At 46.5% G+C, this 72,089-nt stretch overlaps 3 protein-coding genes and 1 pseudogene across 3 annotated transcripts; 1 reads left to right on the top strand and 3 right to left on the bottom strand.

Annotated features, from left to right (window-relative positions):
• The first annotated feature begins 8,798 nt into the window (after window positions 1-8,798).
• On the top strand, window positions 8,799-13,760 carry LOC109784142 (uncharacterized). The gene is made up of 3 exons (XM_020342737.1): window positions 8,799-9,896; window positions 13,057-13,508; window positions 13,742-13,760. The coding sequence occupies exons 1-3, from the start codon at window positions 8,799-8,801 to the stop codon at window positions 13,758-13,760; spliced, it is 1,569 nt and encodes a 522-aa protein (XP_020198326.1).
• A 17,683-nt stretch (window positions 13,761-31,443) lies between these two features.
• On the bottom strand, window positions 31,444-33,572 carry LOC109784137 (probable glutathione S-transferase; annotated as a pseudogene).
• Window positions 33,573-40,440: 6,868 nt separating this feature from the next.
• Window positions 40,441-41,463, bottom strand: LOC109784139 (probable glutathione S-transferase). The gene is made up of 2 exons (XM_020342734.4): window positions 41,068-41,463; window positions 40,441-40,970 (listed from the first exon to the last, which is right to left on the bottom strand). Exons 1-2 carry the CDS (start codon window positions 41,380-41,382, stop codon window positions 40,593-40,595), a joined length of 693 nt encoding a protein of 230 aa, XP_020198323.1. The 5' UTR covers window positions 41,383-41,463; the 3' UTR covers window positions 40,441-40,592.
• A 995-nt stretch (window positions 41,464-42,458) lies between these two features.
• On the bottom strand, window positions 42,459-43,865 carry LOC109784140 (glutathione S-transferase U8). The gene is made up of 2 exons (XM_020342735.4): window positions 43,489-43,865; window positions 42,459-42,970 (listed from the first exon to the last, which is right to left on the bottom strand). Exons 1-2 carry the CDS (start codon window positions 43,804-43,806, stop codon window positions 42,596-42,598), a joined length of 693 nt encoding a protein of 230 aa, XP_020198324.1. The 5' UTR covers window positions 43,807-43,865; the 3' UTR covers window positions 42,459-42,595.
• Between the last annotated feature and the right edge of the window lie 28,224 nt (window positions 43,866-72,089).

Raw genomic sequence — 72,089 nt, 5'->3', positions numbered from 1 at the left:
TACTTTTCTAATTTTTTTTTCATTTTTCTTTTCTTTCTTAGCAGTAGCGCTCTACGCAGGAAACGCGCTGCAACAACGATCATAGTGGTAGCGCGCTTTGTGCGGAACCGCTACTACTATTCCTAGCCTGCCGCCAACACGGTGGGATTTATAGTGGTAGCACTGTTTGCTACACACGCGCTGCTGCTATAGTTGTAGCTATCGCGCGCTTTCCTGGAACACGCTACTACAAAGTAGCAGTAGCACCCTATTTTAACCAGCGCTACTGCTATACCTCTGTGTATAGCCTTTTCCCTAGTAGTGTTACTGAAATTCTATGATGTGGGATACATTGACAGGGGGATAAGAGTGAGCTACAGGTCCCCATGGGTGAGCCATCTTCTGTTTGCTGACGATAGCTTGATTTTTATCAGTGCAAATGAAGATAGTGCAATTCGTCTTAATGCGATTCTGCAGATTTATGGGACTGTTTCGGGAAAAAGTGTGAATCGGGATAAGAGTGCTATATTCTTTAGTACTAACACACCTGAAGCTTTGAAAAATTCCCTTAAGGGGATACTGGACATACATGTAGATGCTTTCAATGAGAGATACCTTGGCCTCCCTACTGCAGTGGGGCGTATAACTAGTGGCACCTTTGAATACATCAGTGAGAAGGCCAGAGGAAGGATACAAGGGTGGTTGAAGAAGCTTCTAGCATGTGCGGGCAGAGAAACATTGCTGAAATCTGTTGTGCAAGCAATTCCGACGTATCCGATGGGTACATTTTTATTCACTAAAAGGGTATGTAAGAGTCTGACTTCTCCTACGGCGAAATATTTTTGGAGCAGCTCTCTGGATAAGAAGTCAATGCACTGGGTATCCTGGCAAGAACTTGCGACACCAAAATGTAAGGGAGGCATGGGATTCCGAGATTTGCATCTGTTTAATCTTGCACTACTTGGAAAACATGGGTGGCGTTTTTTGACAAAACCTGACTCTTTGTGTGCAAGAGTATTGAAAGGTAGATATTTCCCTGATGTGGATTTCATGCAAGCTACATGTCCCCGGTCAGCTTCGGCAGCATGGCGGGCAATAATTGCGGGAAGAGAGGCTCTTGATGCTGGCTTAATAAAACGAATTGGTGATGGTACCTCTGTCTCTGCATGGAATGACAAATGGATACCAGGCACTATTTCCATGAAGCCCTTGTTGAAGCCAGCCAATACCAATGTAGACAGAGTTGCGGATTTGATAGATGCAGACATTGGTATGTGGAGGCAACAACTCGTTCATGACACGTTCATTGCACCTGATGCGGAGGCCATCCTCAATATTCCTATCAGTATGAATGGAGGTGAGGACTCACTAGCTTGGGCTTTTGAGAAGTCAGGCAACTACGCTGTTAAATCGGCGTAACGTATTCTTGTGGCTCAGAAAGAGCATTTAGCTCTCGAGGAAGGATCGGCTACCGGCACCTCAGAGCATGATAAACAGATGTGGAATGCCTTATGGAAGCTCAACGTTGTTCTCAAAGTGCGTGTATTCTGGTGGAGGGTGTCCTTCGTGGAATTCTTCCCGACGGGTGCACCCTGAAGAGACGACACATAGCAGAAATTGACAGATGTAAAATCTGTCTTGCGATGGGAGAAGACCTAAAACATGCTTTGATTCACTGCTCACATGCATCCAGATTTTGGGACGAAGTTAAGGCGTGGTTTGAGATCAGTCTCCCGCGACTACACCCTGCCACTCGGGCCAGGGATATCTTATGAGATCAACGATTCACTGACAGAGATCGAGCCATCATTACTACGGTAAATTGGTAATGTGGAGTGTTTGGCACTCACGGAACCGAGTGAAACACGGCGAAGACGCTCTGGATCCTGTGAATGCAGCAAGAAGGACCAAAGAAGCCATGGCGATTCTTGAGTTGCCCAGAACTACGTCGTTGATGCTTCCAGGGCATGGCTGTCGGCCTCCGGAACAAGGCGTAATCAAGATATCTACAGATGGTGCGCTGAATTTTGCCGACGACCGAGGAGGAGGTGGTGGTGTTGCTCGTTCGGACACTGCCCTACTCGCGGCATGGTGCAAATCCTACCCAGACATCTCTGACCCGTTCGTTATGGAAGCTTCTTTTATCTGAGATAGTGTCAAGCTCACCAAGCTGAGAGGTTTTACGCATGTGATAATGGAGACTGATTGTTTGGAGTTTGTTTCACTCTGAAACACTCGGCACAATTCTCGTTCGATTGTGGCTCCTATCTTAGATGAAGTTGGAGAGCTAGCTAGGGATTTTATCCTGTTTGATATTCATCATGTAATCAGGCCAACAAACATTCCGGCTCATCTTAGTGCTAAACGTGCTTACACTTTGAATGTGACCGAATGCTGGCTTGAAAATACTCCAAGCTTTCTAGTGACCAGCCTGTTGGCTGATTGTCCTAGGAGTGCTTTCTTTTAATAAATCTCTCTGAATTGCCCGCAAAAAAAAATTGGCTTCGACCACTACGTCTACACAGCCAAGGAAAAAAAGGGTGTGTGGAACAGTCAAAAGGCACTCAGACTAGTCAGTGCCCTTTACCCCGTCCCAATAAAAGCTCTCAACCATCGCTCTGGGAAGTTTCATCTTGCTGGAATTTGAATCCTGAGCTTGTCTGTCAGTCTTACAGATCTGGTCCTGACTCCTCTCATTCCTACGATGGCCGATGAACTGGCTTGTTGCTAACTGATTAACTCTTGGAAAATATCATGTCTCATGTATGCTAGCTGCTCCATCAGTGCTCGTTATATAGGGGCTGAAAAGTGGAACAGGCGCACCTTGCATTTACCACATGATTCACTGGTAGAAAAAAGGCCTTTAGTCCCGGTTCGCAAAGGCCTTTAGTCCCGGCTGTGCAACCGGGACTAAATATGCGCGACTAAAGACCCCCCCTTTAGTCGCGCCTCTTACGAACCGCGACTAAAGGCTTTAGTCCCGGTTCTCGTGGCCAACCGGGACTAAAGGCCCGTCCTCTAGTCCCGGTTCTCGTGGCCAACCGGGACTAAAGGCCCGTCCTCTAGTCCCGGTTCTCGTGGCTAACCGGGACTAAAGGCCTCCTCCGCAGGTTTTTTTTGCGAATTTTTTTTATTTTTAAATTTCTGAATTATTTTAACCTCTAATCTCTAATCACCACCCGTCATCACTGCTCAATTTAACCTCTAATCTCTAATCACCCATCATCATTCCAAATCATCTAACTTCCCGGACGGTCACCCATCCTCTTACTACTCCAGCCTGAGCACGCTTAACTTCCGGGTTCTATTCTCCCTCGTTTCCAAGTCTGCACTTGTTGTTTTCCTGACAATAGTAGGATGTCAATTCTATTAACCCTCAGGAATTTAGCTTGAGCATGAAGTGACACATTTCACTGTTTGAGTTTGAAACTATTGTTTTAAAAAACAATAATTATTTAGTAACACTAATATTTCTGGAATAATTAGTTTGACCACTGTTTGACCACTGTTTGACCATAGTTTGACCAGATTTGACCAAAATTTAAAAAAAAACTGAAATAATTATTTAGTAACACTAATATTCTAGAATAATTAGTTTGACCATTGTTTGACCACAGTTTGACCACAATTTGAAATTTTTTGAATTTTTTTGCCTCTCTAGATCTTAAAAGCCCCGTATCTTTTTTTCTGTTAGGTTTTTGAGGATTCTAAAAATGTTTAACGGGGTTCCCCCGGTTAAATTCGGATGTAACTTTTCGAGTAGATGATTTTTCATATAAAAAACTTTTCCATTTTAAGAAATTCCAGAGAGATTTTGCAAATAAAGTCGAAATTCATATTTGTTAATTTTCCCAACAACTAGACCACATATCACATGGGAAACTTATTTTATTTTATTTTTTTGACATTTCCATCATTTTCTTTTGTTTTTTCTAAAACTGAAAAGGCGATCCAGGGGGGTAGAGTTTGAAAATGAGGCCTCAAATCCCTTTAGTCGCGGTTGGCCAGACCAACCGGGACTAAAGGTCTAAGCTTTAGTCGCGGTTGGCCAGACCAACCGGGACTAAAGGTTCGGGCCATTAGTCGCGGCTGGCCAGACCAACCGGGACTAAAGGTCTAACCTTTAGTCCCGGTTGGCCTGGACAACCGCGACTAAAGGCCTTTGGGCCAGCCTGAGGACCTTTAGTCAAAGCCCCTCCCGTCCGCCAGCGCGCGCTGGGCCCAGATAGTTGGTCGCGGGTCTCCTCCCGAACCACGACTAAAGACCCCTTTGATCGCGGTTCGATTATTTTGGGGACTAATGGGGGCGTATGGAAGCCTCTTTTTCTACTAATGATTATGTAGAATTGTTAGTTGGTCACATACCACAGTAGTTCAGAAACGTTTAATTACATGGAATGCAGCGGAATAGATGCATCGGAAGGGATCTCAGTACAACAACAGTAAAAAAACAATTACAAGACTTCGTTCTCCTGTGCGCTTGCATCAATTTGTTAAATCCAAATAATATTTAAAATTTTATATGCACGTGGAGCAATGACAGAGGTTTGTACCGCACATGGATGGTGATTTAGTCTTGAGATTGATCCTTGACATTGAAAATGCATGTATTCTCACTAAAAAAATGCATGTATTCCCTTGAAAATTCAATTTTGTTTTCCCTAATAAATTTTTTTTTAGTATTACTCTACAAATACGTGGACTTCCCCTATTTAGTTTATGGATTTACAAGATTTTCATGATAAAATAAAAATACATGAAAATTCAACGGAAGACTGAACGTCTGGAGGAGATACCACGTGAATGGGCATCCATAAGGTCGTATTTAATTTTGTAGGTAAAAATATCCATGTCATCAACCAACAACTTTCACCAACTACTCAGATATAGGTTGTGCCTAAGCTATCCATTACAAGATGAAGGAATAAATGTGCTTGCTCTCTATTTTCACGTCGAAGCTTGAGGAAGGTTTGTTGGCTAATTTACATACAACCTCCATCCTAGTTATTAGTACCCTCGTATTTTTGGTAAAAATTTAACCACAATCTAGCTAGCAAAATATAAGTTATATGCCACAAAAATTATATTGTTGGATTCATATTTGAAATAAGTTTCCAGTCACACTATTTTTACTACATACAAGACATATATTGCTATTCGAATCTATCGTGAATGTTTGACCGAAAATACAACAGGGCTAATAAACACAGACGAAGGAAGTACAAGTTTACTCTTTCTCTTCACTTATTCTCCAGCAAATCATCAATTTTCATACATGAATTTTTTTATCAACAACTAACGGCAACTCTAGCAGATACCTTAAAAGTTCACACTGTAAACACGTCTTATGGCATATACCATAAAAGGTTCTTTGGGTACAAAGCGAGTTTGAGTTTGAACAACACAAGTACTGTAAAACCAGTGCATAAATAAACAATTATCACTCCATTTATCATAAAAATTTGCATGTCAACTCGATATGATCTATAATCTGACAACCAATATAAATCAAAGTTTTAACATTGCACAATACAACAATAATCCACATTACAATAGCAGTTAAAATTTAAATAAAAAGCAAATAAAATATGTTCTCAAATCAACCATGAATAAAACGAGGAAACATGATCAAATCAAAGAAGTCCATCTCCAAAATATTTCCACTGATGCTCAATGAGATCTTCATGAAGTTGGCTAAGTGAAGTTTGATCTTCAATTTCTCAGTATGTCTCAAGAAAGTCTTGGACCCAGTCCTGGTTCCTAGGGGGGTTTCACACGTCTACCAATATTGGGATACTCAAAGTCCAAGTCAATTCCCCTCTCATCGTCCATCATCCTGCTCTAGAGAATCAGACAAGCCTTCATGATATTGGTGAGGGATTCCCTGCCCTAGAAATGAGGAGGACCTTGAACAATAGCTAAATGGGCTTGTAACACACATAAAGCTCTCTCGATGTCCTTTCGGCAAGCTTCTTGACAAGAAAAAAATCGACATTCCTCTTACCTTAAGGTTTTGAGGGAGGGAACTCATAGGATAACACGAAGATCACCACCGGCTAGGTGGAGCTCGTTCGGGAGCACTGAGGGTCAAAGGCCAGCCAAAATCTCTGGCCGACTTTGAGGCCGGCCGGAGCTCGCAGGACGCCCTTCCAGGCGCAAGACGGAACCGGGGGAGGAGTATCTGATGGTCGTGGTGGTCAAGAACGAGAAGTGTCAGCCATTACCAAGTTGTTGGGCCCTAGCGGCGAGCTCTATTCCACATCCATAGCGGAGCTTGAGCGGGCTATTTGATATGTTGTATATATTGCCTCGTGTACGAGACATGCGAACTTTGAGCGGCCTGTTTTTTAGTATACCCCCCCCCCCCCCCCCCCAAAATGCATACTCCTCCGTTTATATTATCTATTCCGGTCAAGTTTTTGCTAAATGATAAAACATACTCCCTCAAGCCCACAATATAAGACATTTTTTGCAAGCTATGTTAGGTTGCAAAAACATCTTATATTGTGGGACAGAGGGAGTACCTTTGTACGCGGATGACTCATTTTACAGTATCTCTTAGAGTTGGTCCAATATGTATTGAGATGCCCTACGTGGCCCATTGGGGAATTGTAGACACTGTGGAGCACACAACCCATTTGGTGAGGGTTTCGGGCCCCAGCAATTCTTCTTTTATTCTTCCTTTATAGCGGAAGGGGTGGTCGATTTTGAGTGCTCATAGGTAGTGCCGGCTGTTTCGGTTGTGCTGTAATGTTCGCTTCGGTCGATTTGATGGCACACTAAGGAAGGGAGGGTGTTGCGGGAGGCTCTCAAAGATTCTTTTGGATCGGGGAAGATGGAGGGGTAATGCGCGGCCCATTCTCTTGCGGCGTCTCGCCGGCTGCGAGGTGGAGGACGAACCAGACGGTCCCAAGTCGCCAAAAAAGAGAAACAGAGAAAGGGAAGCTGGTAGGGCTGGACCGCCTGGCTCGCCCGGCTAGGCTGCATCGGGCCACACACGGTTGTGCTCAGTTTCGCTCAGGGGTGAAAGAATGGAGAGGAAGATATGGGCCTGACCAAATAGGTTTAGGGAATTAGACTAGATTTGATAATTTCTATTGTATAGACTCGGTTTGATTCAAATTGTAAATACAAGCCTTGTCCAAAAAATACTAGAAAAATACAATAAATCAAAAAACTTATTTAGGACTTCAAAAATTTATTATGTTCAAATGCAATTTTTTGGGAAATCACTTTTCTAAATGCATTATGACCTTCAAAATTTCCTAAAATACTATTTAGGATTTTATAATTCCCATAATTATTTGTTGAACTCTGAAAATGCAATTTGTGGAATATTAGTAACATCTCCATTTTATATAGTTGAGGAAGTAATGGTATCCCCTTCTCTTTTATAGTTCAAACCAAAATGGAAATGAATTTTGAATATACCAAAATACAAAAAGTGATAAAAAGGATATGCAAATGGATATGCTTCTATATAATACTTCGAAATAAACTTTGGGATATTACAACCCAAATGCCATTTTACAAGGGTAGAATATTGTATCCTCTAAAAAATAGGGTAGAACATTACGGCTGTAATCCAACAAGGGCTTTCTCATGTGAGCATGTAAATTACAGTACTATTTAGAAGCGTGGAAAAAATAATCCACTGTAAACCGCACCTAATCGACTGGCCATCTCATATGTATTGCAGATTGAGAAATGCTACCATGGATCTAGTGAAGGACACGGTGGCCACGCAGACGCTATGCCAATACTTGTCCTAGCCCTGCCCAAGCCATTCACATGCCTCATAGGTATTCTCTAAGCAAACCTAGCATAGCGAAACGATGCGTGGGCAAGCTGGCAGGGCCTAAGAGGGAAATGACCAGAGCCGGGGACACTACAGCAACAACATCCTAGGCGGTTGACTGTTCGGTGTGCGGGGCCAGTTGGGAGGGGCGGAGGCTGTCGGTGGGCGGGTGGCGGGATGGACTTGTGCGGCTTCAAAAAGGCGGCGGGCGGTGGCCAGGGAAGGGTGAGGCGGCATGCGGCAGCGCCCACCGGCCGTGGGGGTCGGGAACATGGGGTTCAACTTGGGTTGGGAGGTGGGTGTATGGGAGGAAGAAGATATGGTGCCGGACATTAAAGATAAACAGTAGAAGGATGGGAACCATTGGATTATCATCATGTGACTAGGATAGATCGATTGAAACTTTTTTTGTTCTCAATCACCTAATGAAATAGGTGCTCTTAGTTTATTTTTTGGTAGGAAAGTAGAAATATTGTGTTAGGTCTGAGCCTTTTGGGTTAGTTAAGGGGATGCATATTCAGGTGATGACGTGATGTACTGAAGTCATCACTTGCAGCACTAAGCAAGCAAACGTATTGCAGACTGGGAAATGAAGCATGTTCTCTGAAGGTTCATCGAAGTATTCTGTCTATCCATTTGACAAATCACTTGGTCAAATTCAAAAAAAAAATTTGAGACATTCAAATTCAATGAATAAGACAAACTAGATGGACAAAGCCCAATAGTAGTACCAACCCGGCCTGGATCATCAATAGGCCTCTAATCAAACCTAGCCATGCATTCACAGTTATTAGATTGAAATATATGCCACACAAACCGAACGACCTATATACTCTCGGGTTGCAGTCAGATCCTACATATTAGGAGGTCATGTACAACAGAACTCCAACAGAATCTAGCAAGGTAACATACAGCAGGAAAACTAATGCCCAGGATCTAGACGTCAACATTCACCATATCCAGTACCACAGGTCGCCAACGCAGCGCCGCCTCGGTGCAGATGCGGCGGCGAGGCATGGGAATGGCCAAGTCGGGGAACCGCAGGACGAGGTCCTCGCCGCCGGCCACCGCCCTCGCCTCCGCAATCACCACGTCCTCCTCATCCTCCACAAACCTTGAAGAAACCGCCTCGCCGTACTTCCTACCTCAGCTGATCCCATTGACCGCGAGCCGCCTGACGACCCTCGAGGACTTCTTCGCCCTACGTGCCGCCTGCCGCGCCTACCGGGCTCACCTCCCGCTGTCATCGTCCAACCTCGCCTCGCAGGGTCCGCTCCTCCTCGTCCCCCACAAGACCTCTGCCTCGGAAGCGCTCTTCCACGTCCCCCTCCGCCGCATCCTCCGCTTCCGCCTCCCGCGCACCCCCCTGGCCCATGGACGCCGCAGCCCCACCTGCTTCAGCCGTCTCTTCACCCCCCAAGACCTCAGCCTCACCTGCTTCCACTCCTTCGGCTGCCGCGTCGCCATACAACGCATGAGCGCCAACGCCAGCCGCCCCGAGATCCGCATCCGCCACCTCCTCACAGGTGAGCGAGCCCGCCTGCCCGATCCCCCTGAATGCGTTGGAGGTGTTCTCTTTTCCGACGACCTAATCCTCGCCTTCACGCCATGGCACCGGGACATCTACTACTGCCGCATTGGGGATGCTCAGTGGCAAGCGGCGCGGTGCGACGAATGCTACCACGTTTACAGTCTGATGTTCGTGAAAGGCACCCTCTACGCATTGATTTATCCAAATTATCGTCTTGCTGTTGTCGAGCTTGACAAGAATTATGTGGTATTGTCGTTTCTTGGTGATGAACTTAGCCCACAGACAGTTCCAAAAAGTTCGGTGGCCTGGCTCGCAGAGTGTCAGGGTGAGCTAATGCTAATTATCGAAATCAGGTTGTATCGTGTTTTCCAGTGGGGATCCGGGGAAAGGAAGTGGGCGAGGACACATAGCCTTGGTGGTTGCAGCTTGTTCTTTAATATGCATGAGTTCGCTGGTTGCCTTGGTCCAGATCATCCGGGAGTTCGAAGAGACTGCTTGTACTTTACTGGAAGCCTTGGGAACTGGAGCGAGTATTCTCTGGTTGATAGATCTTTGCATGAAATTATTGCTGACTACCCAGGGCAAGCAGTACGGAAGGATTTTGTGCCACTGGCTTGGGTCCTTCCAAGCATTTGTTGATGCAGTACAATGTCTATAAGAACTGCCTGGAAGTTCTCAAGGTACATTTGCTCCCCTGTGACTCTTGTTAATGGACTAGTTCTGCTTTTTTATATTTGTTAATCAAAATACTCAAGGGGCTTTTTAGCAACAAATGTATTTGAAGTTGTGTATGAATGGATATCCCGCTTACAATCTTTTTCAAATAGTTGACAGTAATGCTTATCAAATTAGTCTTGAGTATGGTTTGCTTATTCTGTAATTGATGACAGCAACATCTAATGAAAAGGATATTTAGGGAACGAATGGAGTCCATCGCTTCCCTTATTAATAGAACCCCATACATACTGCTGAGGCAGATTGCAATCTAATTAATTTTCTCATTGGGATTGCGTAGAAAGGCTTGGGTAGTGTGTGGCGCTTCCTTCACTCCTGCAATGAGCGGGAGCTAGAATTTCCCTCAACAATTCGGTGGTGCGGAGGGAAGAAAAGGTCGATACAAACTAATAACCAATATGCACAGCCCTTCCCCTTACAGTGTTATTGTCTCTATCTATTTATCTTGAGCACATCAGGGATATGACGCCGCAGAAAACAATGGCATGCACAGAGGTAGTCTTACACTGCATCGAGGTTGCCAAACCCATTCAGAGGGCCAAACTATGGAGTTCACATTATGCCTATAACATAAGTGTGTGATATTAGTAAGGATTTCTAAGAGACGGATTCTATTTGTGAAGCTCGTGAGCCCAATGTAGATGCCCATTGTTTAGCTAAGTCATCGCCGCCTCAGAACTTTACTCTTTGTATTTGGACAAGAGAAGTTGGAAGGTTGATTAGAAGTGCATCTTTTACTGGTGGAAAGAAGCCATTGGTTACATTGTTTTTATATAATTTGTTGTGCCTAGATATGTTTGGAGGATTGTTGCTGTTGCTCTGGATGTTGGATGAATTACCCTGTACCCTGCTAAACCTACTACTGTTATTTCTGTGATGTTCACATGTGCTGTGTTCTTGGTCTGCCTTGCAGAAGAGAAATTAATCTGGGAAGGTCGCTTCGGGGTCGCCGATTCAGTATGCTTTGCGGTCTGTAGCCTGATGAAGAGAACCATGGCTCTTTTGGCAGGCTGGTAGTCGTTTCCTCTCGTTTTTCTGTACACACGCTTTGTGTGTAAACAAAATAACTCTGTGTTGAACTGTTGATCAACTTCTATGTTAGCAAATGGTGCGATGGGCATTATTTTGATCTACTAATAAATGGGCCCAAAGATTATTCCACTGACATGATACTAGAGAAGGTCTAAAATACTCTAGACTTCCCTGCAGGAAGAAAAATCATTCATAGTGCCAAATGTCAACACATATAGTTAGTGCATTCATCTGCAAGAAAATCATTCGACTAGAACATCTCTCGCGTGGTTACTAGTACTCTCTCTTTCCGAAAAAGCGATTTTTCGTCAAAAGAGACCACATATCGAATTGGAATGGCAAAAAAGACCATCTCTGAATCAGATCAACAAAAGAGACCCCTTCGTCATGGCACCTGCCGCCCCGACGTGAGGCGGCCGGCCCCGCCGCCACGCTGCCAGGTGGCTAGTCGCTCACTACGGGATTCCAGGCCGGCGACGGAACGGCGCCGAGCTCGTGGGCCCGGCCACCATCGTATGAGGCGGCCGCACTGCTGCTGCGCGACAGCGCTGCTGCCGCACGCGACGAAGGGCTGGGCCCCGCCGCCACGCCCTGTGGCGGCCGCACTGCCGCTACTGCACGCGGGCCGATCGGTGCAACCCCACGACGGTCTGTGTGGGCGTGTAGACGTACCGTGCATGTCGAGACGTCGCTAGCATGGCTAGCTAGAGCAACGGGATGCTACAGTCACGCGTATAAATTTATTGTATTGTTGATCTCTGTACAGGACTGCACCGCATTGACCATGCATGCCGCTCCATACGGGCGAATCGAACACTGTGTCCATTGAGGACGACGCATCACGTCATGGGATAAACATACGTATACTATTGGGGCCGAAATCACTGTTCTGACCTTGTTAGAGTTTTTAGTCACAAACTGAACCCGACGTAAAAGTATTTCACGATTTGACATTTTTAGAAACACCAAGGCCCGCGGTGTTTCTGGTCAACATCGAAACACCGAACCAGCTAGCGTTTCTGGGAAACAAAATAAACGCCGAGGCAGCTAGCGTTTCTGCCCTGGCCCATGGTCAGCCCGAACCCACTGATTTCGCTGACGTGGCATGTCAGAAACGCCAATGTCCCCGGCGTTTCTACCCTGTATGAAGTAATGCGCGCGGGGCCACGGGGGCCTGACCTAGCCCATCTTAGCCCCGCTCGGGCAGTTCGTCTAGCGAGGAACTGGCGGCCGCCCCTCCCCTCTTCTTCACCAAATCCCCCCCCCCCCCCCCAAATCTTCCTTTTTGACCATCAAGACGAGTAGATCGGAGCATCCCCGAGTTGCTTGAGGTATTCTCTTCCCAATCCTCCATTTATATTCAGTTAAGATTGGCTTATGTAGATGTATTTTTTCAAACATGGTGGAACCCTAAGACGAGTTATTAGTGATTTGTTTGATGAATATTTAGTTAGATTATGTTTAGAAAGAAGACAAGTACTCTTTGTGTTGAAGTATTCTTAGTGAACTTGTGTAGTATTGTATTTAGAGATAGACCATTATTTTGGATTAGGTTGAAACTATTATTTGTTTATAAATAGGTTGAAAACAATTGGTGTTGGTAATGTGGTTCGTGATTTGTATCTTTGGGATAAATTGTAGTAGTTTCTCTCACGATTTTGTAAAAGATGTGGTCATAATTTAAAGCATACTCCCTCCGTCCCAAAATAAGTGACTCAACTTTATACTAGCTTTAGTACAAAGTTAGTACAAACTTGAGTCACTTATTTTGGGACGGAGGGAGTATATCATAAGGAATCCATTGACCTTATTTTGTAGGATGTTTGAGCCGGATAAATATCCCGGTCTTGATGATTATTACGAGGAGAAGCATCCTGCTGTGCTAATGGAAAGAGGGGTGGTAATTATGTATCTACATGGTTGATTCTCATATTGTCAGTAGTTTAGAGAAGTATATAAATTGTGCATGTGTTTTTTGTAGGTTCCTCCAATACTTCGGTTGAGAGGCCACAACCCATGTGACTCCCTGAAGTATGACCGTCGCTACGAGCCTTATTTTAGAAGAATGGATCTTCTCCAGTTTGTGCTCAACTTTAAAGGCACACCACCATGGCTGAACTCGACGGTCATTACCGCCCTTACGGACCGTTGGAGGCCGGAGACGCACTCTTTTCACCTTGCTCTTGGTGAGATGACCGTCACTTTGGAGGATATTGCGATGATCTCCGGGCTTCCGATCGAGGGCAGGGCTCTTATCGGGAAGGTGAAGTCTGAGGGGTGGCGACAAAGGGTTGCAGGTTTGGTTGGTGTTGAACCTCCCCCGTGGATTCATGAAACAAAGAAGGATCCTAGGCCATCCGGTGTTTTGTTCTCGTGGCTACAGGAACATTTTTACGAGTGCACAGAGAATGCCAGTCCGGCTGTTGTGGAGAGGTACGCCAGGGCTTACTTATGGAATCTTTTGACCCAAGTGGTGTTTCCTGACGGCACGGGAGACACGACCTCGTGGATGTTCTTGGACCCTCTTCGTAACTGGGATGTTAAGTGGAGTTGGGGGTCGGCGGCACTAGCCTTCTTGTACCATCAGCTAATGCTAATATGATGCATTCTCATTATATGAAAGAGATTTTTGCATGTGATTGTTTAATGTGTGTACAAATGTGCAGTTGGACGGAGCATGTATGAGGAGTAAGCCAAAATCTTGTCTTGGTGGTTTCGTTTGGGCCCTACAGATTTGGATGTGGGAGCGTATCCATGTGGGCCGTAACTTCACCATTGCTCTGGAAGAACCTTGGGAGTGGCCTTATGACGGGGATGAGGAGCGGTATCCCACTATCACATACACGTGGGCTACTGTCCAAGTGTCGAGTATCGCCCCCATGGGGCGGTACAAGGCATACATAAGCGAGCTTGACATGCTTACTTACAACCAGGTAATTATCAAATGCCTTGCCATCATTATAGCTTTTTTTGTTGTGCATGAGCGAGTGACATGTTGTGATGTATGTTAATTGGAGGCCGTACATGGTACTTAGGCAGTTCCCTTTGAGCAATATGTGCCTTCGTGACCAACATCTTTGGCGTGCGCGTTCGCCATGATATGATTTTTTGCGGTGGAGTGGCATCTTCCACATCGTGTTTCGAAGCAATTTGGAGTACAACAACGCACCCTGCCGGATTATGCTGAGACAAATGTGGTGCTACATAGGTGAGAGTTTCTCTTACCATATGTTGATCAATGTGTACCATGGAAAATGAAATTGATACCGATACTTCTCATGCTTTGTAGGACGAGCCGGCAAAACAACAAGAATGTCACTAATTGGGAGGATCACCATCTTATGTGGGTGGACATGTGGAATTCTCAGAGGAATGCCCGAGTTGAAGATGATCACACACCTGACAACGACGAGGGGGCATATTTAAGGCATTTGGAGTGGCTTCGCAAAGAGTACAGAGTTATCCTTAAGGGTGCTTGGACTCGTGCCGATTTCTTGGAAGTAATGCCAAGTGAGGCTGCTGATGGTGCATTCAACAACTCTATTAGGGAGACCATTGGAGTGCACCTAGATTATGGCCCTCTACATGACTGAGTGGTATGTCTTTTTGTCTCTTTTTTGAACAGGTGTCATTTCTTCATGAGTGGTGTGTCACTTATGTTTTATTCAGGGCACAGTGCTATGGAGATGTATCAATGATAGTAATGTGGTGCTTGGCCACGCACCTGGTAGAGAAACGGACGTTCTCGTTAGGAGTACTCTACAGGTTAGAGGCCTTCTTAATATGAACATGTCTTTTATATCATGTGAACTATTTTTGCATATTTACACATCAATGTCTTTGCCTCTGCAGAAGGTTGTGAATCGTTGCCGAACACAAGCCGCTTTACTCTCTTGCCATGGCGGTTCATCCACGGATGTGCGTGCACGTGCTCAGTATAGAATGGATGTGCTTTCTTCCGCTCGTCCATCTTCGAGCCAAGCACGTGCTTCTTCCGCTCGTCCATCTTCCAGCCGAGCAGGTGCTTCTTCGAGCCGAGCACGGATTGATGAACAGGAAGATGAAGAGGAGGAGACAGACGACGATGCGGATCCGGACTATGTGGAGCTTGGGGCTTCGCAGATGGAAGATGCTCCACAACCAACTCAACCTTCTCAGCCTTCTCAAGAAGCACGCCGAGTTAGCTCAAGAACCATCCGACGTCCTGGATGGCAGAACACTCCAGAGGGCTACGTCCCAGGCAGCTTCTATCTTAAAGAAATGCCAGGCCACGTAGAACGTTTCGATGTAGGTCAGAAACGCCAGGGGTGTTGGCGTTTCCAGCGCACACTGCAACGTTTCGTGTACAAGTCCCAGGCAGCTTCTGTCTTAAAGGAACGCCAGGCCACATTGAACGTTTCGATGTAGGTCAGAAACGCCAGGGGCTTTGGCGTTGCCAGTGCACACTACAACGTTCCGTGTACAAGTCCCAGGCAGCTACTGTCTTAAAGGAACGCCGTTAGGTTTGGCGTTGCAGTCAGAACAGTATGTCAAAAGCAAACTTCCAAAGCAATTTTGTGGTACACATAGTTCACCACATAAAGGACTCCAAAGCAATTGTGAAATCACATAGTTCACCACATAAAGTAGTACATATAGAGGAGTCCAAAGAAATTCTGACATCACATAGTTCACCAGATAAAGGAGTACACACAGAGGAGTCCAAAGCAATTTATAGTACACATAGTTCACCACATAAAGGAGTCTAGGCAACAAGAAGGTTCAAGATGAAATGCACACGAAGGAGTGCATGGCACGGTTCACAGCATTGCTCTATTGTGTAGAGCAAGGCCCCTTTCCCTTCTTATTCTTTCTCTCTTCTTCTTCCTCCTCCTCCCTTTTCCTTATGCGGTGAGCCTCCTTAACCACCCTCTCCATGAATATCTTGTTCTCCCTCTCTTTCTTTTCAGCTTCGAATGCCCAAAGCTTCAAGGTTCTTTCTTCAAAATCCTTGAGACGCTTCTTCTGTGCCCTCTCACATTTCCTCTTCAACGCATGCTCCCTAGCGCGACACTCATAATCTGCTCTCTCTTGTTCCTTCCTCTTCTCTTCGAGCTCCTCTTCCTTCTTCTTCTTTAGTGCGGCTACATCCTCCTCTCTTAGCTTCTTCGCAGCCTTCTCCCACCACCCCGCCATCTCACCTTCGCCATCCTCAAGCCCCTTCATTGTTGCCTTGTTGGGTTGAGAAGCCGCCATATCTATGAAAAATTGCAAGACATTAGTTAGTAAGAACAAAAACAACATGAAAATAATTATGAAATGTAGCCACGTACGGAAATGGTCCATCTAGGTATCCAAACATTGCTCTAGCATTACCACGGCCTCTACCCATGAAACCTCCTCTACCACCACCCGAACCTCTACCCCTACCACGAGCACCATCACCGGTAACTCGTCCTCTACCACGGCCACCCCTGGATCCTCGGCCACCACCAGAATCTCGGCCACCGGAACCTCGGCCACCACCAAGTCCACCATCGGAACCTCGACCACCGGAACCTCGGCCACCACCAAGTCCACCACCGGTACCTCTGCCACCACCAAGTCCATCACCGGAACCTCGGCCACCACTAAGTCCACCACCGGAACCTCGGCCACCACCAAGTCCATCACCGGAACCTCGGCCACCACCAAGTCCATCACCGGAACCTCGGGCACCACTTGAAGAAGCATTGTGCCCTTTTCAAGTTTTGTTTGTTTTGCAAGTCCTTTTGTTGTGTGTCATTTCATTGCAATCACCGCATTGGTTCCTATCACGTGGCTCCATGAAATGTCCACTACCAAACTCTCTGGTGCTCATGAGGTCATCCATATCATTCCTGTATCGCTCACGGGTACAATTCCCTTCGTACGCTTGATGATGAGGTAGTCGTGACCTTGTGTCTCGCTACTTGATCACCAAGTCCGTCCTCGCCTCCGTATCCATCCAGATCCAGCCGGTGTTCAGCCAGCGCTTGGTGTAGCCTTGGTTACGCCAACTCTTTCCACACACAGACTCAGTTTCGTGCACACCGCCACAGCATATTAGACTGTAGTACCAATGCTTCGGCGACGATTGTGTGCTTAGGTGTGCATGCATATTATTGTGTGAGTAGCAGTAATATGTGTTGATTGCTTTATATTATTAGTATGCTTGTGTGCATTTGTTTTCATCGTTTCTTTTGTTTCTTTCTTTGGGCCTTCAGTGTTACAAATTTTCCCCTTATTAAAGTTGCTCGTCAACCGACACCGGACCTGAAGAGTCAGCAAGGAATGCATATATTTGCAAACTCATCTAAACAGAATGGAATTATCAGCAGACTGCAGTGAAATTGAAATATCTTGTCTGAATGCAAAAGAAATCCTGGATGGACTGTCAGTATCAAGTTTGCATCAGTATGGAATTCTCCACCGACTGCATTGAGATCTGGGGATATCTGATCGTGATACGGATAATCAGGTTTGCCTCAGTGTGCACACTTCATAGTAGAAATGATCAAGAAGATAAGCTATGTGCATGATTGACAGTATATGGCAGTACATCTCAAGAATCAGATCTGCAACAATTCAGTCAGAAAGCAAGTCTGCCTCGGGAATCAGATTTTCATATAAGCAGTCAGCATACCACCAAGGTCTTGCAAGTCACTCGAAAGCATATTTGACTGGCACACGAGGATTGTTAAAAGAAGGAAGCCAGCTATACACCACAGTGTGACAAAGGAATGAGCTCAGTACAAGTACCTGTGAACCTCGAAGATGATCCTAATGAGCCCTTGTCTTCTTTCTCCAGTAAAGGCACCACGCCTGTGATCTGAGCCGTTTTTAGCTATCCGGGGTGGATGCCGGTTTTTATTTCTCTCTTCAATGACTGTCATGAGTTCTGAGCTGCTTTTCGGCCGTCTCATACAGCTGTTGAGTTTCCTTTTGTGACAGTAGCCCTATAGCTGCTTTTGGCTATTTTCGGGAGCTGCCACTTTCTTCTTATCGACCCGGTCTCATACTCTGAGCTGCTTTTCAGCCGTCCTGAGCCGTGGTTGAGTTATCTCAGTAATGTCCCAGATCTGAGTTGTAAAGACCGTTCTGGTGGCTACTGATTTATTTGCCGATTTCTTGCAAGGGTTCGGATGATCATTTTCCTACGGTCAGAACTTGAGAGGTGATGAACCGACAATTTGAATAATGCTACCATGTCAGGAAATGAGGATAAGAGTACGCATGTCAGAATATTGCACCCGACAGAATCCATGGTCACACGAAGAAGCAATATGACTGAGATCTTTCATCCAAGGATCCGGACAAGAAAAACAGTAATGGAGTAGCAAGACTGGTGATGCAGGTATGAAAATGGTTGCAAGACCCACATGGTGCAGATACCCGGACAGTCTGAGTCAGTATGGATCACCATGGATATTCACCTAAGGTGGGTGTGCTCAATTTTGGTAAGGGCTTCATATCCAGACGACCCGCTCAGTTAACAGTATCTCCTCAGATTTGTCAGTATCAAATATCTGAATCTGCGAAGTCAGACCAAAGGTCAAATCAACAGTGTGACTCCAGCAACTGTGGTAAAGCATCGCACAACCTACTATCCCCATGGATATGCCGCCAGAATGAATATTCAGGATGTCGAGAAACAGTCTTGAGGCATGTGCCCTCACTTATGAGGATTATCAAAGGATAGCCTGTCATGAGCCAAATTCTTCTGCCAGAACCACAGTCAGTCGAGTCTGCGGATATTATCATCGCACCCCTTCATGTTGGCCCCGGCAAGCGACAGTCGAATATTTGGAACGGATCTGATACTCCAGAAGGTGGAGCCAGTTAAGATGATTCAGAAACTTCTGCGATGGGTCAGAATCTGTTAGGAAACGGTTATGCCTCAACTCACAGTTTGGAACCCAAAGGACCTGCATTCGGTGAAGAAACCCAATGCAAGGAGTCAAAGCTCGGGTGTTCAAGAATATCTGTCCACACCTTCCTGAAAGATTGACAGTGCTGGATGACACATCCATTGGAAATCACTCTTGGACTGGTGAGACAGGCATATATTTCAGTCAGGATAATCTATCACAGTCAGCTAAGTCAGCGGATATGAAAATAATTGGAGCCAGTATAAGCATGAACAAGCCAGGTAAGATCTGTCAGAATATGGATACAGTGAATCAGACCACCCAGAGCTAATCAGGTAAAAATTTAGTGGGAACAACAATAAAGGAAAAAGGAGACCCCAGTTGGAAACGGTTTCCTTAAGTCAGTATATTCATACTTGTTCCCTGAGCAACCAAATCTCGAGGACGAGATTTCTTTAAGGGGGTAAGGTTTGTAACAGCCTGATTTTTTGCCCTTTCTTTTTCTTTAGATTTTTCTGAGGTTTTTGCCTGAGTTTTCTTTTCCCGTGGCTATGTGGTCTGGAAACTGAAGAAGAAGAACTCTTCTTTGCTTCCAGAGTGGCTTGTCATACCCAAATCCTTCCCTAGACCTTTCCATTTTCATCCTAGCCCAAATCCCAGTATTCTTTTTATTGGGGACATTCCTTTTCTATTAAAGGAATAACTCAATTTGCCCTAGGTTGTGAAGCAACCTATATTTCCATAACTCCTAAAATTCCCAAATAATTCTCATAAATTTTTTGGGTCATATCTTCCTTAAATATGGAAAAATATTTCGTTTTCCATGTTTATCATCATGCTCAAATAATTCTTTTCCTATTTTGTCCTGGATGGCAGATTGTGAAGCAAGTGCCATTTATCTTTTCCCAATTGACTCCAAACTTCTTGGACACCTTTTCATGTACAAATAATTGCCTCATGACAAATTTCAACTTAATTTGCCTAGTAAATATTCCTGAGCAATTTTTCAAAGTTCCTGTCTGAGGGAATTGGTTGTGAAGGAAGTACTTGCTAGGTTAATCCAATTGAGTTGAATTTTTGCATGGTCTTTCATATCATCAAATAAAATCTCTCCATAAGATTTGAGCTCATGCTCTGCATCCATGTGAGCTGAGCATCAATTCTTTGGTTCTGTCCAAATTTTCAGTTAATGACGCAAGTATATTTTATCTTGTTCCATTATGGCTGTAAATTTTCCTAGGCCTTCTCTTATCCATATAACCTATCTCCACCCAATTTGGGCATATTCGATGTAGCAAATTTTCCTCTAGAATTTCTGCAAGTTTCTGGTCAGTGGAAATGCTTGTGAAGCAAGTACCATTTTGGTTTATCCAATTGGTATGAAACATTTTGCAGCATCTTCATATGACCAAATAACTCAGCCTTGCCCAAGTTGAGCTCAAGTGGATACCCCATGTGAGAGCATCATCATGATCTTGATTCTGGACCCTTTTGGTCAGTTGCAAAGCAACTATATTAAGCTTTGATCTTTTTGCCTCCAAAACCACCAGGATCATAGTACTTCCGTATCTAATCCTCCCAGACAGCTCCTTTTGACCCAATCAGCTCACTGTTGATCACCAGTGCTCATCCAAAACTGATACAGCAAAGTTTCAGTGATGCCACACTCCTCTCCTTGGCTCCTTCTCTTGATCCATCAACTCCCTCGGCTTATATGATGAAGGGAATCATCACTAGACAGCTCGCGGCAGCCTCTTGCGTCACCTCCTTGCCGGTCACAGTGGTGACCACCGTTTTGGCATGTTCTGAGCGTGTCCAGAGCGCCGTTTTGCTCGAGCACGGCTCGTGGTCATCGCGTTCGCTCACCCGTGCATGTCCAGCGTGTTCCCCGCGTCGTCACCGTCCCGTTGGACTCCTTTCCCCCTCCGTCTTCTTCCACAGTGAGTCGTCACCGTCGCTGCACCATTCTGACCCGTGACCGCGTCGTCTTCCGCGGCCATGTCCTCTTCCTTCTCTTGTCCCCGAGCTTTGCCTCGTCTCCGTGACCTCTGTGCCTCGTCCGCGTCCTCCCTCGTCGCCTTGCCACCCCTCCCCGTGACCCTTGGCCTCGCGTGCCCGTCTACGGAGCGCGGACATGTAGCCGCGCGCGTGCCACCTCACCCCCTTGCTGCCCCGTCAATATAAGCCCACCCCGAGGTGCCCCGACCTCTCCACCGGCCTTCCCACACCCCTCTGGTCCCGCCTAGCCACTATCCCGAGCTCGAGGAGCTCCCGTTGCCCTCCATTGCCGCCATGGCCGCCGCTCTGTTCGGCTCAAATTCGAGCACGGCAGCCTCCCCTCCTCCTCCTGACCCCTCCATTGCGTTCCCCTCCTCCCAGAGAGCATCTCCACCCCACCCACTCGTCGCCGGAGCCACCCTTGGGCCGTGCCCCGAAGAGCACCGCCGCCTCTGCCTCCTTCCTGCCTCCTCCTGTCGCCGTCTTCCCTTCCATCCCCGGCGACCGCTTCCCTCCTGGACGGGTGCGCCAGGCCCAGCCGCCCCCGCTGGTGGCCTCACCCTGGCCAGGGATGGCCAGAGTTGGCCAGGCCGGCGCCGGCCTCTTCCCTGCCCTCGCTCCTCTGTCTCTGATCGGGGAGGCAGCGAGGAGGAAGACGACGCCCAGCTGGCCCCTCCCCCTGATGTGGGGGACCCACCTGTAAGTGGCCCAAGGCCCTGGTCCACGTGGATAAGTGGAAGCGTCTTCTCACTGAGTCCGTTTTCAGTTGTTCGAAAACATATTTCCACTCGTACGCTTTCATCTGCAAGAAAGCATATTTCCTTCTTCTTGTGAACAGAGTACGTTTTCTGAATCAGAAAGCGTATTTCCTCAAATCTGTTTCTGTCTTATCCACTCAGGGACCCGGCTGTGAATATTCTTTTTACAGAAAAGTCCCTGATCTTCTACACCTCATAACTCCGCAACCGTAACTTCGATTGAGGTGAATTCAACGCCTACTTCTTCGTCTCTTCGAGCCCAAACTTTTGGTATCATTTTCACTATGGTTTGACGTACTGAAAATGACCATTTTGCCCTTGCCCCTAATCAGCCCCCTTTGAGAGAGTACCCTTTCCGACGATTCTTTCCGCGGTCGTTCCGCACTTCTTCCCGGAGCCTTCTTCATCCCCAGGCAAGCCACAACCACCAATTGCATGATAGCCATGCATAAGCTTTGGTTTTCAACTTGAATCTTTAATAACTGTCTGTTTGTTTTGCTACCGCGGTCAGTATTTCGGTTATGCTTATGGATCGGTGTTTACCGTCATGCTATGTTTTCATGCACTCTGTTAGTATGTTCTTCAAGCTAGTATTACTTTAATATTGGCAATGTTTGGTAGTAGTACATGTTGGTGATGATCTTCGGTGCCTGACTATCATCTGTTCCGAGTACCGTTGTTATGCATGTTCCTTTGCATACAGTTGATTAAATACTTGCATGGTAGTCTTATCGTTATGTTATTGCATGGTATTTATTGTTGATGCTAGTGGTCATGTTATGCTTTGAGTAGTGTTCTAGTTGCGATATCCATGTTCGTGAGTATGCCATGCTCATCTGGATAAATGGTTAAATGTTGTTGTTATGCTCGTTGATTGGGATGCACCCCCATGCTTATGTTAATATTATGTTCATGCATTGTAGTTGCATCATGTTATTCTTGTTATCATGACTCAGTATATTGCATTCAAGTTTAACCGGATTTAATTGAACTTGCACAACTGTTGGCTTTCATGGTGCCACCATATCGAGCTGACCAGTGCAACCACGCTTACCTTATGGGGGGGTCCTAACTGGGTCTATTGTCATGCCTCTCGCCGGTGCCTCCCGCGAGGGAAGGTTATGTGCGGGCGCTACCTTCGCCAGGTAGGACAGCATAAGCCTTGTGTGCCCGTTGTTTTGTAAGGATCCTTGTCCCCGTTTGGGACCGTTTTGCCACGACGGTGGCCGTTGGTGCCTTTGGTAGGCACGGGGCCACCCAGGACTTAGCCCAAAGGGGAGTTGGTTGGAGTGGCAGGGAGAGTGTCATGGCAGTAGGATGGTTTTGTCGGGACACCGTTGGTCCACCCGAATGGGAGTGCAAGGCCAGGGGTTCCGTGGTGTGGGTACAGTGTGCTAACCTCTGCAGAGTGTGTGTGTTAAATCTATCGATAGCCGCGCCCGTGGATATGGGCCCAGTTTGTGTCGGTCACACTATGGGTCAACAGTAATAATAATGATGTGCTTAATAACAACCCTGTTTCGATGATGAAAGAAGTTGGTTGATATTTATGTGATCGAGAGAGGATCACTGTGGTATCGTGATTACCAACTTGTTGGATATTTGGGATGTTATGCGAAAGTCAAGGGTAAAGGTCAAGCTCCTTGTGGTCATAAATGATTACTACTATATTGTTAATACCAAGCTTGATTGGATCCTGAGATGATCGTGTGATGTCCGTGGTGGTAAGTGATGCATGTGATGGTTACGAGGTAACCCAAGCAGAGTAAGTTGGTGCATGATAGTTTCATCATGTTGCATGCTAGTCTCATCATGTTCATATGTTTATGCCATGCTCATATTGTTCTAGCTGTATCATGTTGTACATGTCATGTTGTTCTGATAATGTCGTGTTCATCATTGCTTAATAATCTGTAATTGTCATGCTATTGTTTGTCTTGATTGCTTTGGTTGCTATGAGCTTGCAAGTACATTCAATGTACCGACCTGGCGTGTCATGAGAGTTTGCAGGTCATGTCAGATTTGATTGCTTGTTTGCCCTGGATTCCTTGTTTGCGAGCTAGGATAAGCGTTCCAGCCAGAGTCCCCGCGGAGTGGAGTTCATCACCGTCGTTGCTGTTCCGCTGCCAGGAGTTATTCTGCTGCTTCGTGTTGTTCTGCTGCTTGCATGGAGCAACTGTGGCACGCGTAGTGTCGCCGTGCTGATGTAACCCCCTTGTACCCATATAGATTGTAATAAAGAGCTGATTTGTTCTATGCTAAGCAGTGGCGTATTCCAGAAGACTTCTCCTCGATCTCTGGGGTAGAATACGGGGCGTTCCGGTTTCTCTGAGCCGGGGTGCCACACACAACCACATCCTGAATTCTATTATGTGCTCGAACATCAAACCTTTCCTCATGTACGACATCAAAAATCTCGTCGGGTGTACTACTTGGGAACTGTCTAGCCTCAATTGTCTTGCTCATGCCACCGTCGACTATAGCCTTATCTGCAAGGGTAACATCACAAAACAAGGGAACTTTGTGATCCCTACCGGTGATTTTTGTGTACCACTCTGTTTCTTTCTCAGTCAAGCCATCCTCATCCAACTCATTCACCGTGCCTTCATCATCCGAGTCATCCACACAAGCACGCTGATAGATAATGTCAGGATCCATGTCATGATGCCTTACTTCAGCCTCTACGTCACCAACAATGTTGTGGTGCCTCTCATACTCTTCGTCGAAGTCATCACCATCATCTTTCATCCGTGCACTACCTCCAAACTCATATAGGGGATACTCATTGGCTTCCTCTTCAACTTTATGCTCAACAATGGGCGGCACACTACTAACCGGGCTCACATCATCTACTAAGGTTTGGTTCAAGTCAACGTGAAAGAGAGGAGCCTTCACCACCTTACTTGCAAAGACTTCGAGTGACTTGACTGCCGAGGATGCAACAACCTCCTTATATGCAACCCAATGCAAATTGGACTTGATAGGCATTGTCTTCATTCGACACTTGTGTGCCGACCCAACATCATATCTTCCTACTAATTCAACTTGGTCACTTGCATCCACCCACTTTAATCTTATCCGTGTTTCTTCCACAACCTCTTCATAACTAGGAGTCTCAAGAAATATCAACACTTCCTCATACTTGTCAACAATATCCACATTCATGAATGCCTCTTTGTCAACATAATGAATATTCACAATCTTGTCCATCTAAAAAAGGGGAACATAAGTATAAGAAATGTACAATGCTAAATATAGCACATTGCTAACAAAACCACTAACCCTAACCCTAAATCTTAACAATAGGCATAACCCTAACCCTAAATCTTAACATTAGTCGTAAACCAAACAATAAGGTATGCTCAACAACATCACAATGCAACACTATTGGAACAACAATGCTCAAAACATCACATTATAGATCCATGTTCAAAACTAGGGTTAGGAACAACAAGAACAAATTAATCCAAATTGACAAATCCAACCAATAAAAATTTGGGAGATGGAGGAGGTTACCTCAACGAACGAAAATGACACCGGATCCACGGACCAACCCAATCGATTTGCAAGGATTTGAGAGGGGCTAAGTGAGAGACACAAAGGGGGGAAAGGGCAAGAGCTCGGGATAGGCCAATGGGGGAGAAGAGAGTGAGTGGTGAGTGGTGGGTGAAAGCCCCACGACCACCTAAAATATCTGCACCAGAAACGCCACTTATGCTGGCGTTTCCAGAAACGCTAGTTGGCTCGGTGTTTCCAGCCCGCCACGTTAGCAAGCAATGCCTCCTCGGCCTTGCAATGGGCCAGGGAAGAAACGCTAGCTTGGTCGGCGTTTCGGTGTTGATCAGAAGCGCCGTGTGCCCTAGCATTTCTAAAAGGGTCAAATCGTGAAATACTTTCACGTCGGGTTCAGTTTGTGACTAAAAGCTCTGACAAGGTCAGAACAGTGATTTCGGCCTACTATTGCAGGCATGGGTGGGATGGATAATTGTATCATGCAGATTCTGGGCTACGACGCTTCTCGCGACGGCATGCAAAGCAGCAGTGCGGCCACCACAGGTCGTGGCAGCGTGGCCCACCCCTCCATCGCGTATACGGTGGCGGCCGGGCCCATGAGCCCGTCCCCCTTCCGTCGCCGGCCTAGAATCCCGTAGCGAGCAACTGGCCGCCTGGCAGCGTGGCGGTGGGGCCGGCCGCCTCACGCTGTGGCGGCAAGTGGCACGTGTTGCCTGGCGCGCCTGCCGCCACGGCGTGGGGGTCTCTTTTGTCAATCTGATCCAGAGATGGTTTTTTTGTCATTTCAATCCGGCACGTAGTCTCTTTTGACGAAAAATCCGAAAAAGCTTGTCTCTCAAGTGGATGTATCTAGCATCAAGTTAGTGCTAAATACATTCATTTGAGGTACAAGCTTGGGACAAGCTTTTCGGACGAAGGAAATAGGTACTAGTGGGTAATTGTTTTTTCCGGGGGTCGTCGCCGTTAGCCAATGATCGGTGGTCACTGACAATTAATGCTGAACGTGGTGTCAAACAGAAACTTTGTCTTACTTTGGACTGCCAAGGGATGTCAACTGCTTGAGCTGTAGCGCAACCAGCGTTTCGGTGGATCCGCTGGAATTTGTATCTCTCGTCTTGGAGCTAACAGTAGGCAGGCAGGCTATATATGTCCATGGTGAGTACCTAGCGTCTTACACAGACCCACAAGGCACAAGCCATGGTGATGATGACCAACCTCGCCGCAGTGCTTGCGCTGCTCGGCTCCGTGGCTCCTATGTGTGAAGCAGGGTCTGGGTATCCGAACCCGACACCTCCTCCTCTGTTCCCGCCAACGCCTACCCCGACACTATCAAGCCCCCCTCCACCCACCCCGTCCCAAATACTATCAAAGACTCTGCCATCCATCCTTATAATTTCAAACCCACCGTCCACCAAGATAGTATCAAGCCCACCGCCCACCCAAATACTATCAAAACCTCCTCCACCCATCTAGATAATATCTAACCCCCCACCCACTGAGATGCTATCAAACCCTCCACCGTCCACCCAGATAATATCAAACCCACCGCCTAGCCGGATAATATCAAAGCCTCCTCCGCCCATGGAGATAATTTCAAACCCCCAGCCCACTAAGATACTATCAAAGCCTCCGCCGCCCAGCCAGATAATATCTAGCCCACCACCCACTCGGATACTATCAAAGCCTCCTACACCCATCCAGATAATTTCAAACTCCCCACCCACGGAGATACTATCTAAGCCTCCGCCAGCCACTCAGATAGTATCAAGCCCACCACCCACCCAGATACTATCAAAGCCTCCACCGCCCATCTAGATAATATCAAGCCCTCCAGCCATCCAAATACTATCAAGGCCCTCGCTGCCTACCCAGATAATATCAAAGCCCCCATCGCCATAATAGCAACCCCCATCATCCACATAGATAGTATCAAGCCTGATAACTATTAATCCTCCACTGTCACCATCATCCTCACCAAATACCATGTCGCCCACCCCGTTAATAGCAAGTCCTCCACCCCAACGATGAAGTTATCAAGTCCTCCACCACCTATCTCTAAGACTCTTAGTTCTCCATGACCACCGCCAACACCAAGGCACCCACCACTGGCACATGGCCCTCCAACGCTGACACCTAGCCCATCTGATCGTTAAGACATATGTTGCATTTGGGATGTCATCAGACACAAGTACGGCGGTGAGTCACTACAAGAGATCGGGCCTACTACGACGATATAAAAAATGTCATCGAATAGCTAATAACGTCACAAATTACCCCTCGGTGACATTTTATGGGTGTCACAAGCATCGTCACGGAATCCCGTCACAGATTACTCCTAGTGACGGCGCGCGCGCAAAAATGTCATCGAAATTGGGACCTTCGATGACGTTATATAGAACGTCATCGACTTGCTATTTCCATGACGGTCAATTAATGTCACATGTTGGGAGAAAATATGCCATATTGTACCATATTCAGTGACGAGGCAATGTCACTAACTTTATGCCACATCAACACCCATAGGCTATCCTACTACTAGTGCCACTACTTTTATTATGGATGAAGATGACGTCATCAAAAATATAGTTACTTTCTTTCGAATCTAAATTTCAATGAAAAAGTATTTACTTCACATCACATCACATCAGATTATATGAAAATGTTAAAGAGAAAAATCACATCATAAATTGATATGAAAGTCAAATCATATTATATATGAAATCGTCTCAGCCAAATCATTCTGTAAACAAAAATGACAGTAAAAAGCTGACTCAAGTTTGACACAGATAATAGACAAGATGAAAACTAATATTAACTAAAGACCACATATGTTATCCTGATGATTCCAATGTAAGGATGGAATTCGTGAACCATCTGGTTTGGACTGGACTGCTGAGTTGCTTGAGCCCTCAAGAGAAAATCAAGCAGATTATCCGTCTCCTTTTGCTTCTTTGTCCAGGCTTCATTCTTCTCTTGCTGGATCTTCTTTAGAGCTTCCAATTCTTCTTGCTGCTTCTTTTGTATCTCTTCAAATGCTCTCTGTTGTGCTTCAAGTCTTGCGGCTAACTCCTCCCGATGCCTATAAATCACAAAACACAACAACATTGCATCGTATTGAGATGAAAATACACAAGATAACAAGGTACAAGGGTACCGATTTGAAATAGAGAAGTACATTATTAAATTTCAAGGCAAGCATGTCGATGGGCCAATGAAACAGTAAACCCAAGAATAACTTATAATGTTTTAAAATATGCATAACCAACAGCTTGATTACAGGAAGCATCAGCAAAAGGATATCAAGTCAACAGCCCAGGTTAAAAGAAGCACTTGTTAGTTGAACTTTTGTTCACTGGAATGAGTGCACTGTGCACACAAAAGCAAGAAAAAAGAAACAACAAGAACAGAAATGGGAATAAGATAATTACCTGTCATTTGCATCTCTTGCCTCTCTATCCTTCTGTTCAATTCTTTCTTCTAAAACTTTGATCTGGGCTAATGAAGTAGAGCTCCCAGACCTCCCGGATCTTGATGCATACCCCAGCTCCTAACGCTTAGGTGAGGAATTGACAGGAGGAGATGTTCAAGCGACATTGCTGAGGTTGTGTTCCATCGAGTTTAAAACCATGCGCAATAGCGAGATCACGAGGAGCTTGCGTGCTAGTTCACTAGGGCGGCTAAGCAGACTAGTGATTCCAATTTTGCCGACCCTTTAGAATTGAGAATAAGCTCGTGATTCCCCTTATGCTTTCCATGTTTCTCATGTTCCAATGTTCTTTACTTTTGCCTACACCCTTTAATGATAGTATGAATTCTTTGATTATACTTGCACTTGTATGATAGTGTTTTCCAACCTTTTGTTTGTTTGACCAAAAAATTGAAGATCTACTGGGTTCCGAACTATTAATGCCTTCTACCATGTATTCCATCTATTATACATTAAAAGCACCAAGAAAGCATCATGTTTGTCCACGACAGCAAAAAATTATAGGCACCGTTTGATTTCCCGTCATCATTGTGGCATCTCCTACTGTTTATAGAAATTCATAAATCATAATAGATACAATTTATATTTTATATAGAGATTACAACATCTTGTTAGATGAGGCACAATAAAATTAATATTGGGCGGATCCGGTGAAACCAAACAAAAACTATGCTTGAAAGTTGAGTGACATGCATTGTAGGTCCTCAAAATATTCCAGAGATGTCACATAGGTCCTCAAACTATGAAAAGTGTTAGCCAGGTCCTCAAAGGTTCTCAAAATGCAATAAATATGTACATATGTGGCACCTCTGAAATAAACCTACGTGGTACTGCTAAAATAATTTGAGGACCTGGATGACACACATATTGTAGTATGAGGACATGTATGACACTTTTCATAGTCCGAGGCTGAATATGACACCTCTAAAATAGTTCAAGGATCTACCATGCAATTCACTCTTTAAAGTTTCTGAAAATTATGAAAAGAATATAGTATGTTTGGGAGGTGATGTTCAACAAGTATATTGGGAGATTATCTGAATGTTTACAAACTATATTACTCTGTGGGTACATGTTTCTGTTATTTTGCTTATCCCCAAGGTTCGCTACTCATATAGTACGAAAATTGGTACTTTGGTACTCCGACGTCCGAATCTCATCGGCAAGCATATTATTCGAGTCACAACGGCACAGATGGGCACCATTCAAAATCAGTAGTAGTTCAAGTAGTATCTACATTATCTCGCACCATTATCACCCTTGTTGCAGTTTTCCTAGCGCAACAACTCGTATGTTGCAAGATCTGGATCCCTCGAGCGCAGTTGCCTCCCGCATTCCACCCAAGCTCCCGTTCTTTCTCTACTTTGTGCAACATCATTTATGTTGCAAAAGTCCTTCCGCAACGTCATCTATGTTGCAAAAAATTGGACACGGATTGGGAGGCAGCCATCCAACCGTAGCCGCATAAATTTTCACAACAACTCGAACCAACCGGCTGAATTTCGATCAAATCGGACGAATTTTGATATAAACACGGCGAATTTCATTGTAATTAGGATAATTTGTACATAAAACCGGACGATATGTCGTCCGGTGTACTAAAAACCTACAAATAAAACATTAAACTATCCTATACTTGACAGTCACCTCGTAGGCCATGCCAGGATGGCCGGCGGCTCCTCCTCAGTCATCGTGGCCCGACCCGGCATTGGAATCGCAAACTTGGACCGGCGCGTGGCGTTGCGGCTACGATGCCGGCCCAGCTCCTGGTCGACGTACTCCTGTGCCATCATGACGCTCCCGGACGACAACAAGGAGCTGCCGCCAGCCCCGCCGCTGCCGAGGTAGTGAAGAAAGTGACCGCGCGCCTTGGGCATGAGCGGCGGCGTGCGGCTCTCCTCCTTGATGACGCGCCTGGGCGGCGGGGAGAGCCTCTCCTCCTTGATGCGCCGGGGAGGGGGCGGGTGCGCGGCGGCAGCGGCGGATAGCGTGGACGGGACCGCCTGTCGGCGCCAACTCCCAGGACTTGCCCATCGCCGGAGATGTGGAGGGAGATGAGCGGGAAGAGGGAAGGAGGACGAGGAGGAGGAGGATGCGATGTGGATGGCATCGGAGCGCGGCTTATATAACCGTGGCCAGGCCATGCGAAGTGCTGGTCAGCCGCATCAATGCGGCGTAGCGGCCGGAGTTGGTTCCTCGTGAACCTACATCCACATTGAAGCGGCGGCTATAGAGTGGTCACGTCGGTTAGCGCCCCCTCCCTTCCTCCGATCACATGGCTGCATCAATGCTGGTCTCCGCGTGCTCTGGGCCGGCATGAATGCGGCATGGTAAGCGGCGCGTGAAACGCGCACGGAGGGGCGGGTGAGGAGTTTTTTGTGGCCCGGGTGTGTGTGTGTGTGTGTGGGGGGGGGGGGGGGGTCAGAAGCGGGCATGAGATCGGTCCGGACTCCTGCAAAGCCCTCACATTTGTCTCCGGTTTGCGGGAGAAATCGCTATCCGGACCGCTCCGAGCACCGATACATAACTGTGTTGGATGGCTTCCGCGGACCGGGCAATGCGGTCCGAACAGTTGTGGGAGGTTCGAGGGTCCGCGTCGGAGATGCCCTTAGTAGCCTGTTTCAGATCCTATGTTTATATCACGTAAATAATAATAATAATAATAATAATAATAATAATAATAATAATAATAATAATAATAATAATAATAATAATAATAATAATAATAATAATAAGATCCTATGTTTATCCTCAACTAGCACTCAATGTATGATTGGTACGTTGGTCCTGAAGTCTGAAACAATATTGCAACTCATCATATATTGATCGTTACTTCTGTCCTCTTATGAAGTCTGAAATCTCAATAGAGAACACACCAATTCATCAGCTAGGAGATTATTCGACTCACAATGGCATCATGGTCCGTAGGAGGATCAGCTCGACTCATTGCTTCTGCAGCGACTTGCCTCTGACGACGAAGCCGTCCTTCTTGGCGGCATAGTAGGCGACGAGCTGCTCCGGCTCGGTAGGCACGCCCGCACGGCCTCGTCGGAAGTGTACTCGCTCCGCCACTGGGCAGACTGGCACAGGGCCGGGAACTCCTCCTCGCCCATCAGCGTGCCCTCCGCTCCGACTCCGGCGAGCTCCTCCAGCACGGGCAGCCAGGCCGCGAGCGCGCTGGTGGCGAGGTCGAGGTACCCGACCGCTTCTCCCCCGAAGAACCGCCACCCCTGCAGCCGCGCCTCCAGCAGCGCCAGGTTCGCCCTTGTCTCCTCCGCTTGCGCCCAGAACCGGGCCTCGGCGCTGGCGAGCGGGTCTGCGGGGACTAGCGGCGGCTCGGGGAAGGCCTGGTCGACGTACTCGACGATGACGAGCGACTCGGCGACGGCGCGGCCGCCGTGGAGGAGAAGCGGCACCTTCTTGTGGACCGGGTTGCTGGCGAGCAGCAGGGCTGTCTTGTTGCCGACGTCCTCCTCGATGAACTCGTCCTCCTCGACGTCCCCCTTCAGCCGGAGCGCCGCCTCGGCCTGCTTCGTGAACGGGCTCCCGAACGAGCCCAGCAGCTTCACCGGCTCGCCGGAGCTCATCTTTACGCCTCAGACCTCTATTGTTTCTGCCCAGATCGAACTCGCGGCGGGGATGAATCAGGATTAGAAATCCTTCCTACGGGAATCTTTTTAGGAGGAGGTGGTCAAATTGAGTTAACTGACTGAGTGAGTGAGAGTGGGGCACATGTCGGATTTGTCGTGCGATGGATAAGATGCGGTTGACCGGTGAGCAATTGTAGCTTCTCTGATGGTAATGGACATGTACGCATCCCTTTTAAATTGGTCACAATTGGCCATCTTATATCAAACTCCTTGTCTAGTGATCTAGTGTGACGCAACGATTTTATCTTATATCAAATACCTTATCTTGGAAAAGTAGTGAATGAACCACATCTCGGTGCACCCACGATGCACCCAGAAAAGAAAACATACTAAAACATTTTGAAAAAACCAGAAACTTTGTGAAAATGATCATCAACAAATGTTAGAGAGGCTTGTTAAGTTTGGTGGTCAAATGACTTCCGAGGATAACTGTATGAAAGAAACAAAATTACAAATTTTGGTCAAACAGAGCACGTACATTTTGAGTAATTTGGAGTAATTTTGTCTTTTTTGTATAGACCTCCTTGAATGTCATTTGACCACAAAAATTTGCTAGCCTCTATAAAATTTGTTGATGATTATTCGCACAAAGTTTCAGATTTTTTTCAAAAAAATCATCAATTTTGAAAAAAGTTCATCGATTTTGAAAAAAAAACATTTTGAAAAAAGTTCATTGATTTTGAAAAAAGTTCATACACTTTGAAAAAAGGTCACGAATTTGAAAAAAAAATATTCATTGATTTTGAATAGAAGTTCAAGTATTTGAAAAAAGTTTAGGGATTTAGCAAATGAAAAAGAACACAACATGGAAAAGGAAGAAGAAAAGAAAAAGATGAAGGAAAACCGAACAAAACAGCTCCAAAAAAAGAAAAAAAGAAAAGAAGAACGAAGAAAAGGGGGGAAACTATGTCCGTGACAAGTAGACTGACTCTTGTCTGCATCTACTACTATTACTCCATCAATCGAGCACTATCCAGCATGCATCTATGGTATTAAGTTCATGACAAACAGAGTAAAACTTTAAGGAAGATGACATGATGTAGACAAAGCAAAACCAATCAATATGAATAAACCCTGTAGTTTTATCCTTAATGGCAACAACACGATACGTGCCTCGCTACCCCTACTATCAATGGGTGAGGACACCGCAAGATTGAATCCATTACAAAGCACCTCTCCCATTGAAGATAAATCAATCTATTTGGCAAAACCAAACGGATAGATCGGAGAGAAATACAAATGTATCATAATCATGCATAAGAAAGTTTAAAAAAGACTCAATTACTTTCAATAAAAAATCTAATCATCCACAATTATCTAATCCCAACAAACACACCTCAAAAGAAGATTACATCGGATAGAACTCCAAGAAGATCTAGGAGAACATTGTATTGAAGATCAAAGAGAGAGAAGAAGCCATCGAGCTACTAGCTATGGACCCATAGGTCTGTAGTGAACTACCCACGCACCATCGAAAGGCAGCAAGGATGATGTAGAAGCCCTCCTTGATTGATTCTCCCTCCGGCAGAGTACCGGAAAAGGCCTCCAGATGGTATCACAGAAGAACAGAAGCTTGCGGCGGCGGAAAGAGTGTTTCGGGTGGCTCTATGGGGTTTTCCCAATATTTGAGAATTTATAGAAGTGGAATTAGGTTAGACGGAGCCACGTGGGCCCACAAGGCAACAAGGCACGCCCTGTTACCTTGTTATGTCCTCGCTTCACGTCTGATCTACTTCTGAAGCTTCTAGGGTCTCTTATGTCCAAAAAAATACTAAAAAAATTCATAGCGTTTAGACTCCGTTTGGTACTAACTGTCATGAAAACCAAAAAAAGCAGAAAATAGCAACTCGCACTAGGCACTGGGTTAATAGGTTAGTTCCCAAAAAGATATAAAATAACCTAAAAATACATATAAAGTATCCAAGATTGTTAATATAATACTATGAAATAATAAAAAATTATAGATACGTTGAAGACATATCAATGTGGCACTACGGTTGCCGCAAAAGCTGCCTCCGAACCCCTATCTGTCTTGTGACACTAAACTTCCTCCTGACTCGTGAAACGCGAGGTGCGAGATACATACTATAACGACATAACACCATTTGGTTAGAAACTCTTGATATCATGTTGACTAACCTAAGGTTTGATAGCCTAAGTTACAATGCTATACAACATGGAGATCTATAGTTCAATCTCGAGTTTAAGCTTAGCTAGTAGCCTGCTATGATAACTCAATTCCAGCAAATCGTTGGTTGGTATGGAAAACCTACTCAACAATGACAACTTCATTATGTAGAGTTTTGTTATAATTTTAGTAATTTATTTATTTTATTTTATTTTATGACTATTAAATAGAAAATATAAACCACGTTAAATATAAGGATGGCCCTCCAGTTGGGCAAACATTTTACGCAATCAGCCTTCAAAGCTTCATGTTTAATCACACTCGCCTTCTATGAATCACACCTTATCTGGTACACCTTGCAAAGTATAGTGAATTCTCTATCCATCCATGTCTTCTGGACATCTCTTTATTCCTCTCGGACATCTATTTTCCTCATCGGCCTCATTTGAAGATTTTCTGAAAACAATTATTGTTAAATACAGCCGATTCATTTCTCCATACAGATAAATAAATTTGTCTAGCTTCACAATTAGCGCCAATAAAAATATATGCTTCTAGACAATTTAATTGTTACTACATTGTATTTAATATTTATTGTGTTAGTACTAATTGGTCACTCATTATTTTTTTTAGTCATTTTGGATGTCAATATGTCAACCTTGTCCCACTGATGTTGCTAGTCTTCTTATTTCAGTATATTTTTTAATCTCTTAATTTCATAGTGTCTTAGTTTCCTTTAATTATGTGTCTCACTTATTTATATTGAACTTTTTTACTTCTTTATAATTAAAATTTATATTTCAAAATGTGGTCTTAATAGGTGTAAATTTTTATTATACTTACATACTACACAATGATGTAGCTAAATACTAACATACACTAATTTAATTTTATAATTAACATGAGTTGTGATAATTGATATTTCTTTTAATTTTAAGGTTTTATTTCAAGGAGTTTGGTTATATTCTTTTTCTAGAGATTGCACCTTTTTTAGTCTGACCAAATTATTATAGGTCAGGCAAAAAAGGAAAAGGACAAAATCACAAGCTTCCATAGATTATTCGTACACCTTATATGCATTGCAAATATATATTAGTGTTAGTGTCTCTTTATATTTTCTTAAATACTATGTTCGAGAGCTATAAAGTTGAAGGGGGTACTTAGAAGGCATGTTTGTATATATTCAAGTAAATAAAAGAGTTGTCAATTATATACTAAAAGCATAATACCATTCAAAAATAGGAAAAAGAGCTAGAAATTTCCACATAAATCAAAAGCATCTGGCCATCTATTTAAATGATCTGCCAACTATCTTTGAAATATTTATTAACAATAGAGTTGGGAACAAATTACCCACCTACTCCCTTTGTCTTCTTGGGGGAAAAGCACTACCCCTTTACAGACTGCTGAAACAAACAAAGCCCTTTAAGAGGACCAGCGAGGCAGCGGCCGCCCTGGAAGATATTAAAACCCTCCTTGCCACAAACCCCATTTTAGCGGTACCTGGCACAGGTGAGCCGATGTTATTATACATCTTGGCCACCAATCAGGTAGTTAGTGCGGTTCTCGTGGTCGAACGAGACATGGAGGCCCATAAGTTTCAGGTTCAAAGGTCCGTTTACTATGTCTTCGAAGTCCTCACTCCGTGCAAGACACGGTACCCTCACTATCAGAAAATAGCCTATGCCATTTTTATGTCATCAAGAAAACTTCGTCACTACTCCCAACTAGGGCTGGACAAAAAGCTCGTAGCTCGTGAGCTTACTGAGCACTTGATAGTTCAGCTCGTTAAGCTCATGGCTCGCTTCTTAATGAACAGAGCCAATCATCGATTTCTGCTTGTTAAGCTTAAGGAGCTTAACGAACGAGCTAACGAGCTTCATGGGTAGCTCATTAAGCTTCTTAGTAACAACACAACACACATTTTCATTTTACATGACAAGGTTTTCCTAGCACCTCAGCCCATATATTCAATCTAATCTACATACAAGGCAACAAACTAGTGCATTTCCTTTTTGAAGTCACCATCTTACTTCTTAAAAACCACATCTACAAACCCGTCATGTAGGTCGTAACACATCAGAATCTGTTAAGGAGCGCTCGCGAGTGCTCACAAGCTTGACGAGCTTCAAACGAACCTAGCCGAGCAGGGTTTCTGCTCGTTAATCTTAACAAGCTGAGCCTTAACGAGCACGAGCTTAATGAGACAAGCAACTCGTTAATCCACCCCTACTTCCAAGAGTGCTCGGTAACTGTAGCATCCAAATTACCCCTGAGCGACATAATCAACAACATGGATGCCACGGGATGCATCTCCAAGTGGGCCATAGAGCACCTACCCATCAAAATAACATACCGGCCGCGCCGGGCCATTAAATCTCAGGTGTTGGCAGAATTCGTGGCTGAATGGGCAGAAGCCCTTGAGTGTGTCCACATAGTGCAGGTCACCATGTCTTCCCTTCACCCTTCATTTGTACTCTAAGACCCTCGCTGTCAATGAATCCGTGAATGTAGTCACCTTCCCATCTCCTTCTCTTCCTCCCCAAGATTGGCCTTGTCTTCATCAGTGATAGTACGGGCACTAGGGGTGGCCAAAAGGGTCCACCTATATTACAATATCGGTTGTGCTGGATTCTATTCCAAATTTCATTTTCTTGAGCAAGCGTGTTAAAACAAGGCTAGACTCGAATCTAGGGCTAGGCAAGACTAGGTGCGGCGAGCCTAAGAAAAGCAATAGTCATGAGTAAAAGGAAATTGTGTCCGGTTTAATGCTTAGTTTTCCTAATGGCACCCATTCGCTAGATTACAAAAAAAATTCCATTGACCCGACCTTCCAGTGAGCATAATCAGTTTTCTCCGCTGTCGGCTATTCTCGTGATCCTGGTCCATTGCAGGCGATAGACGCCAGTGAGACCCTAGCTTGATTAGTACTTGCATCGTGCCGCCTTTGGTGGAACTTTTTTTAGTGTAACATGGCCACTTTCTTGCTCAATAACCATAGGTAAAATAGGAATATATCCCATAGCCCCAACAACCAAACATAGAAACCACTCTCAAGAAAGAGAGAGCAAACTTCGCCAGATAATGTGCTCCTAAAAAGCTCTATTGGGTTTGTGTGCTCTCGAATTGGGTTGTCACTCCTTCAAACTTTGATTTTAGCCAGGCCGCCCGTGGAACGACAAGACTGATTGTCTGGTGGGGTAGGTGCTTCAAAGCCCACGCTGGAACTTGCAGAAATTTGATCTCGACTGAACACTCCTGAACTCATTCTCCTTTTCTGAAATATATAGAAAGCCAGAATTGCCAAAACAAAGGCGTTTCAAATATTTTCATTGTTTCAGTCGTGTGACCATTTTATGCCCGGCCCGCATATAGTTTCTGACCCAACATTCCTTGTTGAAGTAGAATTTCCAAAAACTTGGGTCTTGATTGAACACTTCAAAAATCATTGTCCTTCTCTGACATAGATTAGAAAACTAGAATTGCAAAAGCAAAGGCGATTGAAAAAAAATCAATGTTTGAGTCAATTTTTAAAATAGTGTTTCAATCACCTTTTGTTATTTTTAATCAGTTATGTGAAACTCTGGTAGTAAATTTTTTGAAATTTCAATAACTTATCGAAGTTTCAGTCTTTTTGTGTTAATTATCAGTTTTGTGTTAGTTGTAATTGCCCTTTCTGGATGATTATGCTTTTATTTTGTACAGTTACGATTTTATTTTGACCAATTGCACCACGCGGCTCGTCTGCCGTGAAGAAGGCATGGCAGAGCTGCCGGGGAGCATAATCTCAGCTGTTCTTATCTCACAAAATTGATCCGACGAACAACAAAACAGCCCGTCCACATACGCATGCAGGGAGTGCGCCAAATCTCTCCATCCTTTCTTTCGCTAGCGCCAAAAAGCAGCCGCATGCTTGTATTCTGGCGCCAAAAATCAGGTTCTCAGCTGCGCGCAGAGAGACGAAGACGATCATCCACTGGCACTAGCCGCCGTGGCCGCCGGCGATCATTGCTGAAGACGTTTGGGAAGTATTGTTCTGTTTTGTAGCTTGTCTGATGATGTTTGCGAAGTTAGACTGCACTTTCATTATAGGGATAACTTGGAAAGGATTATGTGTGTTTCAGACATCAGTTTGTAGAGAATATGGATATTATGTGTGCATGCTCTCCAAATTCTTGATTTGATGAACATTAAGTTACTACCGGCGTATGATATTTTGAAGCGATGGACTCGAAAAGCACGATCTGGAACTGTTCAAGATAGAAGTGGACAAAATGTTGTTGAGAATCCAATGTTGGCTGCTCTTCTTCGCGACAAATATCTCTTGCACAAGTTCGTAAATTTGGCCACTCCAGCGTCTAGATCTGAAGAATGTTGTGTTTGATGAAGCGCTCGATAGTGTTGGTAAGGCTATTGCTGCCAAGCTGCAACTTGGAATGAAAGTAGCCCTGATAAGGGATGTGATACACAAGTAATAGCAGAAAAATAAAATGACCATTTAGCCGCTGCGCACCTAAAGTAAAAATCTCCTCGGAAGAAAACAAAAAAGAGAAAACTAAGTTGGCTTGACAAATTCCACAAGGGGAGGAAGAAGAAAGAACAAGCTGAAGTTGTGAAAGCACAAGAGTTACCTAAGGTATGTTCTTTATTATATGCAACAAGAGACTTACTTAAATGTTGAAGTTTTCCGAAACAAGAGACTTACTTAAATGTTGGGTTCCAAGCTGCAACAAGAAAGTGGGAACACAAATACACAAAATCAGAATAATAATCCCCGAGGTTCTTGGTTCTGAAACTTCACCGATCTATTAACGGTATGTTCCATGTGCAAGTCTGTTGAGATATCAAGTTTTGCTAAAGTCAATAAGTCATTGGTGTTAAGATACTTTAAAATGCAGGTTTTTAGTCTGCATATAAGGTTTGGTGAAAGTCAAGCTTTGTAAAGTTTGACTAACTTTATATTAAAAAATATAAACATTGACAATATGAAATCAACATTATCAAATGCATCACGAAATGTATTTTCATACTATATAGTTTTAATATTATAGATGTTCATATATTTTTATATAAATTTGGTCAAACTTTGTGTAGTTTGACTTTGACCAAATCTTATATGCGGAGTAAAAAGAAACGGAGAGAGTATTGAAGACATTGATGCCGAATATATCTTTTGATCATGCAAAGATTTCAAGACAAGTATTAAGAAGTGTTTGGTGTGGCTCCAAGATTGCTGTGTTCAGAAATTTAGAAATCCTCTGAAACAAGCATTTGCATTTTGGCCTTTTGGAAAATGGCGTAGTAATCCGTCTGTGACACTGTGAGTTGCATGCTCCAGTGCTAAATTTGCATCAACACTTTGACATTTCTTGATTAATAATTGTATCTCTGACTGTGTGTTGATTAAAGAATGAGATGAGCCTTTAGTAGCAGCCAAGGTGGCTTTGTTTTGTACCTCCTAGTTCTCTTTGTGTGTGTTTCAGGCTTGCTCATAGGCTAAACTTTAGGCCGGCGATTTGCTTGTGGTCGTCAGTTTTGCTCCCTTGCTGTGGAGAGCCACGAGACGGTGACAAGTCATCGTGCAGTGCTTAGTGCCGACGGCCGCGGCGTCACCGGACGTTCTACTATGCTCTGTTTTTCCTTTCTGCGTCAGGTTTATTGTTCGGAAATACTCACGGAGTAGAAGGGAAGAGAGACTTGGTGTGCTCCCTGTATGCGTACGTGGATGGGCTGTTTTGTTGTTCGTCGGATCAGTTTGGTGAGATAAGAATGACTGAGATTATGCTCCACGACAGTTCTGCGTGCCTTCTTCACGGCAGACGAGCCGCGTCCCAGAACGAAGGGCATACACTGCTAACCATAAAGTGAATGAAACTATTTGCAAAAAAATTCAATGAAAAATTAAAATATTCAGGCGGCAGCATTTTAGCAATTTCGTACTTTTGACTATAATTTGACATAAATTTCGTTGCAACAAATACTAATATGAATTTTATTTTAGTATACGCACCATAGGGAACACACACATAACAGACAAATCACAAATCATAATACAGTACGTAATCTGAATATTTTGCCGACGCCTGCTGTGTTGATCGATGCCCCAAACTGACAACTACGCCCGCCCCACCATCGCGCTGACGGCGAGCTTGATTCGGTCCTTCTTCCCGGCGAAGTGTGCGGCGAGCTGCTCCCTCCGCGGTAGGCACGCGGCGACGGTCGCGTCGGAGGTGTAGTCCTCCGCCCACCGGCGCAGTGCGGGGAACTCGCCCGCGCCAACAATGCTCGCCCCGGCCACCTCCTCGATCACGCCCAGCAGGTGCGCCAGCCCGCAGGCCGCCAGGTCCAGGTACCCAACGGCGTCGCCGGCGAAGAACCGCTTCCCCTGCAGCCGCGCATCCAGCAGCGCCAGATTCTCCTTGGTGTCCCTCACGAACCCCTCCCGCGCCTCCCCGTCGTCCAACCACACGGCCATCCAGAACGGCCTCGAGCACTGCAAGTACATACGCAAGGTCGATCCGCCATGAATGGCCGGCCATGTACACAGTATCTAAAGAAATTGAGGGACTTCAACTTGAGAAGAATCATACCTTTTGCTCGATGAATTGGGCCCAGAAGCGAGCCATGGCCCTCCCGTAGGGGTCGACGGGGAGGAGCGGCGGGCCGTCGAAAGCCTCATCCACATACTCGACGATGAGGAGGGACTCTAAGACGGCCGGCCGGTCACCATGGAGGAGCACCGGCACCGTCTTGTGGATGGGGTTGTGCTTCAGCAGCAGCTCACTCTTGTTGTTGAGGTCTTCAAGGATGAGCTCGAATGGGACGCCCTTGAGGCGCAGGGCCACCTCGGCGCGGTGGACGAACGGGCTGCCGAAGGCGCCGATGAGCTTCACCGGTTCCGCCATTGCCGATAAGCTTGCCAGGGGTGCTAGACTAGCTTGGATGTCGACATTTATAGCGGTGAAAGGGAACTGATTGATCCAAATGGTGCTGATGCCTCTTGATCTCCAATAAAGATCGGACTAACATGCAATTCTTTTTGTTAGTTTTGCTTAGTCAGCTGTCTTATCAGTCAAAAGGAGAAAGATTAAAAAGATTCGTGTCTCAATAGAATCATTGAAATCGGGGTGATCCTCACTGTTATTGATGCAGCTGCAGGCCAGACAACCGATTTGGTTTACCTAGACAATATATTTAGAATGCAGTGGGCAGATCAAACGGAGGAGATAATATAATGTAGCAAAACGATGGTGACTTTGTTTATCAATTAATGTTGTAGTACTATTGTGTACGTTTCCAAGCGAGCAATGGCATCCGAAGTCAAAGTTTCTTGATCGGCATGCTGTTGCTGACATAGAAAGTAGATCGTGGATTTTTTATTTCGTTTTCTTGTTAGCTATGGATTTTTTATTTGCTGACATAGAAGTATGAATAATTTTGTAAGAGCGGCTATGATTCATCGATCTATGAATGGTTATTTCTCGGTTAACCGGTAACAGCAGTCAGCTGGAAATGGTTATTTCTAGGTTATAATACTGATGTGATACAATACGCCCTCCATTTCTGTATACAAGGCCACTTTGTTTTTCGTATCAAACTGGAACTTCTTATTTTGGTCAAAAAAATATGAGTTATATGCAATGAAAAAAAATAGCATGCTATGACAAAATAATGTGTCTCTTAAGATATGCTATTAGCGTGCTATATCGCACTATAACATGCTATTAGCGGAACATTGTACATCGATTAATTTAGTGAGACATTGCTCAGAACGCTATAACATGCTATTAGCGACGCTATAGTGCGCTATCTTTTTCACTGGTTATATGACATCTAACATATATCATCGGAAAATTCTTTCAAATGTGCATCCAATGACATACTTTTTGTTGCATATAACTCGCTTTTTGTTGATAAAATTAATGGTCAAATTTAGACATAAAAGTGTGTAGTAGCCTTGTATATTGGGATGGAGGGAGTATTATTCTGAAGAAAGCTCTCACTTTATTAATCCCAATTTAGCAGAAACCATAAAAGCGTGTTACAATGCAAGGAAATAAAGGATAAGATCGTGGGAAAGTGGTAGAAAAAACAAAAGACAAATTAAAGTGGACGACTTCACTGCTGTGGCGGCGCCATTGCCATTGATCGAAACATCTCCTTGCACCCAGAGAACATGGCAACGAGCTCACCCCTCTCCGGCAAGCATGTCTTCACATCCTCATCACTAACATACCGTCTAGCCCAATGGCAAAGTGCCGGAAACTCCTCGTCCGTGACCACGGTCACTTCGGAGATCTTCTCCATGACTCCAAGCCAGTGTGCCAGTACACTAGCTGCTATGTCCACGAGCCCGATGGAGTCACCACCGAAGAAACTCCTCTCCCCGAGGTGCTCCTCTAGCAACGCGAGGCTCCCCTTTGCCTCTACCAAGGATCGTCTCTGTGCCTCGCTAGGTTCCATCCATAGCGCCGCCCACAACGACTTCATGCACTGCATATTTAATCAACATATTGTTTCAGAACACCCATGGGTTCCGCAACATTGCACGCAATTATATACCCATTTTTTGAGACACCATGCAGAGGTATGCCTTCTATCCGGGCCTTCTAAATTTACATCAAGGTTCCTGCTCTATCACTGTAGAAAATTTTCTATTTTTTTGTTTCTTCCAAGCAAAACAATATTTGAACTTGAAACTTTCCAGGCAGACAACACATGAATATAACGTGTGCAGAAATGGTCATGTTTTTTTTGTAACATAAATATCTAAAACACTAGGGTTCATTTAAGATACTTTTGATGCTTCAAAATAATAATAATAATAATAATAATAATAATAATAATAATAATAATAATAATAATAATAAACAGTTCTGCATAGTGCAGTACTCATGTGCTCTAGGCCTGCAAAGTTCAAATGTATTCCTTTTGTTGACAGAAAAAAAGTTTTGGCATGGATCTCAAGTTCTCAACACAACTATGGAGCTCGTTTACAGCTTTGCAGATACCTTTTCGTCGATGAAGTGAGCCCAGAACCGGGCGGTGGCGCGGGCGTGCGGGTCGGTGGGGAGGAGTGGCCGCCCGGCGAAGGCCTCATCCACGTACTCGATAATTACGAGCGACTCACAGATCGGTGGCCTGTCGCCGTGGAGGAGCACGGGGACCTTCTTGTGGATGGGGTTGTGAGTGAGCAGCTGTTGGCTCTTGTTGCGAAGGTCTTCGACAATGAGCTCGTACGGCACCCGCTTCAGCCGCAGGGCCACCTCCGCGCGGTGGCTGAACGTACTGCCGAACGAGCTGATGAGCTTCACCGGCGACTCACCCATTCTTCTTGCTTGAAAGCAAGCTCTTCAATGGTGTGGTGCTGTGGCGTGTGTGCTTGTGTGTTGTCTGGAAATTTAAGTAGGATACTGATGCTTCTCCTGGAAGATTGAGCTCTGCACAATTCGACATTGTTTTTTTAGCTTCGATAGAGTCTGTCTTGTCTCTATGGGACCAAGAGTACTCAGCTATGACTTATTTGTCCTGCATCTTGAAGTTTGAAGTTCAAACAAACTTATCTTGCCCTCGGCCCCACATACTAGTTCTTTTGTACGTGGCTGAAAGAATCTCTAGATTGAAGTGAGCGTTCATCGACGAAGCTCGGAAGTGGTGAAATCATTTTTGTTACATTAATCAGTCAAGATAGGAACCAAATGTTGGATCTGAAAATCTGGTTCCAACGAGGGTTATAGCTACACCCTAACCACACCCCCACATGTTCAACAATTATATAGCTGCAAAACCATTTCGATATATAGTTTGTAACAATAAAAAATATAATTAATCAAATTGTAGCAAATTTGTAAAGAATTTTGGGCGGTAAAGAGTATCAGCGGTAACCCAAGCTACCTCTGTTCCACCAATATTTCCTCTAGTGGTAAGTAAAACCCTGTTTAAAACTAGGTCTGTGGTGATTAAATCCGGTCCAGTCTCTGATAAAAATTAAATCAGTTGAACATGCCACGTTGGAATTCACTCTCTGCAGCATATATATGTGGTACAGTGGTAGAGAACAACAAAGGACGATGCACGGAAATTCAGTTCACCTAAATTTATTTTAAATAGATAAATTTAGTCTGGGATTAGCAGAATGTTGCCGGAAATTTCGGGATTGCGGAATTTCCAACTGAAATCTGTAATATTTCAAACTCAGGAAAGTACAGAATTTAACTTTAAAAACAGAAGAGAACATTTGGCTCATCTCGTACATGGTTTAATTCGATGAAGACCTCTCAATCAAGAGTAAGATGCTCCTACACCACATGTCCATTTGGTGCTGGCGCTCCTCCGCGGTGACCATATGGCCGTTTGCAACTCGCTCATCCTCATCGTGTATGTTGACGAGGCCGTTGATGACCCGCCTGCTGACTGACCCTGGTAAGAGGGCTGAGGCTCAAGTAAACCCTGCATCGTAAAGGAAGACTAGAAAATATTAAAAGCGCAGGAAAAAATATTTCCATTTGTACTGCGAATTTACAGGAGTTTATGTGTAGCAAAGAAACCGTGGCATGATAAGGAAAACCTTAGCATCACAGGGTTTAAAGTATCCTTCAGAAGAATCAGTCCAAGTGATTCTGCCAGACTTCAAAAATTAATTACTAAAGATGAACAGCATTTCCATTCATCTTGAGTAGAGATGTGTCGGTCTAACTTTAGAAAGAAGCAAACACATGGATGCAGATGGAACATGGCTGATGAAATCAGATGTACCGATATAGTTATAAGTAATATTGAACATGTTTGCATTTAGGTGGATGCATGTGTGCTAATTTCTTATATCGTGTAACAAATCTGGACACGGCCGTGTGCTATGTTGACAATGAAAATTTGAAACAAGCCCAGAGAATCTTGCCTGTCTATAACAACAGGTTGTGTGCAGTGAACACCCACTATTTCTGGGTAATGGAATTTTCAACTCAATAATTTGAACTTCCAAACATATATAGATTGTAACATTACAACTGGAATCTGATGATAACTTTCAAACCCAGGAAAGTACCAAATTTAACTTGAAAAAAATAAACAGAACAGAACATTTGGCTCATCGTAGATCGTACATGGCTGAAAGAAAACAATAAGTTGGCTACATCCAGAAAGCCACAGGAAAAAAACTGGCCCCCGCGTCGTCCTCCCCAGGGCGACTCGGGCGGCGGCGCATCTCGCAAGCGCAGCGGCCTCACCCCGGCTTCCCTCCCCCCCGCCGCCGCCCAACAGCCTCTGCCGGGCAAAGCCCCGCGCGGATCCGGCGGCGGCGGGGCTCTGGCGCGCCGGAGCGGCTCGTCTTCGAGTTGGGGGCTCGTGTGGCGGCGGCGGTGCGTCGCTCCTCCGCGCGCGCCGTTCGCTTCGGGCGCGGCGGCGGAGCTCGGCGGCCGGCGCGTCGTGGCGCGCGCTAGGTGCGGGGCGGCGCGGCCTGCTGGCCGGCGGCGGCGTGGAGCGCGCGGGCCGGTGGCGGCGCGGCGTTCTTCGCGGCGGAGATGGGATCTGAGGCGGCGGCCTCGCTGGTGCGGACGGCGCTCCTCCGGCGGCGGGGAGTGCTCGTCGGTGAGGTAGGCCGGATCTCCTCGGCTGCGCGGGCAGCGAGGTCCCGGTGGGCGCTGGTCATGGCGCGGGGAGGCCTCGGGCTCCCCTCGTCAGATCGGAGGCGATCTGGTCCACTCGTGATGGATGACCTCCGGCCGGCCTGGATCTCCGGCGTGCACGCGCCTGCTGACGTTGTGGCTGGTTCGGAGATGGCGGCATGGTGCTTGGCCGGGGGAAACCCTTGGCCGCCGGTGGCGGTCACGGCGTCGATGGCGTCCCGGACGCCATTCCCTCCTTGGTGGCGGCGCCGAGGCTAAACCTCCCCTGCCTCCCCCCTTCCCCTGCGCCCGGGTGAAAACCCTAGCCCCGGTGGTTAAGCGGCGGCGGCGCCACAGCGTCGTCACCTTCTTGAAGGCGCCGACTTGGGCATGGGGATGCTGGGCGTGCATGGCGAGCTTGCCTGGATCCTGGTGGCGGCCCGTCTGATCTACCGCGTCGCAGCTCCGGGCATGTCTCGTGACTGCGGTGCTTATCTTCCGGCCGTGTCTCCGACGGCGACCTCGCCCTTCCTCACCTTGTACTTGCCGTGGTGGAGCGGTACTTCATCTCACTCATTGATGGCGGCGGAGATCGGCGGCATGGCGCTGTGGAGGCTCGGCGTCCGATGCGTGGAGATGGACTCGCGCAGGAGGAGGTAGCTGTCTGGCGTCATGGTGACGTCGATGGCAGAAGTGGCCTTCACAAGGTAGAAGACTCAATATAATCTGAAGACGGACCGGTGGAAGATGGCGGCGACGCCACAAGAGTGCGTCTGACCGGATTGTGCCCCAGACCCGGTATGTGGCTCGGCTGGGGTTTCCGGCTTTTGATGTTAGGTTTAGGTGAGTGGTTTGGGTATGTGGCCCAGCCAGCATTCCTTCATCATATGGATAAGAGTAGCGGCATATATTGCCAAGATGGTGGATTCAGGTATATTGTTTGTAATACTTTGTAAGGTCCTCGAGAATAATTAATAAAGTGGCCGTATGCATCTCCCAGATGCAGAGGCCGGGGGTCATCCTCCTTTTCTAAAAAAATAAATCCAGAAAGCCACAGGATTTAAGCATATCTCATTGAATTCATGTCCTTCGGTCATCTGGTAGGAGCGCGCCGTTCGCCGCGTCGTCCTGAGCTCTCCACTTTTATCATACTTGAGACCAAACTTGGTGATGCGCAGGACACGGCGACGCGGTCCGTCACAGGGTCCGAAAGGCTCCTGATCCTTGTGCAGGCGAGACTCTATGAGGCAGTAGTCGCTGACGCCGCCCAGGTAGAGAAGGGTGGCTCCCAGGTGCCTGTCGTCGTCCGCATCGAAGAGTCGGTCCTCGCTGAGCTTCCAAGCCGGCATGGTCGACGACATTGTAGCGTAGTCAGACAGGGGCGGGGCGTCGCAGGAGCAGACGTGGCCGACGCCGCCTTTGTGGCGGCAGAGCCCTACCTAGGCATCGAGCTCGCCGTCAAAGTAGGCCTGGCCTTTGAATGGCATGATCCACTTGCCTACGCCCATCCAGGAAGAGCACTTGGTGTCCAGGAAGAAGGTTCTGGCTCCTTCCGAGACGAAAAGCAAATGGTCGTTGGGGTGCACTGCAAAGGACACGACGTCGCAGGAGTTGAACGGAGCAAAGATCTTTGGTCTTTCGATCCAGGACCACTGCGTGTCTTCGTCTCCGTATGGTCCGGGGAGTGGCAAGGAGTCGAGTACAAACTACAAACGTGGAGTATCCCACCGTCAAGTAAAGCACGCCAGCGACTGATGCGAACAAGGGCCGGGCCCTGCGGCCGTCCGGATGGGGGCAGAGGGTGAGCCCTAGAGTTTTTGTGTCGAATATGGGGAAGGCGCCCGTGGCATCGCTGTCGCTGGTGCGCAGCATGGCAAGTATGCTAGTGCCGTACGCGCCGAAATGCGACAGGCGGCAGTGACGGCCGTAGAAGCGCACAACCGGCGGATCTGGGAGGGGCTCCGCCTCCTTGTCTCGTCCAGGTCGGCGCCGGCGTGAGGAGGGTCCATGTCGCTGACGTCTATCTTGCGGACGCTGTATCCAGTTTCCCAGTCGTCCACCACCAGATAGACATGCTGTTGCTGCTCCGGCTGCTGCTGGGGCGGCCGCCGCCGCTTGGCCGTGTGGCAGCCACATGGCTGAAGCGTGTGCGGCCGCTTTGACATGTCGTCGAGTTGCTATCTTCCTCCTCGCCGGCGGTCCTGTGTTACAACTTACAAGCCGGCGAACAGATCAAGCTCATAGAGTAAGATATCAAGACTCCCAGCCAATAAATAGGCGAAACGAGATGGTAGTACATGAATTCGAGTCGGATTGGCTCAGGCAAAATTTTCTCCGCGAACGAATCCATCATTGGATTAGACTCGGGGAAACGCGCTTCCCGCCAATCCGACTCCTAGCTGGCTGACTGGCATACAGGAACAAGCCCAGCTCCCCATGGCGTCCCCTCCAGCGACAGGGGTGGATCTCTGCCACGGCGGCGGCGAGGGTTTCGTCTTTCGTGCGGCGGCGGGGAGAGGGAGGTTGGTTCATGTGGAAAAACAAATTAAGAGTCATTGCTATTGGACCGGCCCACTGCTGATGCTGATTTTCTTTTTTCGTTCTTTCTTTTCTGATTTTCGTTGTTTTTTTTCCTCCTATTATTTTTTCTTGCTTGCTGAAAAATGATTGTTTTTCCCCATTTGTTAGTTTTTTTGGGTTTTATTTCCCCTTTATTTTTTGTGTCATTTTTTTATGTACTATAGATAAGAGCAACTCTAGCAGACCACGCATCCCGCCCCGACCCGCAAAATAACCGCGAAAATTCAGGTCGGGGCGGAAAAACCAGCCCGATCAGACCCTGCATTCCGCCCCGGCCCGCAAAAAAATTTAGGGGGCACGGCAAAATCCCGACCCCAACCCGGGAAAACGCGGGTTTCCCCCTCGCGGCTGCGGTGCCCTGCATACACTAGTAGAAAAAGGGGCTTTCGTTCGGGCCTCGCCAGCCCATTAGTCCCGGTTCTGCCACGAACCGGGACCAATGCAGGCATTTGTCCGGGTTCGTGAGCCCAGGGGGCCGGCCGGGGCCTCGTGGGCATTGGTCCCGGTTCGTCTGGCCCATTTGTCCCGGCTCTTGGCACGAACCGGGACCAATGGGCCTCGCTCCTGGCCCACAACCATTGGTCCCGGTTCGTGGCAGGAACCGAGACAGAAGGATGGCCTTTAGTCCCGGTTCCAGCCACGAACCGGGACAAATGAGTTGCCTATATATACCCCATCGCCGGCGAGCAGAGCACTCCACAGTGCTCTGTTTTTTGCTGGCCGGCGAGGAAGGGCATTTGGGTGCTCTAGCTCACCTCTTATGCATGTGAGGTGTTCGATGAAATGCCCGAGCCACACTAGTTAAGCTTTCTCCTCTCAAAGCTCGACCTCCGAGCTCCATTTTTTCCCGAGATTTGTCTAGGTTTAGCGGTCCGTCACGCCCCGTCCTCGTCTTCACCGCCGTCGATCGCCCGGGCCGATCTCGTCGCCGGCACCACCGTGGTGAGCCTCTTGTTCTTATCTTCTTTCTGAAAAAAAAATCTTACTTTAGATAGATACTTGTCTAATTTTCTTACTTTTGACACACATATTATATATAATGCACGCAGATGAACCGACAATGGATGTACGGTGACAGACACACCTCCAAGTACATTAAGGGCGTGCATAATTTTTTCGAAGTGGCTGAGGCAAACAAGCAGAATGGTTTTATGTGTTGTCCATGCCCTAATTGTGGGAATACGAGGTCTTACTCTGACAAGAAAATCCTTCACACACACCTGCTTTATAAGGGTTTCATGCCACACTATAATGTTTGGACGAAGCACGGAGAAATAGGGGTTATGATGGAAGACAGCGAAGAAGAAGAGGACGATGACAACTATGTGCCCCCTGAATACGGTGATGCTGCAACGGGGGAAGCTGAAGATCAAGAGGAAGCTGAAGATCAAGAGGAACCAAACGGTGTGCCCGATGATGATCTCCGCCGGGTCATTGTTGATGCAAGGGAAAAGTGCGAAAGTGAAAAGGAGAAGCTGAAGTTCGATCGCATGGTAGAGGATCACAAAAAAGGGTTGTACCCCAATTGCAAAGATGGCAACACAAAGCTCGGTACCGTACTGAAATTGCTGCAGTGGAAGGCAGAGAATGATGTGCCAGACAAAGGATTTGAGAAGCTACTAAAAATATTGAAGAAGAAGCTTCTAAACGATAACGAATTGCCCGACAGTATGTACGCAGCAAAGAAGGTCATATGCCCTCTAGGATTGGAGGTGGAGAAGATACATGCATGCCCTAATGACTGCATCATCTACCGCGGTGCGTACAAGGATTTGAATGCATGCCCGGTATGCGGTGCATTGCGGTATAAGATCAGACGAGATGACCCTGGTGATGTTGAGGGGGAGCCCCGCGGGAAGAGGGTTCCTGCGAAGGTGATGTGGTATGCTCCTATAATACCACGGTTGAAACGACTGTTCAAAAACAGAGAGCATGCCAAGTTGATGCGATGACACAGTGAGGACCGTAAGAAAGACGGGAAGTTGAGAGCACCCGCTGACGGGTCGCAGTGGAGAAAAATCGAGAGAAAGTACTGGGCTCAGTTTGCAAGTGACCCAAGGAACGTATGGTTTGCTTTAAGTGCGGATGGCATTAATCCTTTCTGGGGAGCAGAGCAGCAATCACAGCACCTGGCCCGTGACTCTATGTATGTATAACCTTCCTCCTTGGATGTGCATGAAGCGGAAGTTCATTATGATGTCAATTCTCATCCAAGGCCCTAAGCAACCCGGCAACGACATTGATGTGTACCTAAGGCCATTAGTTGAAGAACTCTTACAGCTGTGGAATGGAACAGGTGTACGTGAGTGGTATGAGCACATGGGGGAAGAATTTGACCTAAAGGCGTTGCTGTTCGTGACCATCAATGATTGGCCCGCTCTCAGTAACCTTTCAGGACAGACAAACAAGTGATACCACGCATGCACGCACTGTTTAGCTGACACCGAAAGTATATACCTGGACAAATGCAAGAAGAATGTGTACCTGGGCCATCGTCGATTTCTCCCGACCAAGCATCAATGTCGAAAGAAAGGCAAGCATTTCAAAGGCGAGCCAGATCAGCGGAAGAAGCCCGCCATGCGTACCGGTGATCACTTACTTGCTATGGTCTCTGATTTACACGTAATATTTGGAAAGGGTCCCGGCGGACTAGCTGTTCCGAATGACGCCGAGGGACGCGCACCCATGTGGAAGAAGAAATCTATATTTTGGGACCTACCCTACTGGAAAGAGCTAGAGGTACGCTCTTCAATCGATGTGATGCACGTGACGAAGAACCTTTGCGTGAACCTGTTAGGCTTCTTGGGCGTGTATGAGAAGACAAAAGATACACCTGAGACACGAGAGGACCTGCAACGTTTGCACGAAAAAGACGGCATGCCTCCAAAGCAGTATGAAGGTCCTGCCAGCTACGCTCTTACCAAAGAAGAGAAGCAAATCTTTTTTGAATGCCTGCTCAGTATCAAGGTCCCGACTGGCTTCTCGTCGAATATAAAGGGAATAATAAATATGCCAGAGAAAAAGTTCCAGAACCTAAAGTCTCATGACTGCCACGTGATTATGACGCAACTGCTTCCGGTTGCATTGAGGGGGCTTCTACCGGAAAACGTCCAATTAGCCATTGTGAAGCTATGTGCATTCCTCAATGCAATCTCTCAGAAGGTGATCGATCCAGAAATCATACCAAGGCTAAGGAGTGATGTGGCGCAATGTCTTGTCAGTTTCAAGCTGGTGTTCCCACCATCCTTCTTCAATATCATGACGCACGTCCTAGTTCATCTAGTTGACGAGATTGTCATTCTGGGCCCCGTATTTCTACACAATATGTTCCCCTTTGAGAGGTTCATGGGAGTCCTAAAGAAATATGTATGTAACCGTGCTAGGCCAAAGGAAGCATCTCCATGGGCCATCAAACAGAGGATGTCATTGGGTTTTGTGTTGACTTCATTCCTGGCCTTAAGAAGACAGGTCTCGCTAAATCGCGGTATGATGGGAGACTAACTGGAAAAGGCACGCTAGGAGCGGACTCAATAATATGCAGGGACGGGCATTCTTGGTCTCAAGCACACTACACAGATCTACAGAACTCTACCTTGGTGACCCCGTATGTCGATGAACACAAGAACAGTCTGCGCTCCAAACACCCGGAGCAGTGTGGCGACTGGATTACATGTGAACACATCAGGACTTTCAGCAGTTGGTTGGAAACACGTCTCAGAGGTGACAACACTGTTTGTGATGTGTTGTACTCGTTGTCCAGGGGACCATCTTCGACTGTATTGACTTACAAACGATACGAGATAAATGGGAATACATTTTACACGAACGCCCAAGATCAAAAGAGCACCAACCAAAACAGCGGTGCCCGCTTTGATGCAGCAACCGAGAGGGGAAAGAACACATATTATGGTTACATAATGGACATATGGGAACTTGACTACGGACATGATTTTAAGGTCCCTTTGTTTAAGTGCAAATGGGTCAATCTGTCAGGAGGCGGGGTACAGGTAGACCCACAGTACAGAATGACAACAGTGGATATGAACAATCTTGGGTACACTGACGAACCGTTCGTCCTAGCCAATGATGTGGCACACGTTATCTATGTGAAGGACATGTCTACCAAACCGAGAAAAAGAAAAGATAAGGAAGCGAATACATCATACGATGAGTCAAAGCGCCACATAGTTCTTTCAGGAAAAAGGGACATCGTGGGAGTGGAGGGCAAGATAGACATGTCTGAAGATTATGAAAAGTTTTATGAAATTCCTCCCTTCAAAGTCAAGGCTGACCCAAGCATCCTGATAAACCACTAGTAGGAAAAGGGGCTTTTACCCCGGTTTGTAAGGGCCTTTTGTCCTAGTTTTCGAACCGGGACTAAAGGTTCGTTACTAAAGCCCTAACCCTTTAGTCCCGGTTCTTACACGAATCGGGACAGAAGGTCCTCCGCGTGGCCGCTGCTGCCAGCACAGGCAGGGGGGCCTTTGGTCCCGGTTTGTAACGCACCGGATCCGATGCGCCAGGTGTCACCCGGTTATTCGCTGTCGTTGTCATGTCATTTGCTTGCGTGTTGCATTTTGCCATGTCATCATCTGCATTTCATATCTCGTCATCATGTGCATTGCATTTGCATACGTGTTCGTCTCATGCATCCGAGCAATTTCCCCGTTGTCCGTTTTGCAATCCGGCACTCCCACCTCCTCCGGCGCACCCCTCTTGTTTCTTTTCGTGAGCGGGTGTTGAACGTTCTCGGAATGGACCGAGGCTTGTCAAGTGGCCTTGGTATACCACCGGTAGACCACCGGTCAAGTTTCGTTCCATTTGGAGGTCGTTTGGTGCTCCAACGGTTAACCGGGCATCCGCAAAGTCCGTTTGCGTGTTGCAGCAAAACCCCCCTTCTAACAGCCCCAAAACCCCTCTAAGTCTCTGCCATGCTCTCGGTCGTTCGATCACGATCGCGTGGGCGAAAACCGCACCTCGTTTGGACTCTCCTAACTCCCTCTGCCTATATATTTGCCCTCCTACCCGAAAATTCGTACACGAAACCCTAAAAATTCATCCCACCTCGCAGCCGGACATGTCCGTTCGTCGCCGGACACCCCGCGCCGCCGCGCCCGGCGAATCCGCCGCCGCCACGTCACCAGCGCCTCCTCTCTCTCCTCCCCGCCGCCGCGGCCCGCGGAGCCCATCCAGGGCCCGCGCGGGCCCGAACCGCCGCCGCCCGAGGTGCCCGCCCTCCGCTGCCGCGGGCTCCGCCCCCGCCGCCGCCGGCCTCCGCCCGCCGCCCGCGCCTGCCTCGCCGCACCGCCGCCTTCGCCGTCGCCGGACCCCGCCGTCTCCTGGCCGGCGCCGCCCGTCGCCGCCATCGCCTCTTCCCCGCGCCGCTGCCTCCCTCCGCCCTCCTCCTCTCCAGCTCCGGCGACGAGCCGGCCCGTGTTCGGCCGATCTGGATCCAAAAATCCCGCGTGCGTTGACTTCCTCTCCCCCCCCCCGAAATCTCTAAGTCCCATATTTTCATAATTTTTGCACATGTTCACAGCATCATAACTTCATGCATATTGCTTCGTTTCGCGCGTGTAGTATGTCAAATTGTTCGTCTCGTGATGCTCTACATTTTGTTTCATTGTGCCATGTTCATTTGAGTTCATCTTGATGCCCAAATCATCGTTGCACGAGTGCTAGTTGCTGTTATCTACTGTTTCTGATGTCCAAAACAGCAACGAGCATGCAAACTAGACCCCGTAATGTTTCTGCTTTCAGGGACTTAGTAATTTCTCTAAGTCTCTGACTGCTGTTATTTTGTTGTCATGTAAACTTGATGCTACAGTGAGATCCATGCATATTTTGGAGATGTTCAGTAAGGATGTTTTGTAGATATTGTTGTAATTGATCCATTCCTGCCCTTGTTTGCAATTATGGAGTGCCATAGCATGACTCAATCTTGCTCTACTTTTGCTATAAAATATTTCTGGCAGATTGTTAACAGGATATTCAATTTTGCCAAGCTTGTTGTAGTTGTTTCATACATGTTATGTATTTGCTCTTGTCATGGATAGCTTCATAAACATGCCATCTTGCTGTAGGTATGCTTGTTTTGTCATGCATTGCTTTGGGGTGAGTGCATCAAGCTCACCAAGATGCCTTCATATTATAGTTTCTGCCATGCTCTGTTCTCTGCCAAGTCTGAAACCTGATAACGAAACTTGCTATGTTTACATGGTTGCCATCATATCTTCTGATCCTTTTTTGCTTATGGTCAGTAAGGGACATTTGTTATATGCTTTGAGTAGATTCATGCCATGCCTTTGTTTGCTATGTTCTGTTCCTGTAGCATGTTGTTTGATAGCTCTAAACATTGCAACCTGATGTTATTTCTGTCATGTCCAGTATTTCTGCTAAGTCTGTGAACCTGTTATTATTTGCAATCTTGCCATGTCCTTTTGAGCATGTTCTAGTGATTTCTGGAGATAGCTCATTGTTCATGTTTCGTTGTGCTTTACCTGGACATCATGTCCATGCCTTTTGTTTTCATGTTAGGTTGCTGTAGCTTATTGTTTTGGTGCTTGCTAGATGCCTAGTTGCTGTTTTGGACAGTTTGTTGCTATGTCTTGTTTGGAGTGTATGTGTTGCACCGTAGCTCCGTTTTGAGCATGCTCTATATGAAACTTGCTTAGAATTGTACGTAGTCTCATGTTATCATGTTGCATCCTTGTTTTGAGGTGTTTGTTTGATATTTGTATGTATTTTGCATCAATGCCATGTTTACTTGTTTTGCTCATATCTTCTAGGCCGTAGCTCCGTATCTAATGAACTTTATATGTAACTTGACTAGAATTTCGTGTAGTTCATCATGGTGCTTTTTTAACTTGCTGTTTAACAACTTGAATATATGGTTTATTCAGTTCTGGACCAATTTCGAAATTTGCATATGAGGACTTGTCGGATTTGTTATATGTTGTTTCCGGCCTCATTTAAACTTGCCTTGATGTGTTGTTCTTGTACGCATCATCTCTTGTCATGAGTAGCTTCATATAGCTTTGTCATGCATCATTCTTGGTTGAGCATCTGCCTTGTTCATGTGTGGTGTGTTTACCTTGTTGTGTGCTTCTTCTCGATAGTTCCCGTGTCGTTGCGATCGTGAGGATTCGTTCGTCTTCGTGACTTCATCTTCTTCATGGGTTCGTTCTCCTTCCTAGCGGGATTTCAGGCAAGATGACCGTCACCTTGGATCTCATTACTATCATTGCTATGCTAGTTGCTCCGTTCTATCGCTATGCTGCGCTACCTATTCACTTGCTCTTCAAGCCTCCCAAATTGCCATGAACCTCTAACCTTTGTCACCCTTCCTAGCAAACCGTTGTTTGGCTATGTAACCACTTTGCTCAGCCCCTCTTATAGCGTTGCTAGTTGCAGGTGAAGATGAAGATTGCTCCATGTTGGATTATGTTTATGTTGGGATATCACAATATCTCTTATATTATTAATGCATCTATATACTTGGTAAAGGGTGGAAGGCTCGGCCTTATGCCTGGTGTTTTGGTCCACTCTTGCCGCCCTAGTTTCCGTCATACCGGTGTTATGTTCCTTGATTTTTGCGTCCCTCACATGGTTGGGTGATTTATGGGACCCCCTTGACAGTTCGCTTTGAATAAAACTCTTCCAGCAAGGCCCAACCTTGGTTTTACATTTGCCTCACCTAGCCTTTTTTCCCTTGGGAGTCGCGCTCTCGACGGTCATCTTTATTTACCCCCCGGGCCAGTGCTCCTCCGAGTGTTGGTCCAACCTGTCAGTCGCCGGTGGCCACCAGGGGCAACTCTGGTCTGGCCTACCGGAAGCTTGGACAATCCGGTGTGCCCTGAGAACGAGATATGTGCAGCTCCTATCAGGATTTGTCGGCACATTCGGGCGGCTTTGCTAGTTTTGTTTTACCATCGTCGAAATGTCTTGTAACCGGGATTCCGAGACTGATCGGGTCTTCCCGGGAGAAGGAATATCCTTCGTTGACCGTGAGAGCTTATAATGGGCTAAGTTGGGACACCCCTGCAGGGTATTATCTTTCGAAAGCCGTGCCCGCGGTTATGTGGCAGATGGGAATTTGTTAATATCCGGTTGTAGAGAACTTGACACTTGACCTTAATTAAAACGCATCAACCGCGTGTGTAGCCGTGATGGTCTCTTCTCGGCGGAGTCCGGGAAGTGAACACGGTTTCTGGGTTATGTTTGACGTAAGTAGGAGTTCAGGATCACTTCTTGATCATTGCTAGTTTCACGACCGTTCCTTTGCTTCTCTTCTCGCTCTTATTTGCGTAAGTTAGCCACCATACTTGCTTAGTTGCTGCTCCAACCTCACCACCTTATCCTTTCCTTTCCCATTAAGCTTTGCTAGTCTTGATACCCATGGTAATGGGATTGCTGAGTCCTCGTGGCTCACAGATTACTACCACACCAGTTGCAGGCACAGGTTTTACGATGATCATGACGCGAGAGCGATGTCTTGTTTTGGAGTTCTTCTTCTGCTTTTTCTTCGATCAGGGGATAGGTTCCAGGTCGGCAGCCTGGGCTAGCAGGGTGGATGTCGTTTGAGTTTCTGTTTATGTTTCATCCGTAGTTGGATGTTGATCTCATGTTTGATGTATTGTTGTATTCTTGCGGCATTTGTATGCCTTGTATGTATCCCCAAATATTATGTAATGTTGATGTAATGATATCCACCTTGCAAAAGCGTCTTCAAGATGCGCTTCTATCCTTGGTGGGACCTTCGTGTTCCTTTAGGATAGGGTCGCATCTTGGGCGTGACACGGTTGGTGCCACCAACCGGGACCAATAGGAAGGGCCTTTTGTCCCGGTTGGTGTCACCAACCGGGACCAATATGCAGGGCCTTTTGTCCCGGTTGGTGTCACCAACCAGGACCAATAGGTATCCACGCGTCAGCAGCTGGCCGGAGCTGAGGTTTTTTTTTTGAAAGGGGGTGGTATAGGGGTTTTGGGGGGTTAATTTAGGTGTTTCATATATTGTGTTAGCTAGCTAATTAATAGAGAGAAGTGTCCTCTCTTATCTCCGCGCTTGGTCGACGCTACGTACTATATACGTATGGAGAGGACTAGACACGCTAGCTAGTAATCAAATGAAGGAAACAGAAGATCGTCATGAACATATGCATAGAGAGAGAAGTGATATCAACCACCTTTCCTTCTCCGAGAGATTAGTCGAACAACAAGTTCTCGTATATCTATCCGACACTACCGGCTACATATATACAATAATTATCTCTTACAATACAATCTCCTAATTAAATTGTAGGAACACAGGGTCCACATAGTATTCTCCGTTTTCAGCGATCACGTGGTCAAGGAAGAATGCCGCCAATTCCTCTTGAATTCCTCGCATACGATCTGGTGCTAGGAGTTCATCCTGCTTCCGAAACATCTAATTTGAAGAAGGGGGTCAATACATATATATATGAATAAATGAAACTCAACACAAATGATGGTACTAAAATAAAATTGTGAATATTATTGCTTACGCACTTCATATTGTTCTTCAGTGTAGCCCCGCTCACAGGTCGCGTAGCGGATGGACTCGCAAACGTAGTATCCACAGTAATTATTCCCGGGTTCCTGCCACAACCACTTTACAAGAAATAGAGGTCAATCAAACTGATAAGCAAGCATGCTAAATGGTATTGATGAAACTAGCGCTTGAATCACTAGGAGATGCGCGGAACATGCTACTATAGTACTTACTTTCGGGTGTTTAAATTCCAGCTTCTTCGGCAGTCCCGGAGCTTTTGTGGTGAATTTTCTCCAAACCCTGCCAGACAAAGAAAACAATTACTTGATATCAGGAAATGAACAAAGTTGCTGATATGGTGGATAATGATCTATTTAACTTACTTCTCGAGCATTTGAGTCATGTTCGCATAGTCCTGGGGATATTTTCGTCTCGAGTCTAAGACGGTTACTACTCCCTGCTCAAGCTTAATCTCTAGGAGAATATAGTGGAAGCTGCGCATGCATGCATAAGTCATCAATTACATTACCATAACCTGGACTAATAAGGGAAACCGAATATGCACAAGACAGTAACACTCACTTGAAGTTGTAAGGAAAGAGTATTATATCTTTGTTTTGATTTAATACCAACGATTGTAGCAAGTTGGCCTCGGCTTCTTTGGGATGTTTTTCAACCGTATATGCATCTATGAGATTTGTGTTAATGATCCCAATATCACCGATTTGTCTTTTCTTCAATTCGGCGATCTTCAATCTGCATAATATAGTGAGGATAATTATAAATACATGCAATGAAAGAGTTGACATATATAGAGAAACTTAATGACAGAAGTAGTACTACTTACAGACAGTAGCAAGTGATCGTTGTTTTATCGAGGGCCTTTTGATTGTAAAACTGGAAGAAATCCTCAAATGGAACATTCAACAGTTCAATTCCAACGAGGTCATGCTCCGGTTTAACTCTCAGCGTCAAAGTACTCGTCCCATCAGACTCTCTGCAGGTTTTCATGTACCAATCATGTAATCTTCGCATCATCGTTGTTAGAGATCTTTCATCTTTGACGAGAGGCTTCCCGTAATGGTATTTATGTTCGTCCACCTCCATGATTTCATAATGTACATCGTCGGGCAGGTAATCTCCAAGATTGCTATAACCGGGCACCATCCTCGGATCATTAGCGACGATGTCTTTTGACACCTTGAGCGGGGGGCACGATTGGTTCGTTTGTTCGCCGAGCTGGGCAATTTTTTTCCCAGCTCGTCGTTCTTTTAACCTTTGATCACTGACAGTACTTCCCAACCGCTCCGCTTCGGCATATGTCTTTGCAAGAATGAGCTCATAGTTGCCTCTCGGCGGAGACTTTGTTGGTTTTGTCAGGGCAGCCAGAGTGCGCTTTGCTTTCACCGGATCTACCTTCTCCTCCGGAGGTGGATGTTTCTTTGCTTTCACCCCTTCAAAGAAGTTTGTCACTTTGGCTCGCACGATCTTCCTGGTTTCCTCCTCGGTCCTCTCGTATGGTAACTTCTCTGGAGTCTTCAGAGAAGGACCGAATCTGTATTGCCTCCCGCCTCTGGCAGCTGTACTGCTAGACGCCGGCAGAGCAGACGGAGCGGCTGCGGCTGTCTTCTTTCCTTGCTTACGAGGCGGAGGAGAAGGACTACGACGCGCCGGAGCAGCCGCAGCGGCGGCGGGTCTCTTCCGCCCATGCTGACGAGGCGGAGAAGGAGGAGGCTGGCTGCTCTGGCGCGCCGGCGCAGGCGGAGAAGGAGGCTGAGTGCCGCCACACGCCGGAGAAGGAGGCTGAGTGCCCTGATCACTCGCCGGAGGAGGAGGCGGAGGAGGAGGCGGAGTGCCCTTACTCGCCGGAGCCGTCCAGTTCGGAAGCTTGATGAGCTCCTTCCGCCATAGGCATGGAGTCTTCAGAGCAGAACCCAGCCGAGTATCCCCTTCACCGGTAGGGTGGTCAAGCTGGAGCTCCTCAAATCCCTTCGTTATTTCGTCCACCATCACCCTAGCATGTCCTTCTGGAATCGGCCGGCAGTGGTAGGTTGCGCCGGGTTCAGGAGGTAAAACAGAGCCAACAGCCGTCTTGACTTTGAAGTTCTGCCATTCCGCCATAAGGTGGCAATGTTGAGACTCCGTGATAGCATCCACGGGGTAGCTAGCAGGAGCCGCTTGCTCTAGCTGAAGCAGCTCGGTGGAAGCCACGCTGCTTCTCCGCTGAGATGGCGGTGTAGCTTCGGGGGCAGTTTCGGCATGTCGATTGCCATCTCGTTCCTCTAGCGCTTGAACCCTTTCGTGCAGCTTCTGAATTAGGATCTGCTCCACTTTTTTCCTCCTCTCCTGGCTTTTGTAACCGCCCGCGTCCGGAAAACCAGCCTTCCACGGAACGGAGCCTGGCGTGCCTCGTGTCCGTCCAGGGTGCTCAGGATACCCGAGGGCCATTGTGAGCTCGTCCTTCTCTCTGTCTGGAACGAACGTCCCTTCCTGCGCCGCATTGATATATTGCTGAATCTTCTTGACTGGTATTCTCAAAAGCTCGTTCGTCCAAACGCACCTCCCTGATACAGGGTCCAAGGTTCCGCCAGCCCCGAAGAACCATGTCCGGCAACGGTCTGTCCAGTTCATTGTCTGTGGTTCGATCCCTTTTTCAAGCAGATCATTCTCAGCCTTGGCCCACTTAGGTCGGGCTTTGAGGTAGCCACCTGACCCCGTGCGGTGGTGAAGCTTCTTCTTTGCAGCATTCTTCTTGTTTCTCGCTGACATCTTCTTACTCTTTTCCGATGTCTTGTGGGCCACAAATGCGGGCCAGTGATCTCTGATCTTCTCATACCGGCTGATGAATTCTGGTGTCTCTTCTTTGTCGACAAACGTTTTCAGCTCATTCTTCCACCTCCTGAATAGGTCTGCCATCTTCTTAAGAGCATGAGACTTGATTAATTGCTCTTTAACTGGCTTCTCCGGATCCTCCTCTGGCGGTAGGGTGAAATTTGCCTTCAGCTCAGTCCAAAGATCATCTTTCTGCATATCATTGACATAAGACACCTCAGGGTCTTCCTTCTTAGGCTTATACCATTGGTGGATGCTGATCGGGATCTTGTCCCTAACTAGAACCCCGCATTGAGCAGCAAATGCATCCTTTGTCCGGAGGGATTCAATCGGTTGGCCGCCGCGCGCGATTGCTGTGATCTCAAACCTTTCATCCGAGTGCAACTTTCTCTTCGGGCCTCGTCTCTTTACCGAAGTTGTGCTCGATCCGGAGGGCTAGAAAAAAGAAGAAAGATGAGTGTTAATTAATATGTGTACATACCAAAACAATGAATGCATCAATTAGCTAGTCAGCACAGGCTTAACTAATATATTTACCTGGCCGGACTCTGTTCGGTCACCGGACCCGTCACCACGGGCTCCTTCTTGCACCAGCATTGGGTCACCGGAGCCATCATAATCATGTCGTTCCTCCTCCAGTCTTCGATCACCGTAGCCTGCTTCTTCACCCTGTTCTTCCAGACCATCATTGTCGTTAAGATACGACAAGATATCACCTCCGGCTAAGATTATGTCCCCCAACACCTCTTCTGCTTGCTCGTCTCGTCCGTGCTCCATTGTTTCTGCAAATATTACAACATGGCAATTATTACACAAACATGGCAGCAGGTGGATATATTAGTGCAAACGTAGACCTAGCTTATTCCGGGTTTGGGGTGGCCTCGGCAAGGCTTCAAGGGTAGGGGCGCGGCGGGAGGGGGTAGGAGACCGACATCGTTTTTTTCTAGGGTTTGGGTGTCCTCGAGAGTTTTGGTCGAGCGAGAGGGCCGGGGGGGTGCTCCCGTGGTATAAGTTATCACGGTCGAGAGAGGGTATAAATATCGACCGTCCATCATGTCGAAGTTATTTGGGAGGGAGTTATATATATCGACAACGACGACATACATACATGGGAAAATAATGTTATCGGGGAGGGGGTATATCGACCCCCCCTACGTGTTGAAGTTATCGGGAGAGGGTTATATCGACAACGATGACATACGTACATGGGAAAATAATATTAACGGGGAGGGGGTATATCGACCCCCCCTCATGTTGAAGTTATCGGGAGAGGGGTATACGACGACGACATACCCGATAAAACATAAGAAAACGAAGAAGAAATAAAAAGAGGAGAAGAAGAAAAGGAATAGAGGAGAAGATCGAAGAAAAAAAAGAAGAAAAAAAAGAGGAGAAGAAGAAAGGAATAGAGGACTATTTTTTCTTCTTCTCTTCTATTCCTTTCTTCTTCTCCTCTTCTTTTTCTTCTTTTTTCCTCTTCTTATTTATTTCTCCTCTTCTTCCTCTCCTCTTCTTCTCCTTTCTTCCTCTTCTTATTTTCCTTTTTCCTCTCATTCATAAAAAAATGTTCAAATAGAAAATTTCAAAAAACAGTAAAGGTTTTGCCTAATGCATTGTTCATATGAATATACAAACATTTTCATATTCTACAATAATTAATATCACCAAAAAAATCTATGAACAAAAAAAATCCTAACTTTTCTAAAAATCTATCGTTTGCATATATACATGAACATATATATACACAGAGAACATATATACATACATATACTCATACATGAACATATCATCATATATATGAACATACATTTTCTTTGCATATGCATATGAACATATATTTTCTGTTCATATGCATATGAACATACATCCATACATTTTTCTTTCATATGAACATACATACATACATTTTCTTTGCATATGACCATACATACATTTTTCTTTGCATATGATCATTCATACATTTTCTTTGCATATGCTTTGCATATAAACATACATACATATGAACATACATACATACATACATATAAACATAACATACATACACAAAAAATACTAAAAATCTGCCTAAAAAAATTATATGAAAAAAGCATACATCATCCATCCGTCCATATAATGAACATATACATCATCCATCCATCCATATAATCAACATATGCATATGAAAAAAAATTATATGAAAAAATTATATGAGGAGGATCGAGGGGACATGGAGGAAAGGGGGTCGCCGGAGCCGGACCGAATGGGGAGGAGGGGCGGTGTCGAGGCAGGGGCGGCAGTGGGGGCGGGCGCCGGCGACGACGACAATGGTGGGGGCGGGCCGGGGCGCAGGGGCGCGGCCGTGCATGCTCGGGGACGGGGCAGGGGCACGGGGCGGCGGCCGGCGTGGGCTCGGGCGCGGGGCAGGGGCACGGGGAGACGGGGATGGCGGCCGGCGGCGGCGACGGCGACGAGGAGCGCGCGAGCGATTTGGGCAGCCTGGCGGCGGGGGCAACTGGCGAGGGAGGCGAGGGAGATGTGAAATTTTCACAAGTCCTGGTTATATAGCAAGGGCATTGGTCCCGGTTCTGTTGGAAATATGCCCTAGAGGCAATAATAAATGGTTATTATTATATTTCTTTGTTCATGATAATTGTCTGTTGTTCATGCTATAATTGTGTTATCCGGAAATCGTAATACATGTGTGAATACATAGACCACAACGTGTCCCTAGTAAGCCTCTAGTTGACTAGCTCGTTGATCAACAGATAGTCATGGTTTCCTGACTATGGACATTGGATGTCATTGATAACGGGATCACACCATTAGGAGAATGATGTGATGGACAAGACCCAATCCTAAGCATAGCTCAAAGATCGTGTAGTTCGTTTGCTAAAGCTTTTCCAATGTCAAGTATCATTTGCTTAGACCATGAGATCGTGCAACTCGAGGATACCGTAGAAGTGCTTTGGGTGTGCCAAACGTCACAACGTAACTGGGTGACTATAAAGGTACACTACGGGTATCTTCGAAAGTGTCTGTTGAGTTGGCACGAATCGAGACTGGGATTTGTCACTCCGTGTGACGGAGAGGTATCTCTGGGCCCACTCGGTAATGCATCATCATAATGAGCTCAATGTGACTAAGGAGTTAGTCACGGGATCATGCATTGCGGTACGAGTAAAAAGACTTGCCGGTAACGAGATTGAACAAGGTATTGGGATACCGACGATCGAATCTCGGGCAAGTAACATACCGATTGACAAAGGGAATTGTATATGGGATTGATTGAATCCTCGACATCGTGGTTCATCCGATGAGATCATCGTGGAACATGTGGGAGCCAACATGGGTATCCAGATCCCGCTGTTGGTTATTGACCGGAGAGGCGTCTCGGTCATGTCTGCATGTCTCCCGAACCCGTAGGGTCAACACACTTAAGGATCAGTAACGCTAGGGTTGTAGAGATATTAGTATGCGGAAACCCGAAAGTTGTTCAGAGTCCCGGATGAGATCCCGGACGTCACGAGGAGTTCCGGAATGGTCCGGAGGTGAAGAATTATATATAGGAAGTCCAGTTTCGGCCACCGGGAAAGTTTCGGGGGTTATCGGTATTGTACCGGGACCACCGGAAGGGTCCCGGGGGTCCACCGGGTGGGGCCACCTATCCCGGATGTCCCCATGGGCGGAAGTGGGAAGGGAACCAGCCCTTAGTGGGCTGGGGCACCCCCCTTGGGCCTCCCCCTGCGCCTAGGGTTGGAAACCCTAGAGGTGGGGGGCGCCCCACTTGGCTTGGGGGGGAAGCCACCCCACCTTCTGCCTTGGCCGCCGCCCCCCTGGAGATCTGATCTCCCAGGGCCGGCGCCCCCCCCCCCCCAGGGGACCCTATATATAGTGGGGGGAGGGAGGGCAGCAATACCACAGCCCCTGGCGCCTCCCTCTCCCCCTGCAACACCTCTCCCTCTCGCAGAAGCTTGGCGAAGCCCTGCCGAGACCCCGCTACTTCCACCACCACGCCGTCGTGCTGCTGGATCTCCATCAACCTCTCCTCCCCCCTTGCTGGATCAAGAAGGAGGAGGCGTCGCTGCTCCATACGTGTGTTGAACGCGCAGGTGCCGTCCGTTCGGCGCTCGGTCATCGGTGATTTGGATCACGGCGAGTACGACTCCATCAACCCCGTTCATTAGAACGCTTCCGCTCGCGATCTACAAGGGTATGTAGATGCACTCCTTTCCCCTCGTTGCTAGTATACTCCATAGATGGATCTTGGTGATGCGTAGGAAATTTTAAAATTCTGCTACGATCCCCAACAGTGGCATCATGAGCCAGGCCTATGCGTAGTTACTATGCGCGAGTAGAACACAAAGCAGTTGTGGGCGTAGATGTTGCCAATTCTTCTTGCCGCTACTAGTCTTATCTTGTTTCGGCGGTATTGTGGGATGAAGCGGCCCGGACCAACCTTACACGTACGCTTACGTGAGACAGGTTCCACCGACTGACATGCACTAGTTGCATAAGGTGGCTAGCGGGTGTCTGTCTCTCCCACTTTAGTCGGAACGGATTCGATGAAAAGGGTCCTTATGAAGGGTAAATAGAAATTGGCATGTCACGTTGTGGTTTTACGTAGGTAAGAAACGTTCTTGCTAGAAACCTATACAAGCCACATAAAAACTTGCAACAACAATTAGAGGACGTCTAACTTGTTTTTGCAGCATGTGCCTTGTGATGTGATATGGCCAGAAGATGTGATGATTGATATATGTGATGTATGAGATTGATCATATTCTTGTAATAGGAATCACGACTTGCATCTCGATGAGTATGACAACCGGCAGGAGCCATAGGAGTTGTCTTTATTTTTTGTATGACCTGCGTGTCATTGAATAACGCCATGTAAATTACTTTACTTTATTGCTAAACGCGTTAGCCATAGAAGTAGAAGTAATCGTTGGCGTGACAACTTCATGAAGACACGATGATGGAGATCATGATGATGGAGATCATGGTGTCATGCCGGTCACGAAGATGATCATGGCGCCCCGAAGATGGAGATCAAAGGAGCAAAATGATATTGGCCATATCATGTCACTATTTGATTACATGTGATGTTTATCATGTTTTGCATCTTATTTGCTTAGAACGACGGTAGTAAGTAAGATGATCCCTTATAATAATTTCAAGAAAGTGTTCCCCCTAACTGTGCACCGTTGCGAAGGTTCGTTGTTTCGAAGCACCACGTGATGATCGGGTGTGATAGATTCTAACGTTCGCATACAATGGGTGTTGACGAGCCTAGCATGTATAGACATGGCCTCGGAACACACGCAATACACTTAGGTTGACTTGACGAGCCTAGCATGTACAGACATGGCCTCGGAACACGGAAGACCGAAAGGTCGAGCATGAGTCGTATAGAAGATACGATCAACATGGAGATGTTCACCGATCTTGACTAGTCCGTCTCACGTGATGATCGGACACGGCCTAGTTAACTCGGATCATGTTTCACTTAGATGACTAGAGGGATGTCTATCTGAGTGGGAGTTCATTGAATAATTTGATTAGATGAACTTAATTATCATGAACTTAGTCTAAAATCTTTACAATATGTCTTGTAGATCAAATGGCCCACATTGTCCTCAACTTCAACGCATTCCTAGAGAAAACTAAGCTGAAAGATGATGGCAGTAACTATACGGACTGGGTCCGGAACCTGAGGATCATCCTCATAGCTGCCAAGAAATATTATGTCCTAGAAGCACCGCTAGGTGAAGCACCCATCCCAGAGAACCAAGACGTTATGAACGCTTGGCAATCACGTGCTGATGATTACTCCCTCGTTCAGTGCGGCATGCTTTACAGCTTAGAACCGGGTCTCCAAAAGCGTTTTGAGAAACATGGAGCATATGAGATGTTCGAAGAGCTGAAAATGGTTTTCCAAGCTCATCCCGGGTCGAGAGATATGAAGTCTCCGACAAGTTCTTCAGCTGTAAAATGGAGGAAAATAGTTCTGTTAGTGAGCACATCACTACTAGGAAAAGGGCTATAGATGGAATGGCCACTAATGGCGCACCAGAAATGTGGTGCGCCATTGCTATATAGCAATGGCACACCATGTGCTGGTGCGCCATTAGTGTGAAAGTCACTAATGGCGCACCAGACAAACAGTGCGCCATTAGTAACAATTTTTTTTATTTTGCCAGACATACTAATGGCGCACCAGGACATAGTGCGCCATTACTAGTTGTAACTAGTAATGGCGCACCAACAACACAGTGCGCCACTAAAATATTTTTTTATTTTTTACTTTTTTGCAAAACTACTAATGGCGCACCTGGTGCAGTGCGCCATTACTAGTTTAAGCTAGTAATGGCGCACTGCTCCCCGTGTGCCATTAGTGTATATTTCATGGACACTTGACCTCGATCCCCCTTCCATCTCGATCGCTATCCCACCTCGCCAGATCCGGTCCCCCTCGCCGCCGAGCACCCCCTGCACCCTCTACCCCGCTCCACCGGGCGCCGCAGCCGACCCCCCCACCCTCCTCCGCTCCACCGCCGCCGACGACCCACCGCACCCTTCCCTGCTCCACCGCCACCGCCGACGACCCACCGCACCCTCCGCAGCTCCACCGCCGCCGACGACCCACCGCACCCTAGCTCCCCTGCTCCACCGCCGCCGATGACCCACCGCACCCTCCCCGGCCCGCTCCACCGCCGCCGACGACCCCCTGCACCCTCTCCGGCCTGCTCCACCGTCACAAATGAATGCTATAGCTAATTCCTCCCTCTCCCTCGCCAGTTCCCCTTCGTCCCTCTCCCCCGCGCTAGTTCCTCTCCGTCCGCTCCCAATCCGCGCCCCCGCCGCCTCCCTCTCCCCATCCTCCCCTCCGACCCACCCCACTCTCGCCGGAGCAGCGCCGCAGGGCCGACACCAACCTCGCCCTCGCCCGCGCGCGTCGCAACCTCCGCCTCGCATTCAACAGCTACACATTCTACACCGAGGACAAGGACATGAAGAGCGATGGTTATCAGAACTCCGGGGTAACGATGGAATCCTACACCGGTAACGACAAGGACAGAGCACCCCCCGCAACCCCCGACGACCCACCGCACCCTCCCCCGCTCCACCGCCGCCGAGCACCCCCCGCACCCTCTCCCCCGCACCCTGTTTTTATAAAAATTATTACTGTTTTTATAAAAAATATTATTATTATGATTTAAACAAGTTTCAACATATTTAAACACAAATAAATATCAAACAACATTTTAAATGCATTTTTTATAAAAATTATTACTGTTTTTATAAAAAAATATTACTGTTATGATTTAAACAAGTTTGAACATATTTAAACACAAATAAATATCAAACAGCATTTTAAATGCATAAAAAAAATTTGGGAGCCTGGGAATCGAACCCAGGACCTCCTAGTGTGTGTGTTGCGTGCTGACCAGTCAGGCTAGTGGGCGTGTTCTGATGGAGATAGGGTTAGGTGGGATATAACCTGACCAGTCGGGCTGTAAGTAAAACAAAATTCTAATGGCGCACCAGGTGGAGGTGCGCCATTAGAATCGACGTACTTATGGCGCACCAGGGGGAGGTGCGCCATTAGAATTTTTATACTTGTTCCCCTCGAACTGTCGCCTCCCTCCCTCCCTCGCTTGCCAGATCCCCCACTCCTCGACCCCAACAGTACGCCGCCGCCCCCTTGCTCCGCCCCCTCCATCCGCTGCGCCTGCACGCCGTCGGCGACGCCGCCGCCGCTGTGGTCTTGCGCTGCCTCGACGCCGCCGCCCCGACCCCCGCGGGACTCCACCCCCGCCATCCCCGCGCCCCCCGAACGGGATCGGCCGAGCGCGCGCCGCCCGCTCCTTTCCTTTCCTCCTCCCTCCGACGAGCGAGGGCCTCCTCCAGCCCCTGCAGCAGCCGGCGAGCGCGGCCCCGACGCGCCCATCCCGCCTTTCAAGTTCAAGTTCAGCACTTTCATATGGTATCTCCAGTTCTGAAAAGTAGATTCATATTGTATCTCAAGCAAGTCTCATTTCTCATTATCATAAGGAGTATAGGCAATATTTACAGAGCTTCACTTGGTCCAAATCAGAACCTATAATGCCCACATCAATTTGTTAGTTTATGTTCCAGCTTGACAGTTTGTTTGTTGAAATTTTCCGTGAATTTTAGCATGACTTTGCTAAAAATAGGACATATGGGGCACTTGCGACTAATGCATGGGCCGGGGTATCTTAGTACTTAATTAAGTAGGATCAACTGCCCCTTTATTCTTGCTGCATTAAACCATAGGTGGCAATAGAGCCAAGTGATTAGGCCCAACTTAGAATTCTCCTTCCCTTTTCTTGATAGGGAGTATTATTAGAAGGTACCCATATATATCAGCCAACCTAGGGTCCCTCGGCATCGATAAACCCTAAATGATGAAAACTTAACTTAGCATTTAGGGTGCCTCAGCGTCGACAAACCCTAGAGGATAAAACCTTGGCTTTTAGGGTGCCTCGGTGTCGATAAAAACCTAAATGATGAAAGCTTAGGCTTTTAGGGTGCCTCGGCGTCGACAAACCCCAACATATTCTATTTGGATGGCCCTGCTAACCCTTGACCATAAATACTTGAGATGGATGTAGCAGGCTTAAAGAAAGAAATGTTTTTAGGCCAACTCCACTGGGCCTGGCTGAAAATGCACAAGTGTGCATGACTAACAATATTCTATTGTAAAGCTAAACAGGAAAGAGGAACCACTCATCCTAACCATTAGCTCTCAAAATTACCACTTCACTTCTTACTACTGAAAATCATAGACCATCTCCATTCACCAATTGCTCAAACCAGTTCGAAGGGCGTGTTTTCACCACACTGTGGATTATCTTATTGGACCCAACAGAGATGATGTAGTTTTGAATTATGAACATAGGAAATGTCGTCATCGAACGACGAAAGTCTCTCGGGGGAGTGCGACTGGTGCCACGACGGTCGAGGTCTGTGCGACAGGCCTCACCTGGACGATGATCGGCGCTTCAGCATTAAGCTCGAGGAGACCTTCGAAGTTGAAACGGTACGCAACGACGACAAGTGTTTTTTTCATAATTAAGCATGACTTCAACTATTCCAACGTGTAATTTCATCTTTTACAATTCGAGTATAGTTTATCCCATCCCATGCAAGACGCTATGTCTTGGAGAGGATGGATTTTGAAGATCATGAAAATTTTGAAACGAAGAAAATTCAACTAAGGACACATCATGATGTGGATTTTGAAGTAAATCTGTATAATGCTGAGAGCGTAACCCATTTTGGTTGCAAAAATTGGGAAGCATTTTGCAAGATGTATGGTTTTGATGAGGGTATGCTTGTCACCATGGATCTTGGTGATCCTGGCATCGACCAAGACAATATGGACATTTGGGTCCTTGTTGATACGCCTCCAGTTCTACCGCTATGTGAGTTTCTCAAACATAGTTAATTATTAACTAATTTATATTGTTCATTTCAAAATAGTTGACAGCTTATTTTCATTGACAGCTTATTTTGATTGTTCAAACAATGTGCGTAACATGGTAGACAGAACCTACTACACCGATGGCTCTGAGTTAACTTATAAGGAGAAAATTCATCTGGTCGGATTTTGTACTGATATTGAGAATTACAATATCTACAATCAAACTCCTCATCATTATGGTCCTCAATACGGCCACTAGTGCACGTGTTGAACTACGGTAACTACTATGGAGATACCCTGGTAAGATTTCTTACTATAACGACATCCGTGCATATTTTGCATAGTTCTAAAACTAGTACATTATCATTGCTAACTATGAAGTTATTACTATGTTTTTCAACAGATAATCCCAGAGGATTGTGTGCCTCATTTGATGTATCAGAATGGTAGGCTTGATGTTTTGAATATACAACCAGGTCATCCTACGAATCTCAACTGTCCATACCGGATTTCTAAAAGAAGTGGAGACATGCAAATCAAAGAATGGAAAAAATGTATGGACAGTCGCAAGGAGCTTCTTGGAAGCAAAAGGAAGCGAGGCGCAAGAATTGGAGACATGATGATCTCCATTCTCCATAATGGAGAGTCAGGGTCTATATTGTTTTATGCTATTTTACCTTAAAGAGGGTATTTCGGTCCTACCTAATACTGATGATCATGTGCTAAGAACAATTAAGTAGGGTTGGTTTGATGACTGTGAGGATGATGATCGTATGACTTGTTATTAATAACGAGTAGAAGTTGTATGATGATGATTAGTAGGACTTGTTAGGATTAGTATTAATTTCGACAAACTCGCTACTCGCGGTCTCGAGACTTGTAATGTTCTATCTTTGTTCGGTCTTTTGATTTCGGAGGCTAATATGATGAATTGTATTCGGAGACTAATCTTCTATTGTATTCGATGAATCTGCTGTTGCTGTGTGGTGCTGTTTATATTCTGTCCAATAATATATTTTTTAATCTGTGCAAATATCAGAAAAGAAAAAAAAATCCCTAATATACATACTAATGGCGCATCACCCAAACGTGCGCCATTAGTATGCCAAAGGATACTAATGGCGCATCGCCCACCAGTGCGCCATTAGTATGGCAAAGCACATGCCCACTGGGAGGCATACTAATGGCGCACCGGGGCCTATACTAATGGCGCACTGCCTGGTGCGCCATTAGAGTACCAGATACTAATGGCGCACCAGTGGTGCGCCATTAGTAAAAATTACTAGTGGCGTGATGCTAGTGGCGCACGAGTGGTGCGCCATTAGTAGGCAAAACTGGTGCGCCACTAGTAAGCCTTTTTCTAGTAGTGCATACTCAGAATGTCTGGGTTACACAACCGCTTGTCTCAGCTGGGAGTGAATCTCCCGGATGACGCGGTCATTGACAGAATCCTTCAGTCGCTTCCACCAAGCTACAAGAGCTTTGTGTTGAACTTCAATATGCAGGGGATGGAAAAGACCATTCCTGAGGTATATTCAATGCTGAAATCAGCGGAGGTGGAGATCAAGTGTTGATGGTGAATAAAACCACTAAGTTCAAGAAAGGCAAGGGTAAGAAGAACTTCAAGAAGGACGGCAAGGGAGTTGCCGCGCCCGGTAA

Source organism: Aegilops tauschii, chromosome 3, assembly GCF_002575655.3.
Source record: "Aegilops tauschii subsp. strangulata cultivar AL8/78 chromosome 3, Aet v6.0, whole genome shotgun sequence".
NCBI lineage: Eukaryota > Viridiplantae > Streptophyta > Magnoliopsida > Poales > Poaceae > Aegilops > Aegilops tauschii.
Note: the sequence above shows the minus strand (reverse complement) of the source record. Positions and strands in the feature narration are given on the sequence as shown.

What these genes read in the sequence shown, in the direction of transcription:
- LOC109784142 (XM_020342737.1), top strand. Translation starts at nt 8,799, where the DNA reads ATGGCCAAGTCGGGGAACCGCAGGACGAGGTCCTCGCCGCCGGCCACC. An exon ending in CTGACTACCCAGGGCAAGCA is followed by an intron (nt 9,897 to 13,056) that starts GTACGGAAGGAT and finishes TGTTTTTTGTAG; the next exon opens with GTTCCTCCAATACTTCGGTT.
- LOC109784139 (XM_020342734.4), bottom strand. Translation starts at nt 41,382, where the DNA reads ATGGCGGAACCGGTGAAGCTCATCGGCGCCTTCGGCAGCCCGTTCGTC. An exon ending in CCCAATTCATCGAGCAAAAG is followed by an intron (nt 40,971 to 41,067) that starts GTATGATTCTTC and finishes ATGTACTTGCAG; the next exon opens with TGCTCGAGGCCGTTCTGGAT.
- LOC109784140 (XM_020342735.4), bottom strand. Translation starts at nt 43,806, where the DNA reads ATGGGTGAGTCGCCGGTGAAGCTCATCAGCTCGTTCGGCAGTACGTTC. An exon ending in CTCACTTCATCGACGAAAAG is followed by an intron (nt 42,971 to 43,488) that starts GTATCTGCAAAG and finishes TTAAATATGCAG; the next exon opens with TGCATGAAGTCGTTGTGGGC.